Genomic DNA, 70,908 nt, shown 5'->3' with positions numbered 1-70,908 from the left:
TTATCTTAGGTTATTCATTGCATTTGAGAGAATCAAAATACTCACTAACCAAATCAATCTAATGTTTGGTAATGTGGTGAGATATAATTGAAACTGTATTTTATTCTAATTATAGTTTTAAAAATATTTGGTTAATTAATCTATATATCAAGTCTACTAAAATTTTGGTTAATTAATTTTCTTATAAGATCTTGATTTTGAAAAAATTTCAATTTTATTTTATTTTTTTAATTTTATTTTTTTAAAACGGTAACTACAAAATTTGAACACAATAACAAATACACACTCTACTGATTTTCTAAAAGTTTTTATATTTTTATTTTGTGTGCTATTGCCAAACAAGTCTTCAAATAATTCCCAAAAGTTATTGAAAAAAAATTTGTGATCATTTTAAAATTATTTGTGGATCCTCATATATATTTCACTTAATATCAGAGTTGTAGATCTATCTATATAAAATATTGATCTGATATTAAAAATACTAGTTTTTTTTTAATTTTAAAAAATTTCAAAAATCCTAAAAACTTTTCTTTATTTTAAAAATACAAAATATGTTTTATAAATTGCATTTTATCATATTTTAAAAATACAAAAAAAAAAACTTTTAATGAGTATCATAATAAATTTGTGATTATTCATTAGGATTTGACAAAAATTTCAAATAAAAAGCCTTTTATTTTTTTTTTTTGAACTTTACAATAGTTAGGTATGAGATGACAATTTCCTTATTGAGTAGATTTTTTTAAAATCTTAGATTGATTTTTTTTTTTTTTAGAAATGTTAGGTTTTAAGACTATATTTTTTAAAAAAATCTTAAACATAATTTTTTTTTTTTAAGAAAAAGAAATTTTTGAGGAATTAAAATTAGATTATGAGAGTTTGTCAAAAAAAAAAAAAAGATTGAAGTTCTCTTCTGAAGAAGAGAGATACTAGGACAAGCATCATCCCATGTGTTCTGGTGGTTCCTGTTTTGCAGCATGCTTACTGCTTGATATATTTTCTATATAAAGCTGGTTAAAGTCGTCTTCCATCCACACAAACATCCAGAGGGCACATACTAGCTCCCTTGAGGTGATGGAGCAATCAGAACCGTACGTGTTTGCATAATCACCATCCTCTTTTCAAAATTGATATTTTGTTTATAGAACACTGAAAATGGTGTCTATTTATTTTTAAGTTCTTAAAACTCATGGATTTATATTTTTTCTTGAACCTGGTAAAAACAATTCTAAGACCTGATTTTACCTAGCTCATTTTAATTTTTAAAGGAATTTCGAGTAAAAATCCATATTACATGAATTGTTTCATTGGATAAAAATGTAAAGGACTAATTCGAGTAATTATTCGAAATGGCAATCTTTTGCCCAAATTACCTGAATGCTCACTCTAGGCTAACATCTTTCAAAAAAAAAAAAAAAACAATTGGGAAAGTAATACACAAATAGAAAGAGATCTTGGAAAATATCACATTTAAAAAATGCTATAGAGAATTTGTATTGATTTTTGAATTAAAAAAATCTATTTATTCTTTTGTAAAATTTAAACAAAAAACACCAATAAAAAACAGTTTAGCTAGATTGAAATGTAAAATTTTATGTTGTTAAGAGAGCAGTTAGTGACATTATTAGTTACTTTTTAAGCTCACTTTGAAAAAATAAACTGGCATGAAAAAAAATTATTAAAACAATGATCTATTAAAAGTTAAAAGAATATCTCTACGTAATATTTCTCCTTCCTACTAATCTCTATTTTTTTTTCTTTAAAGTGGACAAAATAAATAATTAATAAAATATCACCAGTTACTCTTTTAATACCATAAAACTTCTCTATTAGGATTCTAAATTGCAATAAAAAAATCTGTATTTATTTTTTAAATTAAAAAAATGTATTTATTTTTGTTGTAAAAGTAAAAAAATAATAAAAAGAAACAGTTTAGATAAATTGGGACAATTAAAAATAAATGCAGTTTTTTTTTTAGAATTTGTACATACATTCAATCCAAATTCTAGAATCACAATATAGATTATTATTTTTTTATAGAATTTGTTGGATTGACTTTTTAAATAAAGACTTTGGTTAAATACAAAATCTATTTAAAAACTAGTTTATTCTTTTCTGTGATTAAAAACACATGATTATTAAGTTTTCTATTTTTTGTAGAAACTCTTTTTAAAAATTCCGTTTTTTTTTTTTTTTTTTAATAAAAGAGAAACCACTGCTGAGGAAAAAAAATGAGAAATCGTTGTTCCCAGATGTTTTTTATTTCAGAAAAACTCCACTCTAGGCCCATGCCCCTTCCTTTCCTCCTGCCTCAATCAAAAGTAATGGTCCTTCAGATCAATGAGTTAATTATAACTGAGAATTAAAAAAAAAAAATTATGTAAAGGTTCAAATCATTTGAACAACAAATTATATTTGTAAAACAAGCCTTTTCTTTCAGTGTGCGGTTGTGATATAAATAAATAAAAAAGGTTTCAAAAAAAGCAATTATGAAAATGAGTTGAAAAGGTGCTTAGTTAAAATCTGTAGATGAATAAAATATTAATTAAAAGATGCTATGAAAATGACTCAAAATTACATGTATTGAAAATACTATTTATATATCTTAGTGTTTTCAAACATTTTTTAAAGGTTGATTTTATAACTTTACACAAACCAAAGCAGCAATAATCAATTTATTAATCTCTCTCTTAAGAGTTCTCTCATAAAATGACTCAAAACTACATTTACTTTAGCTTGGAAATCTATTAAAATATTTAAAAAAAAACTTTTTAAATTTTTTTAAAGAGTACGACGTGGCCGCAAAGGCAAATAGACTGATTTTCAATCACCAAACACTTTTATGAGTGAGGAAACAGCTCCAATCACAAAAACAAACAAACAGGCCCTTGCAATCACGATCACAAATGACCAGACAGAAGACAGATGAACGCAAAATCACAAAAGCTGATAACAAAAGGAATTTATTCAAAGCTTTAAATCATCTATATCTCAAATACTAGCACACCTACCGTACTTGTAAAGTACCTTGTGGATTATAATTATATGTAAGGTCGTCCTTGTAAACTGATTTACAAGCATCTACTGGAGTCCGTGTCCGGATGAGAGCGTTTGGTCTAGTTCTTTATTCTGACTCGCACTTCGCTCGACAATTTGCTTCCGTTTCTATAATCAGCTAGCTTGAAGAGGGGCAAAGCATCTCATCCACAGCATTCTATATCTGCAAAGCAGACATTATGTCAGCAAAAGGCATCCCTAATGAAGTCATAATTCTGACCAGAAAATGGGCCAGCTCCTTCGACAAATGACAAAGGGGAAGAAAAGGAAAACAAAAAACAGTATAAGAAATAAAAATTCCAGAGAGCAGGCTACATTCAATTGAACTCACAATTCTCACTAGGAAATGGCACATCACTGTGAAAGAAGAGGAAAAGACAACAGCATCTGTAATAAAAATACTATGCCACAGAAACCAGGCTTTGGCAGGAAATTTAGAATGATATGCAGGTGTAATGTTCATGTATATGCCACTACATCCGAGTCATGGCATTCATACTAATTGCAATTGACTCGATTAACAAAACTTTGCACCATTTTCTTAAATTCCTGCATTTATTAAGAAGAGATACTTCCAAACAAAATACCCAGGGAGCTCATTCACCTCTCAGTGCTATGTTTGCCTACAAGTCCACACATTTACTGAACCAGGATTAAGAGATATATATATCAGCAAAAAGTCTAAAAGCTAGAGAGCTCAGATTTCAACTAGGAAAAGACCTCTATTTGCTTCAACCAAACCACATTAGACCAGCTGCTCAAAAGTGTACTCCTAGTCCTTGACCAGGATTTTTAGAGATTCTTGAAACCACCAGAAAAAAAACTATCTCAAATTAGATAGTAATCAACATTTATCATCCTTTTCAATTGATGGGATACATCGCACAAGTCGAATTATCACTTTTCATGCCTGATTCACCGTTCATACCCTGAAAATGCTCAGTCCAGCCATCAAATCTTTACACAACTATCATAAGTTGAACTAGACAGTCCATTAAAAAGGGCACCGACTATTACACCATGGGTCCACCACCAAAGAGTGCTGGCTGCAGTTACTGTTAGGATTTGGCCCTGTAAACATAACAAGGATCACCTGTCTGTGCTACCAATTTCAGGCACGGATGCTGAATCACCCAGGTGTTATTTGCTCTGTGGAGCTACCCTCCAGGAAGGATCTGTGTCTTGTAAACTACCACTTCTGTTTAAGTTCAGAAAGGTTAAAAGAAAAGAAAAAACTGCAACTTGATTATCTTCACAATGAATCCTCTATTTTTTTTTCTGCAACAGCACAATGAACGATTTGCTCAAGGCAACAACCTGGTCTTCCTTTCCTCCTATCTTTGTAGAAAAAGGTACAAAAGTGCATAATTCAACTACAGCGATAACAATAGTTGTACAATGTGCACTGTGAGGACTATGTTAGCAACATTGTTACTGGTGCTTGAGCTTCTAGCAGATGATAATGAAAATGGGTAGCAATGAACTATATTTGTAACATTCAATACAATGTGCATTGTAATGACTAGGGATCAACTGGTAAAACCAGAAAGAAGAATGTAACAAAATGCTTGGATAATTGAAAAAAAAAATACAGAAGAGGAATGAATCAATGCATAGATATTTGGAGAAAACAAACAAAAAATTGCATTAGTTGTATAAGAGTAAGAGATGCACGCAACCAAACGCTATCAAAAAGGACTCTGTTTGCACTGGTTTGAAAATAATACATCAGTTTATGTGTTCAGTAGTTATAAGATTTTCACAAATGCATCACCATATGCTGTAAAAAGAAAATCCATGCCAAAATATACCTTCCTATTAAATGTCAATGATAAGATTGTGAAATTGTACTTAAACTGAGCCAGAACTTGCAGCATGTGAAGCTTGCACTTTAGTATTGGGATCACTTGTTGCATTGACAACACCAACCTCCGGTTGCTGACTGTTAGATTCTGCAACTGAACCGTCTACACTGTTTGATACAGAAGAGGTGCCAGTTCTACTATCGTCTCTGGTTTCTAGACTCTCCATCATGCGAGATACTGTCGCAATTCCAGCATTGACCTCTCTTCTAACTTCAGAACCTAGATCTGCCATGGTAGTATTGCGAGTGAAAAATCTCTCTTTCCATCCCCTAGTACTCTTTGAAATCGACTCTTTATATCTGGAAAGGAAAAACAAATGAAAATCAATTCATGAGCACAGAGAAGCAGAAATTCATCAAACATGTCAATATTATCAAACTGTCAAATGTTTCCAACAAATTGATACCTCATTGACACTGCATTGAATTTGGATTTGATAGACTCTGAAAATGACTGAAGGTCTGACGGCCCTGCTCTGTCTTGACTATTTGGAGAAGACTGATTAGGAGACCTTCATATAACAAAATTCCAGTTAGACTGACAGAAATTGATGAAGAATGTTCATTTATAACTACGACAGTGACCAACAGTTAAAAAAAATTGAAAATTGAAATGTTCCTGCACCTATTGTCCATGGAATTTGCATGTTGATTGGTAAAACTGGATCCAGAAGCTGAAGCAGAACATGGATCAGCCAGGGCTTCAGAAGACAGTGGTGTGATTAGTTGTAGAGAAGATTCAAGTGGTTGGGAAGATGGTGTTGCTATTGTGATTGCAGAAACAGGTTCACCTTCTCTCTGAGTTGGGGAGGAAGAAATTGAACCAGCAGGGGATCCATTAGGTTGACTTGAGAGTACTAGGAACTGTGGACGACCTTGAGCTGATGACCTGTTCCGCTGCCCTTCCCTTCTAGCAATACGACGCCGCCCCATTGCCGCAGCAGCAGTTAAGTGCTGTATTAAACGCTCTTCAAGTTCAGCATCATTTGCACCCACTGGCAACTGCATTTGACACACCATTGAATTTGATCACAATTAAGCTTATGTCTGGTTTGTCAAAAAGAAATGCTTGCAACTAGCAGAGGTAGGTTACAGACATGCTGTAATTCAAAGTCCCCAAGGGCTGGATGATGAAATATGGTGGCATTTCTTGATGGATTTAACCTAAAACTCCTCTCCTGTTCTACAGCCTCAAGTAATTCCTGACTGCCAAAGTAAGAAAAATAAGAAATTCATTTTTCAAACTATTAGCAAGGAAAAATAACAGGAAAATTTGAGGGCAGCAAAAACAATTGAACCTCATGGGATCCTTCAAACTGATGGGTTGCCAACACATAGGGCACTGGGAACTCCTTTGACACCTGGAACATTAAAGCCAAATTAGCACTCATGTCAACCTAAATTCATCTATTTAGACTGAAAATAGGATTTCTACCTCAGCTTCACCTTTTCTTTTTTCTGGCAAGCTTCATTTGTTATGTGTCCGATTTAAATAAAGGTTTACTTATACACATGTAGATAAGAGGAAAGGAGAGACTGGAGAAGGTAGGGTCGTCCTGTCCTAGTGATATGATACTGTGCCTTTATAGTCAAAAGTGCCTTTGCATTTCTCATTAGGTTCCTATAACAACATAAGTCCCCTCACCCCCTGCCAACGAGCTCCAAAGACTGCATGTTACAAGGGAGAGAAAGGAGGATAATTCCCATTCGTACAAATTGGAGGGATTGCATATTACAAGTTAAGAAGGATACAGGGATCCTTCATTTCCTTCACTAAGTCTTCATATACCATGCCAAATATGGGAATTTTTCCCATTCATCCTCCCACCATATCTCCCAACAAATTGAACCTAGAAGAGCAATTTGTACATAATGAGGCTATCCAAGATTGTCCAATGCACAGCTATGTTCATTGCTGCGCTCCCTGATCAATCAAAGTCAGTCTACTTGGCCAATAACTAGGTAAAGTCCCCTGTCAGCACCATCCATCCAACCCTACAACTACCTTGACACCTATAAATGCAGCAATTTAAGTAAATAAATAAATGAAAATACCATTCAAGAATGCACTGGAGGTGGAACTCATGCTTGCAACTGGTCACCTGCAAAAAAAAAAAAAAACATCGTGTGGATTTTGTGAAAAAAAGGAAATTATTTATGTGGTTTCAATTAAGTTAAATTGATTTTATTTTATTGAGTCAATTATTTACCTATAAATAATCAAATGAATTAATAAATAAATAAAAGCATTGGTTAATTAATTACTACATACAGTTGAGGGATCACTGTCGCAGAAGTTTTCCAGGCAAATACTGCAAGCATCATCACACGCTTCCTGTATCCCTCCTTCGACGAAAGCTGCAGCAGATACTGTTAAATGTGCTTCACTCTTCTTCTTCCTCTCTTCAATTCCCTACAAACCCCAAAAAATATTCTAAAATTGACAAAAATAACACTGCATATTCGTAGAATTGCACAAAATAAATTTATTTGATTCACTATGCATGCAAATTCAAACACGAAAAAAAATTGAGAAAATCATACCTCCATGAAATCTTGACGGCTTTTTCGAAGTAATAATTTACTTCTCTGACGCAGATCGAGCTCCAAGAGCGAATTATTTAGAGGAAATAAATTAATAAATAATCTATATTACATTTTGTTATTGATAATTATTTGATAAGGCGAAGATACAGGACGAGAGTGATGGTGATAGGATTATTATTGTTATTATTACAACAAAAAAAAAAAAGAGCTAATCCGCCTGGAAAAACACCAGATATTAAACGTGTTTTCCTGTGAATTATAAGTAAAATTATATTTTTATCCTTAAAAAAACCATTATAATTAGCATGCAGAGGTAAATTAGTGTTTTTTTTAGGGTTCATTTTATCATCAGAGGGGTATCTTTCTCCTTCCATAAACTCTTTGTACAGTAAATTTACTTTACTATCCTTAAAAGCATTTTTTTAACTTAACTATGACTAGGGGCATTTGTGGTTTTTCAGTTTTTTATAGCATTACGACAACTCTCACCCTTGAAAGGAAAATTCTTGAAGCATCTTTGTAGGGGCCAATTTGTCATTTCATGATAGTTTTTTTAGCAATAGTTGTTTGGTTCTCGGATGATGTAATCTTTTGACACAAAAATAAGCACACGTCAGCCACTACGTTATCATTGGGCGGCGTGTGTGGATGACTGCAATGGTGGAAAAAAATGTTATGATATATCATTGGATGCGTTTATTAGGTTATTCCTTAGAAATATATTCATTTATGTTCATTTTATTATTTTAAAATATATTTATTTTAAATTTTCTATCTTTATTTATCTTAAGTTTATTACCGTTTCAAAATAGTATTATTTATTTTTAATTGATGCTTGCATCTTCAGTCCTATCTTTTCATTGCACTATCATTTTTTATAATTTATTTTTTATTACCTCACTTATTCATTAAAAATATTATTATTTTTCTCATTATTTTATTCATCAAAATACTTTACTAGCTTTTCTGCTGTTATAAATTCTAAACTAAAATTTATTTTATAGAGGTCATCCCTTTCATTATATATCACAATTACTTTTATTATCATCATTTATCTATTATTTTTTATATTAATTTTCATCATTCATTGAGATCTTATCATTTTTAGTTTTATATTTACACTAGAATTTTCATATATTTAAATTATAAATTTTTGGTTTCACAGCTACTGTTTAAAATAAATAAATAAATTTTAATGTGGACTCACCTGGAGGCCACGTTTAATAACACTAAGGAATTCCAATAATTGTTGATTGATCTGAGAATGGTGGAACTGGGCCTTGCCCAATGTTGTATCTCATGTTTTTTAACGGCCCAAATCCTTTTGTTGTCTATAAATTAAAAGATGAGGAGGGGGCAACGGAGGAAATGGAGGGAAGGTGGTCAAGAGCATTGGTTTTCTCTATCAAGCTTGGATGGTTACTGGGCCCGGTATCCATGCTTCGCTATGGCCGCATAAAAAGATAACTATTATATTAAAAAAAATATGAGCGTGGTTTTTTTTTTTTAGCATATAATAAAATACTTAAAAGAAAATAAAAAATTAAATTAATGTATCAGATTAATCAATCTGTTAATAAATATAAAAAAAAATAATGTTGTTCAACTTAGCAAGAGTGAATTGCTTACCCTGTTCAAATAATGATCTAGTTATAAAAAAAACTTGCATTATAGTCATTTTAAACTCAACCTAGTTCCAACTTAAATGTAAAATAACGGGTTGTCAAAAAAATTAAATAGTAAAAAAAAATAGAGAATCAAGTAAAAAGAATGTGACAAATTATATTAACATGGGTTAACACATAAAATCTATGACCTGTGTGATGAACACGATTACCAATGAGTTGACTTGTTTGGTTGGATATTAATTGACCTCGGGTTGGATTGGATTTAGAATCAAATTGAAAAGTTATAAAATAATTAAAAATAAAATTTAAGAAATAAATAAATGTTTGGATGCAACATAAAAAAATATGAGCATAAATAAAGAGGTAAAAAACCAAGCAAACTCTGACCAATCTCTTAAACTTTGGTTAATTTTTCAAACTCGTAACTTGTGAAATCTCATACTCCGGTTCAACTAAAAAACTCAATTCACAACCAATTTAATGTTGAAAGATGAAATAAAAAAATATTTAAATCTAAGAAATTTGCCAAAATAAAATATATAGCAATCAAAATAGTAAGGGTCAAATTTGATATAAAAATAAAATGAATTAAATATCAATGGATAGATTGAAAAAAAAATTTAATTAAAAAAATATTCAAAACAAAACAAATAGCAATAAAAAGAATAAGAACCAAATCTGATATGTGAAAAAAATAAAGGAGGGTAAAATTAAAAAATATTTTAAATAAAACAAACAGTAATCAAAAGAATATGAATTAAATTTGAAGGAAAAATAAATGAAGGATTTCTTTAAAAACTTGGAATTTAGGTGTGAAAATCGAGTATAAAAAAGATAAAATAAAAAAAAAAGAAAAGAAAAAACTATCAATGCAAAACCAGAGATTTGTACGCTATATGCGTTATCCAAGAATGGTGAGGGCACCAAAACTGGTTGAACGTCGCCTTGGAAACCATTGGTTGGCCACAAACCACCCCACACGCGTCGCATAAATAACACAGCTTCAATCTGCACGCTGATGAGTGCTATGCACTTGTTAGCTATCTTATTTTACTAATATTTATAATGAAAGTGTTCCATTTCAACTTAATAATAATAATAATAAAAGACATAATGAAAAAACGAAAATTTCTTAAATGCTACTAAAAGTTTTTTTTAAGGTGAATATAATCATTTTATTATTCTTTTTAAAAAATAAAAAATAAAAAATCTAAACAATCCCTATATGTCAATTCAATATTTTTGTAATTAAAGAAAAGTTAATAATTTTAGTGTGCAGAAAATATGAAAAAATCATGTTATCCACAATAGCTAGGCCAAAAGTTTTCAGTAACTGTAATGCAAATAACCTTAGAGCTACCATATTTTAACTCCTCTCTATTTTAGTTTTTTATTTATGTTATTGAATATTAATGATATTGTTCACTTTATATGTGCATTTTTGTATTACTATTATATTTTAAAGGGATTCATTTTAGGACAGTGTGTTGAAAATTCTATTCTTCTGGATGTGAAATTTTGAATGTTGGCCACTTGGGTTTTTTTTATTTCCTTATTTGCTTGTCTTTTCAATTCTGGCATCAAGTTTTTACGAGATAAAAAAAAAATAGTTTGTATTTGTTTACACAGCCAATCGTGTTTCAAACAATGATTGATAGTAAAAAGCATTTTTTTTTCTTGTAGGGGTGATCATTTTCGGTTCGGTTCAGTTTTTATAAAAAAAATAACCAAACCAAAAAAAAATTAAAAAAACCGAAACCAGTTCAAACCGACCGGTTTCGGTTCGGTTTTTTGGACAAAAACCGGTTTCAAACCGGTTTGCCTTGGTTTTTTTGTTTTGGCTCGGTTTTTTTCGGTTTGGGTTCGGTTTTTTCGGTTTCAGGCTTATAAAACCAAAACCGAACCAAACCAATCGGGTTTTTTTCACGATTTTGTTTTTTCGGTTATTTTTTTCCGGTTTTCTCGGTTTAATCAGTTTTTCGGTTTTTTCACTCTTTTTTTTTTTTTTTGCATAGCCAACCATAATTTGAAACGCTATTGGCCACAGACATATGGAGCTTAGAAATTAAGAAGATGTTACAAATTGTGTAGATGAAGATTTCTTAGAGCTATATTAAATGGTTTTTTAAAAAAATTTCCTAGGAAAGTTACTTTACATCAAGACTCGTGTAATGATAAAATTAATTCATGGCCACCATATTGTGGTTAAGATTATTTTTTTGCCATGGTATAATTATATTTTATCATATTAATAATTTTGTTGTTCATTGTACAGGGAAATTATTAATTTAGTCTTAGAAAATAAAATTATAATGCATATTATTAATGAGTGTTTTGATCTTTTTAATTTATTTATAATAATGTAATTATTTTTATGTTCTTAAAAACAAAATTAACATAACTCTCTTATAGTAAGGAAGGAGATCTTGAATTGAAATTTTGTTTCTTCACCCTCTTCTTTTGTCTTTTCTAAGATCAAATATGTATTTTAACTGAACATGAAGAATGGGAAAACAAAAATATTCAGTATGCAAGCTATCTCGATGTATTTTTTTACATAAAAAAACTCAAAATGTAAATCAAATAACCTATATAGGTATCTAATTAAATAAATTGATAACCATTTATGTAAATAAATGGAAAAAAAATTGTTAATAATAGTCAAAAGAGAAATTAAAAAAAAAATTAAGAGATGAAAAGATCAAGATATCCAATCACACAAAATGAAACATTTAACCAATTGTGTTTTGAACTTGTTTATTTAAATAAATAAAAGATAAAAGCACACCCTCAAAAACTCGCGACATAAAAAATAAAAATAAATGAAACTAATTGAATAAACTCACATCCTAAAAAAATATCACGCAAGGTCGAACATTTCAAAAAAATTATTCAAGAATAAATTTTTTTTATTTTGAAAAATAAAATTCATTTGTATAAAATAAAAAAAAATATAGATGAATTAAAATAATATCTTGAAAAATCAAACACAAACAAAACAATTTAAAAAAGAAACTTACATTAAAAAAAAGCATGCAAAACTTGTAAGTTAAATCATGAAACTAGGATAAATCCATAAAAACAAATTGAAGACAATCACAAAACCAGGATAAACCCATAGAGAAAAAAATTGAAGACGGTCACAAAACCAATATTAAAAAAAAAAACTAAAATGGAACATTGAGATCATACAAAGCTGAATACCCAACAAAATATCAAGGATGGAACCAGAAAAAAAAAATCAATTACACAAAATAATCTAAAAATATTAGGTGAAAAAAAAATAGTGGGCAAACAAAAATTTTCAATTTGAGGGTTAAATTGGTTTGGCCACTAGGTGATGTCTAATGCGCCGCTCACTTATTGACATGTGCTAAAACTTTTTTGATTTAAAAAATAAAAAGACAACGAGAAAATACCAAAACACCCCATGACCATATTAATTACTAAAAAATCCATATGAAAGCACAAACATACCCTAAAATACAAACCTTATTTTTTGTCTTTTCTAAAGTCAATTATGTATTTTAATTGCATATGAATAATGGAAAAACAAAAAAAAAATCCTTGTTTGACATCCTAATATTTTTTTGATCATCGAGGTAAAGGAATATTTTTACTAATTAAAAATTTATGAAAAGTTAAAAAAACTCTCAGTTAATAGTTTTAAATTTTATTGATCTAGGAGTAAAAAAATATTTTTACCATGCAAAAAAAATTAGAAAAGACTTAGATAACCCCAAATAATCTTACAATAACCAATGAGCTGGTGGAAAAGATTAGAGCACTTCACCCTTAAGGTTTTTTTTTTTTTTTTTTAATCTAAGAGAAAAGATATAATTTCATTAAAGCAATCTACAATACGTTATGTCTTATGCTGTGGTAAAATATCTACCTTCTATATATTTTATTGAATATACATGAGATATTAAATTAAGAATTTTTAAACAAATATTAAATCTAGACACTGTCGATTACCATTTGTTATACCAGTTTTATCTTTAAATTTTTTTTATTTCTCCATTAAATTTTTTTGTTGTAATAATTCAACTAAAACCATCAAATTCTTCACAAAATGAAGTCGTGTTTTTTTTACTAAATAAAAATACAATTTATATGAAAATATAGATAAACGTTCTTAAAATGAACGAAATCCTTTAATTGAGATTATTTAAAAAAAATTAACGGTAGAATTAACGTAAAATACCAATATTGAAATTGCCTATCTTTAGAATTTGCCCAAGAATTTTGTTTTTATGAAATGGGGATCTGATCCAATAAAAAAATAATTTAATGAAGAATTTATTTTTGTTTTTTTCCTGACAAAGGACTTTGCCTGGGAAATCTCTCCAGGCAAAGAATATTGGTGGTGCTGTATGGGACCCCCGAACATTGCCTCGGCACCCATTTCAACGGGTCGAACTCCTGGATTCTCCTCCCATTGGTCCAAAATAAGAACTGCAGGTGATAAACTCAATTGCCCCCGAACCATTTTGAGTGACGGGCCACTTAAAATAAAGTCCCAGAATCAGCCCAGAGTTTTACGAGTGATTCGAAATCCTCGGCAGGATGATGACAAGCAAGTGCATGGCACTCGATTCGAACCTAGTCAACCAAGGCACTTGTCCCCTTCCTCTCCAGTTTAAGAGAGAGAGAGAGATGACAATATTATTCCACTGGTCGGTTTCCCCTGCATCGCCAGCCCTTTCAAACCCTAACGTCAGGGGCTGCGCATCATCCTTTCGCATTTAATATATATATATATATCAGGTATGTAAGCTGCTTTAATATGTTGTTTTACATGAAAAATTAAAAGTATTTTTGAAAAGTCTATACAATCATCTAATTAAATAAATTGATAATCATTTATATAAATAAAAAAATCATTAATAATAACAAAGAAAGAAATTGTAAAGATGAGATATTTACCAAATTATATTTATTAAACTTTTTTATTTAAATATATAAAAGATAAATCCACTCTAAAAAACTCATGGCTTAAACGATAAATACAAAAAAAATATGATTGAATAAACCCAAATTATAAAAAACATTACGAAAGGTCAAATACATCAGAAAAATATAAGGAACGAACACCTGCCGATCTGATAGGAACATATAAAAAAAAGATTAAAAAAAATATTGGGTGAACTTGGCAACTAACTTAGATGAATAAATCAAACACGTGACATGGGACATGAAATTGAAGTGACCTAAAAAATAGCAAAGCAAAAAAATACCAAAAAATAAATGAAAATAAATGCTTTAAAAAAATATCAAAGTCAACCCGGACTAATTTTTCATATCTATAACCCAAGTCATGAGACAAAGACCCCATTAAAAACAAACCTGAAAAATTAAAAAAACAAAATTCTTAACCAAACAAATATCGAGTGATGAAATTTAGAGAAAAAAGTCAATTAAAAAAAACAATGCAAAACAAAACAAATAGCAATTAAAAGAATTATGACTAAATTCAACATAAAAACAAACTGAAATTAAAATGTTAAGGGAAAATTTGAATGGAATTAAATATTTAGGGATGGAATTGAAAAAAATAAATCAATTGAGAAAATTGTTAAAAAATAACAATTAAAAGAATTGGCACCAAACTTGAAATAAAAATCCAATAAAAAGAAGTGCTCAATAATGGAATTGAAGAAAAACAAATAAATCAAGAAAATAATTGAAAAAACAACAACAATTAAAAGAATGAGGATCAAAATCAAGAAAAAAACTAACAAAATCAAACAACTAGGGACAAGATAAAAAATACAATTAGAAACTATCAATATATAAAACAATTGCAATTAAGAGAATAAAAAACGAATCAAAAGAAAAAAGAAATTGAATGGCTGACACGCGATCCAAGAAATAACAAGAATGGTTAAAAGGAAGGAAAAAAAAAGAAGAAAAACTAATTGGTGTTAAACCAAATGTCGCTACTATAGACAAGCCATCCAAAGAGAACGATGATTCCGAGACGCATCAAATGATGTGGTGAAAACTTGATTTCAATCACCGCCATCAATCGCACAATCTTTTTTTACGTGTATAAAATTAAAAAATGCCCTCATAACTGAACAACAATAAAAAAAAAAACCATATGAAATTATAACAAAGTCCTTGAAGCTAAGGCTAACAAATTTAAATGATAAGTATAATTGAGTAATTCAACTGTTCTTGAAACCAGAAAAAAACAAAAATGCTCATAGGACTAAATAACAATAAAAAAAACCATTAGAAAATAACAATTAAACCCTTGAAACCAAGACTAATAAATTTTGATAGTAAGGATACCGACATAATTCAACTTCACGATAAATTTAAAGTTAACATGTGCCCCGAACCAAAGTTTATAATCGTTTGTTTTTTAAAGATTATATAATAATTATATTGCTATTAAAAAAATAAAAAGACAATATTACTCTCAAATAGATTAAGAATAACAAATTAACCTCTACGAAGGCTTTCTTAATTCCTAAGTAAAGCTTAAAAAATTTAAAAAACGATGAATAATTTTACTGTAATAATACTAGAAGAATTTCATTGCAGATGGTAGTACTTCAAAAGCTACATGGGGTTTAGTGTTTTACATAATTAAGCGACCGAAAGGCAGTGTGGTCCCCTCCTTTTCTTTTGCATCTTATGCGAGGGAGCTCCTGGCCTCTTCCACTCGAGTCCTCTTTAGCATCCTCCTGTGCCTGGGCACGATGATCTTAAGCAAAGCTGTCGGTCTCGAACAAGAACAAAGATAGAATTCTGAGTACGAAAGTAGAAGTTCGAGAACATATACCTAGAATAAGAACCTTAAAAATAATAATAATAAAATATTATTATAAATTCATATTCTTATCCCTTTATTTTTTTTCTTTTAAATTCATGTTATTATAAATATTATAAAAAAATTATATCTAGAACAAGAACCTTAAAAAAATAAATAATAAAATAAAATTGGATAATTTAATGGTTATTGCTTGAAAATAATAGTTAAAACTTTTAGGACAATTATTGTTTTAAAATAAAATAAATAAATATATTTAGTTGAAGAAATAGTACAAGGGATGTCAAATAAATATATTTTTATGATAATTTTAAAATATAATAAATAAATATTTTTATTTTTAGTGTCTTTTATCTGCTTTGTCAGTCAAAGTGTTATCTTAAGAAACTAGAAAGAAAGGAAAAGTAAAAAAAAAAAGAACATCTCTAAGATATGAACGGAGAAGTGGACTTTAATGAGTATGCAAGGATAGAGATGAAGTTTACTAACTTTGAATTTTATTTGTCACGGTCTTTCACTCTTTCCTTGTCATTTCCATCTCAAAATTGAATGGTCAAAGTCTCCCCTTGTGGGCCTCTTTCCAACGTGGGGTCCCCTCAGTTTTTCTATATTTCTATAATGTAGGGTCCACGAAAAATCGTACTCCTGAAGAAACCTAGGAAACAAGGGGTTTTTTCTATGTTTCTGTGTTAACAAAAAAAAATATCAAATTGTTTTTTAGAAAATAGTTGTCAGGGACATACTGCAGTTATTATGTGCAGTATTTTAAAAAAATATATACTTGAAAATTATAGATTTGTTTTTAAAAATTAAGATCTAAAAACATATTAGAAAAGGTTATTGCATCAATCACACCTATCATTATTAATAGCCTTTAATGAGGTTCATTGAACTATTATTAACTATTTTTAATTATTATAAAAGTATTCTTGTGGGAGATTTTAGCTGGTTTAAGAAAGTGTTGTGGTTGTTTTTCAAAGTATTTTTTATTTTGAATTACATTAAAATAATATTTTTTTATTTTTTAAAATTATTTTTAATATCAGTGCATCAAAATGATCTGAAAATATTAAAAAAAATTATTTTTTTTAAAAAATTAAATTTAAGAAAAAGCTTTTGAAACAAAAAAATAAATAAGGTCTTAGTGTGCCTCCTGTTATTTTTTTTATTTTCTTTTTTCTTTTAAATTTTGTGTCAAATTATATATATTTTTTAATATACTAGTTTTTTTTTTAATTTTGGTATTTTTAAAAATATTTGTTGTTAATTTCTCGTATTTTTTAAATGAGCTAATTTTTTTTTTAAAAATAGAAGGAAATCGGAAACCAAAGATTGAGGTTCATTGGTTACCTCGTTTTTGTCCATACCAGCCGCCTGTTCTTTTAGCGGCACCATCATTTTCTAACGTGATCATATATACTCGCTGTTATATACTGACATGCCCAGAGGATTTTAAGAGACGTGGAAGGACCTGCGGTTTCTGTGTTTTCTCGGGTGAAGCACACTCCGTATACTGGAATGGCGGCACTGGTTCTGCAGTCTTGACCAAAAGAGGCCTGCAACTTCATCCATGTTGGTGATGGGAGATGTCTTCCTTATCAAACTTATTTTGTTTTTTGGTGAGCACTCGGTTGAACTTCCCGACTCCTGACTCAGATTGTTTTTTATATTGTGTTTTAAAATTATAATAATAATTATTTTTATTATTATTTTATTTTAATTAAACAATTATAAAATTATGAGTTTTTATAATGATATTTTAAAAATAAAAAATATTATTTTTAAAACAAGTCCTCTCTATATTTTTTGTTTTTTAAATATAAAAATTCACCCTAAAATTTATATAAGAATTTTTTTATTTATGTTTCTATCTCATCAACCAAATATATTTTTATTTTTATTATCTTAATCTTTTTTATTTCCAAATAATAACCAAGTGCTCCAATATTAATATATTTTCAGCACTCTTTTCTAATTTATTTAACTTCACACACTCTAGACCTAATTTTTTTTTAAATAACAGAGTCAACAAAAATATTTTGCAAACTAATACAACTAAATTATGCTGTTTAAAATAGTGCAATCACGCTATTTTAAATAACATAAATACCTAAATTGTACTATTTTTTCATTTTTTTAAATTGAGCTAGATTGTAAATTATTTTTATCAATGAGAAAAACTACTCGAAGCCCCCAAACTAACCGGTGACCCACCGTTCCAAGCAAACCCCCCTCCCCCGCCATTACGGCACATCTGAAATTTATACCCGTAAACCGAGGGCATAACAGTCATGAAAATAACCGCCAATCACTAACACTTTAATACTTCCGGGGAGCCCCACTCCCCCAATCTCGCACTCTCTCTCACACGTCATCAGCAGACGTCTCTCCGTTTTCCTCGTTCCTTCCTTTTATATAGCCACAGCCACTTCCCTACTCCCTCGTTAGAAAAAAAGCTCTTCTCACTCCCTTTCCTCTCTCTCTCTCTCTCTCTCTCTGCAAAAGCGTGACCGCTAAGTAACAATGTCTCGCCGTGGTGGTGGCCGGAGATCGTCAGAACCTCGCCCTGACCAGGGCTCCTCAACTCCGTCACCGTCTTTTCAGCGCGGTGGTGGTGGAGATCGTGGTAGAGGCCGTGGCCGGAGAGGCGGCTTCACTCCTGCTCCGTCTCCAACACCTGTTCGTGCTCCCCCCCCTGCTGCATCCGGCTACCTTTCTGCAACCGCAGGTCCGTCCACCTCATCAACTCCCCAAGAAATGGCATCATCTTCGAATGCGCCACCGCCCTCGGCTTCGAGTTCGGCTTCGATGGAGGAGCTGAGTCAAGAGATCGCAAAAAAATTGTCATTTGGAAGTACTAGTGCGACGGGAGGGTCGGTGCCTGTGTCATCAAAGGCCATTGTGCCTCCGCCCCGGCCACAACTTGGAAGGATAGGAAGGAAATGTACGATTAGAGCAAATCATTTTGTAGTTGAGGTTTCTGATAGAGATCTCTTTCACTACGATGTACGTAACCCTCCCTCCCTCTCTTTCATTACGTAAATGATCGTCCAATATACGTATTGTTTTGTGTATGTACATACGTACCTTTTGTGTTGGGTTTCAGTACCGTATATGGATTGTTTTGTGTTTGTTTAATAGTATTAGCTCCTTTATTTTTTTTTCTACTAATAAAGAACCTGTTTTTAAAAGCAGTTATTTTTTTAGCAGTGACCCTATAGCTGACTTCGATTTTTTTCTTTTCTAGATTTTTTATTATATTTATTGTTTTCTCTTTGGAATTTCTCGTTTTTTTTTCCACGATGAAATGGTTTGTATACATATTGTTAATTATAATTTTCAGTAGGGGTGTTTTTGCCCTTTATTTTTGTTTTATTTTATTTTTTTGTGGATAACATGTTTCAGCAATAACAAACCTTTTAGTTTATTTTATGGAAGTCATTTTCTTTGTGGTTAAAAAAGTTATTTGACGTTGAGAATTTTGATTGATGGCCTGGTTTTTGGATTAGGTGGCAATAACTCCTGAAATTACATCGAAGAAAGTAAATAGAGATGTAATATCTCAGCTTGTTCGTTCTTATCGTGAGTCCCACCTGGGCAATAGGATGCCAGCTTATGATGGCAGGAAAAGTCTATACACTGCTGGGGCATTGCCTTTTGAAGCAAAGGAATTTGTCGTGAAGTTGGTTGAGAAGAATGATCCTGCTAGTTCATCCAGTTCTGTCAAGTAATTCCTATTCTACCATGCCTGTGTGATTTTGGGTTGTTGTTTGTTCGAAAAGATTATGATTACTGTATTCGTTTTAAAACAAACTTGCTCATGCCATTGGTTCATACGCAGAAAGGAACGTCAATTTAACGTGGCAATCAAATATGCATCCAAAGTTGATATGCATCATTTAAAGGAATTCCTAAGTGGCAGACAAAAGGATGTTCCACAGGAAACCATACAAATCCTTGACATTGTTCTCAGAGCATCACCATCAGAAAAGTAATTCAACTCAGTTGTTTAGAAAATGTAAATTCCCTTTTCTTTTCTCTTCACCTTTGTGTGTGTTTTTGACTAGGTACGTTACTGTTGGGAGGTCATTCTTCTCACTTGATTTGGGCAAAAAAGGCGAGCTTGGTAATGGAATAGAATACTGGAGAGGTTACTATCAAAGTCTTCGGCCAACCCAAATGGGACTCTCTTTAAATATTGGTATAGCTTCATTTACTTGCATTCATTTTGATTATCTAAAATTGATGCATTGATACTTGTTCTAACTATAGTTCTGTTGAGAACTTCACCCCTCTAATATCTTACTTTTGTATTGTAGATGTGTCAGCCAGATCCTTTTATGAGCCAATTTTGGTGACTGAGTTTGTGGCCAAGTACTTCAATCTCAGAGACTTGTCAAGGCCTCTTTCTGATCAGGATCGTGTTAAGGTAACTTCATTGCTTACTGTAATGCACAAAGTCATTCTTGCGAATTACCCACATTTTTTCTCCTTTACCACATTGAAGTTTAAGTATCTTGTATATATCTTCGGGTGCAACTTTCAGGTGAAAAGGGCCTTAAGAGGAATCAAAGTGGAAATTTCATACAGGGACTATGCCAGAAGCTTCAAGGTTACTGGCATATCTAATCTACCAGTAGACAAGACAATGTAAGTCTCCTGGCTTCACATTACAAGGATGCGGATGTTCTTGTGATTTTGAAGCTTGTAAATACTATTGTGGACACTGTTGATAAGGTTTCTGTATTTTTGAGATTCCTAAGAATCCTTAGAAAGTAAGGAAAATAACTCGGGATGTTGTTTTAATATGTTATTGAATTTTATTGACAATGTGTAAAACTGAGTCTACATAAATTCTTTTGAAAGCTGAAGCAATTATTTGTCTTTGAAAGGATTTAGTAACTTTTATGGTGGTGGCTGATTTATTGTGTCTGTCTAACATAGCTTTTTAGTCTTTATTGTTTGGGGCCAAACCTACTAAAAATGATCCTGAAGCTAGCTTAATCTTAAGAAACAAAATTGTGTTACAAGATATTAATAATGTTATTAGACTATGTTTGTGATTCTCAATCTCCTATCATCTTGAACTTTCTACCAATTTTGTGTCATGTAGGTTTACTCTGGATGATAAGAAAACAAAGGTGTCTGTCCATCAGTATTTCTGGGACAGATACAATATTGGGCTGAAATATACATCTTTGCCTCCCCTTCAAGCCGGAACTGATGCGAAACCCATTTATTTGCCCATGGAGGTTTGTTGTTTTAGATGAGGTCCCTAAGATTATTGTACCTCTGCATATGGCTCTGAATTAGGTTGCTTATTTTGGTTTTCTTCGTATTGCAGCTCTGTAAGATTGCTGGAGGACAGCGATACACAAAGAAACTAAATGAAAGACAAGTCACTGCACTTTTAAGAGCTACCTGTCAACGCCCTTCTGCTAGGGAAAATAGCATTAAGGAGGCAAATAATCTCTCTTCGACATCTTTGTTTCTATCATTGCTAATCTTTATTTTTGTGGTTTATATATGTTACCCCCCTTATATTTGGCTTTATAAGTTATAACTAGTCACCCTCCATCCTCATGTAGATGGTTGCGCATAACGATTATAGTAGGAATGTGCTTGTAAGGAATGAATTTGGTATTCAAGTGAAAGAAGAACTAACATCGGTTGATGCCCGAGTTTTACCCCCACCCATGGTAATTATGCATTCTGCTTTGGATTCATGTCGTATGTCATGAATTAATTATTAACAGCATTAACATCACTTTTTACTATGGTCTTGCAGCTTAAATATCATGATACAGGGCGAGAAGCTAGAGTGGATCCACACTTGGGACAATGGAATATGATTAACAAGGTGAAGTGATGGTTAACAAAATCATTTGTGATACAGGCTTGCCTAATGAGGAAGCTTGGGTTTGAGTGTTAATGTTTCACTGGTTATTCCACATTTACCAGACTGCTTGGAATTGATTTTACTGCTTGAAAAGTAGTTGTAGTTCTAGCATAGAAAAAAATGGTGAATGTGCTTCAAAAGCAAAAACCAACTTGCATCATAATGTTTGTGTATTTAAGGGATTTCTTAACTTGTTGGAGTCTGTGAAATTGTGTTTCTCATGTACTGTTGATGTGTGTGTTTGTAGTGTGAAAAATGTAGTGAACTCAATGATGAGATGACTTTCTATAATAATGGTTTTGCAGAAAATGGTGAATGGTGGCAAAATTGATTTCTGGACGTGTGTGAACTTTTCTACGAGAGTGCAGAGAGACTTGCCATTTGAATTTTGTTGGCAATTAATGGATATGTGCAACAGCAAAGGAATGGTTGGACTTCATCCCTCACTCTTTTTCTGCCATTTTTATTCCCATGGGTTTTGTTGCTATTTTGGTAGATTGACTCTGGGTTGATTTGTACAAAATGCTAGGAATTCCACCCAGATCCCATTATTCAGATACATTCAGCTGATTCCAGGCATATTGAGAAGGCTCTTCATGATGTTCATAAGAAATGTACTGCAAAACTTGCAAATCAGAAGGGGAAACAGCTTCAACTGCTGATCATTATTCTACCTGATTTCAGTGGATCCTATGGTTGGTTACAGAATATGATTTGAAATTCATAGTCTGAGTTGTTTGTCCTGTAAACAAGCTCTTTTTTGCTTGTAGGGAAAATCAAACGTATTTGTGAAACTGAGTTGGGAATAGTTTCACAATGCTGCCAGCCCCAGCAGGCAAAGAAGCTCAGCAAACAATACCTGGAAAATGTTGCTCTCAAAATTAATGTGAAGGTTTGCTCATTTTCCTTTGTTATTTTTTTCCTCCTTCACACTCTTTTAGTCATATGAAGTATTAAATTGAGGATTGAATCTTTCTAGGCTGGTGGACGGAACACTGTGTTAAATGATGCTATTCAAAGAAGAATTCCTAATGTTACTGATCTTCCTACTATTATTTTTGGTGCTGATGTGACCCATCCACAGCCAGGGGAAGACTCTAGCCCGTCGATTGCAGCAGTATGTTGAGCCGGATTTTATCATTTAATTATCATTTTCATGTTAGGTTGTCTATTATGCATCCTTTGCATTTTATTCATTGTATTAAATAGTTTGTTGGGGTGATACAGGTAGTGGCTTCTATGGACTGGCCAGAGGTAACCAAATATAGAGGACTTGTCTCTGCACAGGCTCATCGCGAGGAAATTATTCAGGATCTTTACAAAAAATATCAGGATCCACAAAAGGGTTTAGTTCACAGCGGAATGATCAGGTAAGGAATTGACATGCATCCTTCCCCCAATGTGAAATTTTTGGAAGATTCATAACTGCCATCATTTTGACTCTATTTGCAGGGAGCTGTTTATTGCATTCAGAAGATCAACGGGCCAAAAACCTCATAGAATTATATTCTATAGGTAATTTTGACATTGGATAACAGAAAAGTCATAACCCTTTGTGTTAGATTGCTGAGACCATATGAATTCATTTGACAGAGATGGTGTAAGTGAAGGCCAATTCAGCCAAGTTCTGCTACATGAGATGCAGGCGATACGAGAGGTATTGTGTTACTGGTTAAGGATAACATTGCTGTGGTCTATTGATACTTTGTCGGCCATACATGTTTTAAGGTGCTAGATGGGTCAAGTTAGATTTGATGGTGTTTGCTATTATGTGGTGTGTCCAAAGAGAAGGCTAACTGTGTTGTACAGATCACACTATCCATAACTTTTTCTCATTTATGTGGATTGTGGTGTTTGTTCCTGGTTGTTGTTCACTGCCAGTAAGCTATGCCAGCTAGTGCTACTTGCATGATTATTGCATTCGATTTTACCATTTGTATGAGCTAGTCAATATTTTTTTTCCTGTAATGTAGTCAATAGTAAAACTTTTATGCCTTTTAATATGCATGATTTTAAATCTTTCTAGGCATGTGGCACCCTGGAAGAAGGATATTGTCCTCCGGTTACCTTTGTTGTAGTGCAGAAACGGCATCATACACGCTTCTTTCCTGCTGACCATAGCAAGCGAGATCTGACTGACAGGAGTGGCAATATCCTACCAGGTTTTGAATTTTGCTTCCCCTAACAGTTTTGGTGTCTTTTTGTTGAGAACTGAGTTTTTTTTTTTTTTTTAATTGTTTTAGGCACGGTCGTGGACACTAAAATTTGCCACCCTACAGAGTTTGATTTCTACCTTAACAGTCACGCTGGAATTCAGGTAAAAGATTCTGCCAACAGTCAACACGTTGAAATAAATGATGAATAAGTGATCCTGTTTAGGATATGACATCCAACTCGATTAAAAAATAAAATATTAAGACTTGTTTTTCGGCATCTATACTTGCAGGGAACTAGCAGACCTACACACTACCATGTATTGTTTGATGAAAACAACTTCACTGCTGATGGCTTACAAACCCTCACTAACAATTTGTGCTACACGTAATGTTTTGGCATCCTTTTTTGAAGAATTAGTTTGTTTGTTCTGCATTGTACAATTTGGTAGTCTTGATTTTTTTTTAAATTTTCTTTCCAGGTATGCAAGATGCACTCGGTCTGTTTCCATAGGTCAGACCATCATCTCCCCCTCTTTTTTTTTCAGTGTTTTTTTTTAATTTTTATTTTTACATGTAATTTAATTATTTCCATCAGAATGGTAATATTTAACATGTGAAATCATGCAGTGCCCCCTGCATATTACGCCCATTTGGCAGCTTTTAGGGCTCGGTATTACATTGAGGGTGAAACATCAGACAGTGGTTCTACTGGTGCGACTGGGAGGAGTGTGGAGGCCCGATCTCTTCCAGTCGTCAAAGAAAATGTCAAGGATGTTATGTTTTACTGTTGATATAGTTGGCCCTTCTTTTGTGTGGCCATCTGAGATTTTTTTGCAGAATCCAACCAACCAACTTGTGTACATCAATCGGCACGCATCGCAGTTGTGGATGCGGAAAGATCAGAAAGAAGAAGGCATATACAACACTTTTCTCCTTTTGTAGCACATGGTGATATACAAGACATGTCTTTTTCTGTAAATAATGCTTTTGAACCAGTAGGTTTAAAACGAACTTCCCTGTTTAATGTCATGCTGTTTAACTTGCGTCTGTTGAAATTTTCTGAAATTTTTTAAATTTCGTTCCACCTGTATCGTGCCTGCTTGCTTGTGCAATGTCAAATCCTAGCTGTGGTGGTTGGGTGTTTCCTCTTGGCACCCAGTAGTGCAACAGGAATGACCTGCAAGTATTGCATTCGCCTGTGAAATAGCAATTTGGATCGGGTAAATTTATGGTAAAACATCAACCGATCAACAGCTAGGTTCAGAATAACAGTGTCGACACCTCATGATTCTGGGTGTCAACAGCTATTTGGAATTTGGTGGTGTGTACAGCCACCCACACCCAAAAGTAAGAACTCAGGCTAGTTGAGAAGGTTCCTGCTGTTTACGCTACTCGTCGTTATGCTTCCGTGGTGGCGTTTTTTATTTGAAATTATATTAAAATAATTTATTACTTCTTTAATATTAATATATTAAATTCTTAAACATATAAAAAATAAATTTTAAATGAAAATGAAAATTTAAATTACAATAAAACACTGCTTTAAAGACAATTCCAAACGGCGCCGAATATTTGCCATTTTCGTGTTTTAGAAGCGAGCTCCTCTGCTCTCTTGTCCTTGAATGACCAGAGTAAGGTGTCGTGCATTAATAAAATGCCAACCCATGACAGAAAATGATACAATGAGGTTCTGTAATGAGGCCTTGCCAGCCACTGTCTCCCCTAACGTGATTCCTATTCCTAGGGAGCTAATTAGCCTTATTTGCAAACCATAATGATCTCCTAACGTATATTATCCAAGGCACCCCCATTTTTTCAAGACTGAATTTCTTGTCTTGTGCGCTTAATTAATTACTACTAGAAAAAAAAAAAAAAACTTATAGGCATCGAAAAGCCTTCCAGGCATATATATATTTATATATATTCTCGAGAAGGAAAGAAAAAGTAAATTCCCTCTTCATAGCACCTATTGTCTCCATAGGTGTTGTTAATACATATAATTAAAATCAAGGGAAATTAGCTTTTTGAGAATTAATAGAAATTGCATTATACATATATTTAAAATTATATGATTTCTTGATCTTGCAAGTACAGGAAACTTGAGATTTTTCTATTTTCTCGTGCATTTTTCTATTAATATTATCGAGGTTTTATACAATTAATTACTAAGGGAAGGTCTTGGATCAATTAAGAAGGACGTAATTGCTTAAAGTGAGGAGAATTTCTTTTCTTCTTACTTCAATTTCACTTCTATTTTGAACAAGATTTGTTTTTATATACTTGCTCGTTTTATAGCATTTGGCTCCCATTGGATTTACTAAACGGTGCAAACTTGAAATCTAGTCTAAATTAAGTTCTCATTTATTTATTAGAAAATAGTTTTCTTTTAGAAAGTGAATTCCGGAAAAATAAATTATTTTCTGATGTTTGATAGTGTAATGAAAAATAAGTTGGAAAATACTTTCCAGTATTTGGTTATATCATGAAAAATAAGCTGTAAAATAACTTATTAATGTTTTATTTTTCTCAAGTTTATTAAAATAATGAGGAACAAATCTTACAAATTTAAAAGTTGAATGAGAATGAAATTGAAAAAAAAATATAATTTCATAAATTATCTCAAATAAAATAAATAATAATCAAAATAATAGAAATAAAATCTAAAAAATAAAAAAAGATGAAAGATGAAGAAATTAAAATAATAATAATTAACATTTCATAAATTATTTCAAATAAAATAAGTAACAATCAAAAGAATGAGGATCAAATTTGATAGATAAAAAATTTCAATAAAAAATTGATAAGGGAAAAACAAATAACAATTATAAAAATGAGGACCAAAGTTAATATAAAAATTAAATTTTAAGAGATGAAATTGAAAAATAAATATTCAAAACAAAATATATGTAGCAATCAAAAGTTTGAGGACTAAATTTGATATAATCAGCAAATAATATGACATTTCTAAATTTTTCACAACTTTCGGAAAGTGCTTTCCGCCCAAATTTTCTAGGAAAACACTTTCCTGGAAACCGAGCCAAATTTTTCTTTGACTGGAAAGTGTTTTCCGTTGACCAACTTTTCTAATGGCAAACAAACACAGGAAAGTTTGGAAAATGGTTTCCTGAAAATCATTTTCCGGGAAACAAACATAACCTAAGTTGAAGTTGATTCAATTAAATTTAATTTTTAATTTCTTTTTTAAATAAATACAATTTTTAACTTTTTTTAAAAATTTTGAAACCATATCAATTTAAATCGATTCAAGTTAGCTTACTTAACTCATGATCCTAACTTTGAACCGGATGATAAATTAGGTTGATTTTAGTAACTTTGTCAACAACACAATCCGGTGAAATTAAGATCCAGTAGAGTACATCCCAATCTATCAAAGAAATTGTTGCAAATCATAAGCCATAGTAAGAGAGACCAAAAAAAGTTGGAGGAGCTAGTGGATTATCCAAATTATATAGCTCAAGATCAACTAGACAATCCCTTTAACCTGAAGAAAAAAGCTATTTTTATTCAATAAAATGTGTGATAATGTAAAGAAATATTTTATTCCAAATTCAATAGAATTTAAGCTCAATTAAAATCAAACAACAGGAGCCTCTCATGGTGAAATAACTCTGCAACAGCAACTGTCAATACCGATGCATGCACCATTGGTAAAACCACCATATTTGTCAACGCACTCCTGAACACAAGCCAGCTTTGAGCAATTCAGAATTTTAATAGGACTGTAACCACAGGTCACTGCCTCTCCTCCAATTGCTCCTAACAATAATCATCCATTGAAAAACAAAATCAAGAATCAGTAGAACAAAAGGGATAGAATACTATAAATATATAAGAAAAAGATTGCTAAATAGCGCCAGGATTGGTAACCCAGAAACCACGTATTTACAAGGAATACAGAATCAAAAGCCATGCAGTAACGTGGATTCTGTCTATGTCAAAAACTCCAAATTGTTAATATCCGGAAGGCAGCTATACTAGCTTCCATCGATTGAAAGGGGATATAGAAAATTAATGGAGGGGTGAGAGGAAAATTACCAAGTGAGAAGAACAAGACAAGCATGGAGAAGACTGGGAAGAGAGATAGGTTCTTCATTTCTAATAAGCAAGAAATGTCTGCTATTATGATTCCTAGTCTCGGTGTTGAGTAGGGTCGATATTTATATGTAAAGATTTTGCATGTTGCTGTAGGGCATCCTTATTACTTAACCATATTAGTGTGGATTAATTACCAATCAAGAATCACCAGACAGAATCTTAAATTGCAGAATTTGAGCAAAGGTTTCCAGAACTGAGGAAAACATTACTTGTGGGGCACTGTGATTGCCTCAAATGATAATATCATGTATTAGCAAGATTTATTTCCACAACTGCAAATTTATTATTAGAAATTCTGCTTCATTCCAAATTTCGAATCACATGGCAAGATAGATAGATAAAAAAAAAAAAAACCCTTCTATCTTTGAGTTCAAGTTTCAACCCTCTTTATTCTGCTGAATTGCCAAAATTGCCCTACATTGATTAAGAACATGACTGTCTAATCCTTATTTTACTCCTCTGAAATTGCCCTAACCTGAAACAAGGAGGGGGTAGTGGGGTAAACTCATCCAGATGACTTTATATGTTCTTCAAGTGACTATCCAGCTCTTTTCTCCTCTTTTGCAAATTGAAAAAGGAATTTATTTTTTATTTTTAAAATTTTTTATAGGTGATAAACCTAAATTTAAAGGCTAAAAATACCCTTTATAAAACTCAATCTTTCTTAGACACAACCAAAGAAAAGACCCACCTCCCTTTAATATAACTATATTTTGAATCTTATTCTCCTTGTACCCATGTTGGTAGCCAAAAAATTTGACATAACCATAGCAAAGAGAATTTTCTGTGATGCTATCAAGACAAAGCACAATGGAGATATATCCTTGCTCTTCGGATAAATCAAGTCTTGTTTAGAATGCTTTTACCTAGGATTATTTAACTTGTATTTAGATTTTTTTAGGGACTTTGATTTCATAATAATATTTTGTGTGCTTTTGTGAGGATTGCTTATGGTTCTTCATTGAATTTATCAAGGATTAATTGTCTTTGTAGCGTTCTTCCTTACACTATCAATTTGTAATTCCTTATAGTCGTTGGGTTGAGGCTTTCATTCTAATAACTTTATTACCTTGGTTCAGGTAATCATTGAGTCAAGTTTCTATTATCATTAAATATGATTTTAACTTTCTTGAGTTGTTTGTTTTCTTGTGTGTGGGTTCATGAGTTTTTACCCTCGAGGTTCGTATCATGTTCTTTTGTAACTTTGTTCTTGTTTTGAAAGTAAAAATTAATTCTAAAATTGTTTATAGAGATATTTATTTTTACATCTCCAAATATGTTTATATTTTTTTGTTATGTAACACTAACCAAATACAATCCAATGATCATCTAAATGCTTAGATGTGCTAACCAATCATCTCCATCTCTCATCTCTTTGCGTCCAGTCTCTTTTATTGCAAGTGTGAATAAGAGTGGTTATGTCAAGATAAAAATGTTTAAATAATTTTGTAAAAGAAAAAATAAATAAAAATACACAAATTCTCTAAAGTAGCATTTGGTATGTTGGAAAATAATGATCAGAATGGACACGATTGGACTAGATAAATAATTATCATGTCTTGTGTTTGGTGTACATTAGATTGAACTGAATAATTTATCTTATTTTGTGTTTAGAAAACATTGAATAAAATAAAACACCACATTATAATGACATTAATATTCTTATCTTGTCCAATGTTTGAAGTATAGATTATAACATATATTGTTTACTAAATCAAGATGTAAAAAGGTATTCAAATATAAGGTCACGGTAAAATATATACAAGTCTATTCTACCTTTAATATATATTACTATCAAAGTTACATATTTTTAAAAAACTAATTAGATGTTATTTTTTTTCATTTTAGTTTATATTAAATGTTGAAATTAATAATATTATAATAACCTAAATTATAATAAAATCCATTGACTTTTTTTGATTTTTTTTGGTCCACAGGAGGTTGTTTTGATTTTTTTTAAAAAAATTAGATCAACTCAGGTTGACCCTCCCAACATGTGACTCGAGCTTTTTCTCAGGTTGATCCCGAGTTGGGTTTTTTTTATTTTGATCCGGATCAACCCGAGTTGACCATCTTAAACTATGACTTACCTCGGGTCAACCCCCTAATCGAGTTTTAAAACTATGATAATAATCACTTTTATCCTTACATTGACCCTCCTAACTTATGACCTGAGCCTTGCTTTAGATCGATCTCTAAGTCGAGTTTTAAAACTATAATAATAACTATTTTTATTCTTATATTGACTCAAGTTAATAGTCAACTAGACTCGTGACTCAGGCCTTGTCCCGAGTGAAACCCCAAATCGAGTTCTAAAATTATGATAATAATCACTTTTATCCTATTATTAACTCGAAAAAAAATCCAAGTTAACCCTCCAAATTTGTAATTCGAACCTTACTCCTAGTCAACCTCCGAGTCAGGTTACGACGGTCAATCAAACCGATAAGTCAATAACAGAGATTTGGGTTTAAGAAAAAATTGACCCAACTTGACCTAGAAAAAACTTGAGTTGACCCATGACCCAGGTAAAACATGTCAAAAAACCATTAATTTTTATTTTGATTTATTTTCTTGTTTTGATCATTTTTTAAAAAAAATTCATCTTTATTTAGCATTCCAAACACAATCTAACAGAAGCAGATGACACATTACTCTATTAAAAATGCTTGGACCAAAAGAATCCAAGTAAATTATGTCACAAACCACTACGGTGTTACTTTTAACTCACAAGTTGTTTATGGATACAAACTACAGAAAACATTGAAAAAGTAACCAAACTGAAACATTTTGTATATATTAATTCTGCTGTTAGATCAAAAATCCTATATGAAGGTAAATTTACAGCGCTTGCAATAGAGCCAGAGCGATAATGGATGAATCATGAAAGTATGAGTGTACACGGCCGACGACGAAGTATGTTCAGAAGAAAAGACACTCGGAAATCAGTTGCACACCAGACAGCAACTGGATGCAACCAAAGCAGTAATACTGCATGGCCCTGCCGGTTGCTTGAAATATAGACCAGAAAGAGCGCCTTACAGTGAAGCAAAGTTCCAGATGCGTTGCATGGTGTGCTACAAAAACAAGTAACAGCTGAGCAATAGTACGTGCAGAAGGAATGGTATCATAGTCACTGGTATCAGTTTGTGAGGCATGTTCTCTGGTGAACCGTTATTGATCAGGGTCCCCGGATTGACGTATTCGCTTTTGCCAGTATTCATGGCAGTAGACACATTTACTGACATTGAGCCTAACATGATAATTCACAGACAATGAATGGAGATAAGGAGCAGGTCTAATCTTAAATAAATTTGCAAACTAAAGAGAATCATATCCTATTTCGTCGTTGTAGCATATTGAATGAGTTCTGACAACTTTTCTTAAGGGAGAAAATCTATTTATTTTGCCAACACTTGCTTCATAAATTACCCTTTTGCAAGAATCTCTTCTGTGTTTATATTCTTGATTTAAATAACTAAATGATTTTAATAACACGCAATGCTAATGCCGATTACAGAAAATCAAAACTTACAGTCATAATTAGCCCATCCAATCCGTTGACCAGCAATATCATAAACAAAGATTTTGTCTTTTAGAACAAGATCTGCAAAAACAAGACAACAGCAAATGTCGTTCGTAGGCAAAAGATTACTGATTATTCAAATAAAAGGAAGAGAGAGAGACGAAAAAAGGGTCAAACAAGGTAGCATAAAAAAAGAAATAGGGTAGGTGGCTGCTAGCTAGACTATTGCAACTTGTACATGGACTTGGTAGCGGAAATTATCTAGGACATGAAGATAAATGTAAGCTGAAGAGTGCTAATCAGAGCAGAGTATTAAGTGTTTCATTGAGAACCATGCATGGAGTTTTGAAGCAATTATGTTTAGAAAAAAACATCAGCAGAGGAGCACAAACACAATTTTTGGTTGGATATGAATAAGAAAGAGCTGACCAGGAGCACATACTCGCTGCTTTAGTAAAAATAAAAATAAAACTGGATGATAAGCTAAAATTCATGATAAATGGCATGATTATAAAACAACGGCTAATCATAAAGAATTTTCTCCTTTTTGAGGTGAAATTTTAATCAATTTCCTCATATTTTTAATTGGCAATACAATTGAACTAAAAAGCACCAAATAGGAATGAGCAGATATGAAGCTGGTAATATTAACACCTCAAGGTGAAATTAAAAGAAAAGATCATAGAAAAATGTTGAAATGATGTTGTAACATTGAAAATATGTACGGAGATTCTAATGTTCGGTTCTGCAAAAGCAAGAGGAACGCTAAATGTTTTATAGATAATGTATTTTCTGTTGTAGTACAGCCACAGTATCGTGGAAATGATTACGGTTAAACATCAGCAGATAATAGAAACTACGGCCTCTTGCACATTTGCACAAGGCTGTGTTGCTTAGACCAAAGCAGAAGTACAGTTGCTCTATAAAAGTTAAACCACAAAGTAAAATGAAAATTTGGGCTTTCTTTCCCTGATAAATGAAATTTTGAATTTGTTAAGATTTCTATATCTTTGGATAATTGATATATAACCTCATATGATCTTTACAAGCAAATAATTCCAGGGAATTAAAAGAAAAAAAGAAGATCGTTCGGTGTCAATACCTCCCAAGATTGTTATCTCTTGACCCTGAATTTTCTGGAAGCCAACGCACCACAATGCAGCACCATTCTGCAACACCAATTCAATCATACTGGTTAGAGTATAGGGATGCCAGACCAAAATTCCAAATTACTGGGACCAATATGAAAAGGAACCACATTCAATCGTCGAGAATCCTTATAGAATCTCTTGATGTGTTTTCAGTTCTCAGCAGAAACCAAGGCTAATAGTTGGAAGTTGGGTTTTGTGAATAGTGCAGCATAGCCATGGAAGAACAAGTGATCAAAGATGGCATTGAAGTTGTATTCAAATTGATCGAAAATAGATAAAAGAAAATGCGAGCACAATAACAACTAAACCTTGTTCATTATTGTGCATCAGAATCAGAAGGAAAGCAAACAAAGAAGCCAGGAACAGAAAATGATCAAGACTAGGTATCCATTTATAAATTAAGGGAAAATTCAATTAAAGGAAAACCATTATCAATAAACTCACAAGCAACTGCGATGCAAATCAAGAAGATCTAGACATATTTTTAACAGGATAAAATAGAAAGTTACTAATATCAAGCTTAAGGAACTCACAATAGAGCTTTGCTGAATAAGATAGTCCTGGGGAATTAAAATCATGGAAGTACCACCAGCAAAGTTCAAACTAACTTGAGGAAATACGTCATTGATACTGAGCACAAAGCAAACATATGGTTCTGGGTTAAGACACCACATACAAAATGGAAATTGAACTAAGATAATGGAGTTAGAAAATGAACCTGGAAGAGGTTAAATAACATTGATTTCCCTTGGAAAGATATGGGCTTACAGATGGTGAAACAGTAGATGTTATCTGCACAAGAGAGCAACTAAATAATTCAAACATTGCTAAAGTTAAACAAAATTCCCAATAAATTTGCAAGAAAAACATGATAAGGACATCATTCTAAAGAATTGGCTAATGAAGATCCTTAACAATGTTCAATCTATTAGCTGGTATAAATTTCCTTTGAGCACTTACAGCACTGATAAAAGGATCATAGGCTGCTTCTGTTAGATATGCCAAGGTCGTTCCAGAATCAATGATAGTTCCTTGATTGCTTGATGTCGCAAAAACTGATGGATCAATGGCTAAAGTTTGTCCATTGACATAAATGCTCTGCAGGTTCAAATTATAATGAGGCCTGAAAATTCACATATAAAGGTGGTCAGGGAAACTTTTGATGCAGTAAGGAATTGTATGCTCCAAAGGTTCGAGAGTTTATTAACAACCAAGGAGGGGCAAGGTTATCTTACCAATCAATAAAGCTAAACCATCAAAGTTATTAAACAATTATGGTATCATGCTCGAAATGATTTTTTGACATGCAAGATAACATTCTTGTGGTAGCAAGACTACTGGTTTAAGCTTCACTACGTTCCACTTAAAGTTAACTACTAAAGTGTTGAACTGAAATGATTTTGCTTGTCTAGGATGGTGAGTAAAAGGCATGTCAATGAAGAAGCTGATCTATGTAATTTCATGACAAGAATATTTTTTTCACCCCGATCGTGTTTCCATATGAACCAATAGATTAAAATACCAACCACGTTATTGAATTTTATTATTTAAAAATTGAACCATATATTAGTTAAAGGCAGAATAATTATCCTTCGAAACTAAAAATGAGGTCCAAAGTTATACGTTATCACCACGAGCCAAACTGGAAAAATTCATCACTTTCAGTTCCATGGTAGTAGAAAAGGCTAAAAGCATCACCATACAGGAAAAGATTGCCCAGATTGTCAAACTCAATAGGATGGGACAAGCTTAAACATAATTCTGCAACAGATTATTAGAGACATGCGAAGTTTGAGCTTATCTGCTCCAAGCCTTCAAGATAATACCAAGTGCATAGAGTTTTATCAACCAAAACCACTTGAATCCAGAAACAGCAATGGCTTCCAAATCTTTAAATAATTGACATTAAAATATGAGCAAACATAAATATTTTATGAGATTGCACCATTAGAAACAGTGAGTCAAATACAAAATAGAAGGGAATCACAACCAAAAGAACAACTGAAATAAACATGCCAAACTAATGAGAGACAAGCACTAATGATTCTGAACTACATAAGCTCAGAAGGTCAGACCAGATTTCATAGCTATGTAGTAGAGAGTGCTAGAATAAGCACATAGATACTACAGTCAATTGAGAAGGGCTTCAGAAGAATAAAACAATTGAGGGAAATCTAAAGATATTAAACAGGGAGGAAAACATACTGTGATGGGACAAGTGGAGTATAAACTATGTTCGGCTCCACGATTTCTCCAAGAACCAATATACCACCTCCAGAATCATCCCCTTTCAAGCAGTGAGAGAACACTCTTGGTGTTATTCCCTGTGAAGCTAGTTGGGAGATAACAGACATGTCCTGTTGTCCGAACCCAAATATCCCATCAACTGCTCTGTCTGGCTTTGTCAGGTCCCCAGTTTGTAATGTGCTACACCTGTTTCATAATCCACCATCAGAATCCATGAATTCCAGAGTTCAAACAAATGAATATCATACAACTACCATCGTAATTTTGACAGATCCATAATAGCTCACCCGAATACGATAGGAGCTGAAGAATTTTTCATCACAGACCCGCCAAGAATTGTATCGAAATGCAACAGATCCGACACATAATATCCTGATGTGCCACTGCCATCACCGTACTGGAAGGTGTATCCACATTGATTGTTTTGTGCAGCACAGACAGAATCTGAGGATTGAAGCCCAAGACTACATCTTTGGTCTGAACAAGATATCAATGAGGCTGTTGGTGAGCTTCCAGGATCAAAGAAATTGAGTGGAATCTGTAATAAGAGAACCGAAGGAACAATATTGAAAACATTGTACCACCAAATTACTCTCCTTTCTCCTTTTCATTAAATAAAATTCATGAAACTGGAAATGGAAATATGAAACAACATGGTTATAAAAGCGAAAAAAAAGTGAGCTTTACGTGAAGTCCACTGCTAACAGGACAGCCATTGCAGGAGCTACAACTAACCCACAAAACATCACTTCCAGTGTCTATTTGTACATAGAAATCTCTTGGAGGAGAACCCAATTGTAATCTTGTATAATAAAGCCTACAAAAAGAACCAAAATAAAAACTGAGACTAAAAACACATTTAACATCTCATTTAAGAGTCTAAGAATCCAAAATTTAAAACCCCATAATCCAAAACATCCAGTCTTCATCAACAGCAATTTGCAAAACAAGAAATGAAATCCGAAAACTAAGAAAACCCCATGATTCAAATATGGTTTAAAAGATATAATTACCCAACGAGGAAAGGGTCAAAGGTTCCTTGGACAGGGAAATCAACAACACCACCTCCTGAAGACTGCAACATTCTGCTATGCCTCACTCTGTCTCGCTCTTTGAGTTGACTCAGTTTCAATTTATGGCTCGCCGGAACCCCTCTCTCCAGATGCAAAGTGGCCGGAAAAGAAGACAAAACCACCGTAGCATGAAACACTACAACGGCGATTAGAATCCCCGCGGGGAAAAGCGGTCCCATATCTCTCTTTCTTTTCCTTCTTTTCCTGGTGTTCTCTGTCTCAGTTTGTTTTTCTGGAAAAGGTTGAAAAGAAAAAGAAGTTGTCTGTCTCAGTTTGTTTTTCTTGAAAAGCTTGAAAGCATGAAAAGAACAGAATGTAGTTATCGTTTAGATTTCAGAGATTTGGAAGAGAGAAATAGTTTAGTATTAGTGACGATAGATAGGATTATGGTATATATAGGAATAGGAAGGTAGGTAATGCAGGTTGAGAGCGAGAAGACAACACACTTTAGTCTGGTAACGCAAGTTTGAAAATGAAGCTAACGTTGTCCTAACACATATTTTCTCGGATTTTATTTTTATTTTTAATGTTAGTGTCTTGAAATGATTGAAAAACATTGAAAAATTTTAAAACAATTTAAACACATCTATGTTTGTTTTACAATTCAACTTGTTCTTAAACTGTTTTTTTTTAATCTAAAACTAATGTTTTTAATTGTTTTTTTTATAATTTTAATGTATTAGAATAAAAAAAATATCAATTTAATATATTTTTAATTAAAAAAATACCAAACACACATTAAATTTCTTTCCTCATTTGTGAACAAATCTAAAAAGCACTTTGTCAATTAAATTCCCAACCTAAGTTTCATCTTGGTTAATTTTTTTTTATTAATGTGAGTATCCGGATCGACTTGCACGTATCTTGACTAATCCCACAAATCCTGAAATTAACAACCATATAAATTTTAAATGACCATCATATTAACAACCATATAATTTGAACATAAGATTATAAAAAAAGCAATAACCTCTGCAAATCAGTAGATTGTCATTCAGATTCTTTTATTGGTTTAACACAAATGGTAAAACTAGGTAATTTTTCATTTCTTTATATAAAAATATATGAATTTACTATAAAATATTCCCTTGCAGCATAATTTAACTGCATAAAAATGGCTAGAATCTTATGTTTTCTACCCATCATGTGAGCTTCGGGTAATTTAAAGGGATGATATTACAAAATTTGATGATTTATATATATATATATATATATATATATATATATATATATATATATATAAAGAGATATATCGTGAACCTCATGTTATTATTTAATAATTTTGTTGATTAAAATCGAAAGAAAAACGTGATTAGGATTTTATTGATACACTGAGAAGCTAATTAAGGTTGACTTTAAAGATTGGAATTCGCCTTTTTCTTCTGGATTTATGACATATTTGATAGTATAATTATTTTAAAATATTTTTTTTATTTAGAAAATAATATTTCTGAACACTATTTTAAAATCTGTTTATTTTTATATTTTTAAAATATTTTTTAAAAAATTAAATTTTATTTATTTTTTTCTTTGTTTCAAATTAATATTTTTTTATATATTTGGATTATTTTGATATGCTGATATCATAAATAACTTTCAAAAATTAAAATAAATATTAATTTAATATATTTATAAATATAAAATATTTTAAAAGTTAATTATTAATATATTTTTTTAATAATATAAATATTCAAATTAATTTATACATATATTAACTAATTTATAAATTCTAAAATTAATACCAATATAAATTTCTACAACCCCTGAAATTTACAGACTTCAATTAATGGCCTATAAATAGCTTGCCCCCACTACTGTATTTTTAAATAGCCTATTAAGTTTAGAGTGGGACCGGTCAAAGTACAGAAATATTTTATTTTTTGTAAAAGAAGTAGAGAAAGAAAGGGTTTAATTGAGTATTTCTTGTTCGGTAAACTAACTGCTCCAAACTACATCATCACCCGCGTATTTCGTACGCCTTTTTCTGCTGTTTGTGCCTCTATTTTTTTAGTGGGTTTTTTTAATATTAATATATTAAAATTATTAAAAATATAAATTAATAATAATAATTTAAAATAAAATAATAAAATTTTAAATTTTATCTAATAAAAAAAGCGACGGTTTAGGCTGACCACTCATGATCATGTTCAAACGTTACTGCACAATTATCTTAGTGGAATCTTGCTGAGTGGCTTTGAGATTTGATTTAATAATATTAAAGCAGATTTTGAGATTATTAGGTTTGAAAACTTCCTTTTAATAAGGAGGTTTCTTTATAATAAGTTGGTGCAAAAGGAGGAAGAAGATGCATTCAAAATTTAATCCCCACATTTAAAAATTATTTCTTTTAGGTTGCGTTTGTTTCTACAAAAATAGTTTTTGGAAAACCACTTTTCAAATTTTCATATGTTTGTTTGCCATTAAAAAAGTTTGTCAACGAAAAACACTTTACAGTCAAAAAAAAATTTGGCTTGGTTTTCAGGAAAGTGTTTTCCTTTTATTTTGGGCGGAAAACACTTTCTAGAAGTTGTGAAAAATTTAGAAATGTCATATTATTTGTTGATTATATCAAATTTGATCTTTAAACTTTTGATTGCAATATATATTTTGTTTTGAATATTTATTTTTCAATTTCATCTCTTAGAATTTAATTTTTATATTAATTTTAGTCCTCATTTTTATAATTGTTATTTGCTTTTCCCTTATCATTTTTTAATTGAAATTTTTTATCTATCAAATTTGATCCTCATTCTTTTGATTGTTACTTATTTCATTTGAAATAATTTATAAAATGTTAATTATTATTATTATTTTAATTTCTTCATCTTTCAATTTTTTTATTTTTTAGATTTGATCTCTATTATTTTGATTATTATTTATTTTATTTGAGATAATTTATGAAATTATATATATATTTTTAATTTCATTCTCACTCAACTTTTTAATTTGTAAGATTTGTTCCTTATTATTTTAATAAACTTGAAAAAAAACATTAATAAGTTATTTTCCAGTTCATTTTTCATAACATAACCAAACACTGGAAAGTGTTTTCCAACTTATTTTTCATTACACTACCAAATATCAAAAAATAATTCATTTTCCAAAAAAAAATTACTTTCCAGCAAATAAATGGGACCTTAGTCTTTAATGACATCGAATTATTCTTTATGATTACGTGGTAAATATCCAATTATTGTTGCCATAGTTTTTAAATTTTATTCTTTACATTTTTTTATTTATAATTTGAGAAACTAAAGTTTTTTGTTTCACCTGTTTTTAAAATAAAGTGTTTTTCAAATTATTTTTTTAAAAGATAATAAATTAATTTTTTTTATATATATTTGATGGTCTTATATCAAAAATAAAAAAATATATTTTTGACTAAAAAATAGCATTATAAAAATACCTTGGTTTCTTAAACAGAACCAAATTGTTTTCTGGCAAAAGTAGCAATTGCCTCGTCCCCTGCTAGTGATCATCAATTCACCTCCACCACTTCACTCATAATTTCACATAAAAACATCTTCTAGAAATAGTCAAATGTGCATAATTCTCATAAATTGACATCATCATCTTGACAATTGCACTTGTCCTTAACATAGCCTTAAAAATAATAGGTAGTATTATATATATATATATATATACACACACACACACACACTATCCTTGGTATGACCTAGCTTTCTTTGGATCGACAACATGAACTTGGTCTAATAATTCTTCATCATGTCGAGCTCTTTTTTTTTTTTTTTTATTTTATTTTATTAATTATAGCAATTAGGATAGCGTTAGAAGGTGGATTTCATTGTCCTAGATGTAATTAATTAATGGAATCAAGCAAGCAAATAGTCACCACACCATTTATGCCCTCTTGTAGAAATTAAATAACCGAGTACACAAAAATTTCCCTAACCATAAAATAGAAAAACCCTTTATTCTACTACGGGTTATTTGGATTCAACTCTTATCTTTAATTAAATTTAATTATAGTATTCGATTTAAATTTAATTGATAAAAAATTAAATCCAAGAAATATAATTTAATTTATTTTATTTTTTAAATTACCCTCGTCACTTTCATCTTATTTCTTCAAAAATATTTAACAAATGCTAAGCCTCAAACATGAGAACAATATCATAAAAACAAGGTAAAACGTAAAACGAATAACTAACAACTAAGTCATTAATAATTTTTTTAATGAGTCAATGTTTTATTTGATATAATTAGAAACCTAACCTAAATCACGTTTTGAATCTATAATCAACTTGTCAAGCTAAGGCGTACTTAATAACTATGGATTAGAATATCGAACCTTCAAGTAAAAACCTAAAGTGGCCCTTGAGGTCTTACCTAATTGTGGTTATGTGCAAAAGTATAATATATAAATTAAACACGCATAACACGATAGCATGATAAAGGAGTATTTTGAAGTTGACAAGATATTGCTTTTTAAAGTGCTTTTCACTCAGAAATATATTAAAATAATATTTTTTTTTATTTTTAAAAAATTATTTTTGATATCAACGTATCAAAATGATCTAAAAACACATAAACATATTAATTTTTTTTAAAAAAATTATAACAAATTTTCAAATTTTTTTATAAATATTTTTAAAACATAAACACAAAGGGAAGTAATTATATAAACCAGCCAGTCAGTGAATTGAAGGAGAAAGTGTATGGCCATGCTAAAATCGACCCTACCAAATTCATTTTCTGTCAAAGAAGAATCCAAATTCATTCCACCATTCGAAATAAAGTGGTAAAGCTACGTACACTGTCCAAGTTCAACTTGTAACACATCTTTTGCACAGCCCAATGCACAATTATTTGAAAATTTTACTTTTTTTCTTGTCTGTTACTTGAAAAATGAAGGCCTCGTCTTTTCCTGCTTTATTACCAGTAGCATATGTGATTAATAAAAGGTTTTCTTAATGACAAAGCTTACACTGCCTTTTGCTTGAAATGACTAATTTCTCCCTGCACTACCTGTGCTTTCCTTCTCTGTTTTTTTTCAAGAAATTGGGGGTGTGAATGGATCGTTTTGATAGAATATTGTGTTTTTATCTATAAATTGACCGTGTGGCCCAAGACCCGGTCACTTGACCGGGTCAACCCGTTAATAACTACGCTCTCACCTACTCAGGGGAGAGAGAGAGAAAAGGGTTAGCATTTTGGCTCAAGTCTTCCAGAAGGGGGTAGATTTGTCACTGCAAAAACACGGTTCATTTCTCGAGAGAGTGACTGACCATCCTTGCATCGGACGCCGCATACACTATACGGCCCACCAGCCAAAAGTCAAATACCTTCCTACTAATTGTTCTAATTAGCTGTGGCATTGCAATTTACTTTGCTTTTGGGGAACAATTACTCATTAATTCTCAAGACATTTATGAAGTTACTGGATCGTTACACAAGTTTTCGTGACCATTTCATAATTGATTTTTTACTTTTTTTTTAATTAATATAGGTATCCGGACTAGTTTGTACAAACCTCAACTAATCTCACGGGCCCTGAAATTAACAATCATGTAAGTCTCCAGTGATTCTGAAATCTGTGAGACTCAAACTGATGATCTCTAGAGAGCAAACGCAAGATCTTATTAATTGAGTTATACCTCTCATAGTTGATATTTTACTATAAATTGCTATGATCCATAATTAAGTTTTTTCAAATTATTTTGTGCGTGTGGGTGTGTGGATATGCTGAGATGAAAAGGAGAGAATATTTGTTTGCACAAAAACCAGAGTTTATGAGGTGGTTGCCGGACACATCAATGTAACTATAGCTATATCATATCGTCTTGATTATTAAATAACTGTTGACAAAATATATATATTCCCTGCAAATTGTCCTAAATTATATGTTTAATTAGGTCATGCAATATTTGGAGCCAACGAGCACTTGTGCTGTGTATATTGCTCGTTGTTAATCCAGAAGCACCTGCTGCGATCTCTCGAACACATAATCAACATTAATTATGTTTTTGCAATTAGTTAATTATCACGTACTTAACTTTATATTTAATTTGTTGCTCATTGTTTATAGATCGTCAACCGGCTTTGTCTGCCAAGTAGCAGCGGCATGGTGACACACTATATGCCAATATCTCATATATAACATATTATATGTTTATAATATCCATTGAATTATTCGGCATATTATTATTATTATTATTATTTCATAATTATTTTTCCATTTTCCCCATCACTTTTCTTCAACCACCCCCGCTCTTCATGTGGTGATGATATTATATATATTTTTAAATATATTGTTTTTATAAGTATAATATTATCACTACCCCTTATTTATTTCTCCTCCTCTCCCACCACTACTATAATCACTTTTATTATATTCTGATTTATCAATGAAAATCTTCAGAACTTAACATGCATGTTTGTAGTTTTGAATATTATTATTTAATTTGATAAAGTCGGCAATAGAAAAATAATCAAATATAATTGAAGGATATTTGTGAGTTTTGTTTGTGGTTTTAAACTGAAAGGTATGAGTTGTGGTTAGTGCAAGGGAGAAGAGGGTTATTTTGGTCAGTTAAATTATAAAAGTCTTATTTGGTTTCTTTTTTTAATCTCCCTTTCCCTAGTGCACTTATTTTATTTTCTTTTTTTATGGGAGTATTTGAAAATGTGGACCAACTTGTGTTTTAAAAAATTCAATTTTTTTTATTAAAAATTAATTTTTTTTGTATGTTTTGGATTGTTTTGATGCGTTGATCTCAAAAATAATTTTTAAAAAATAAAAAAAATATCATTTTAATGCATTTCGACATGAAAAATATTTTGAAAAGTAACCACCATTACACTTTCAAACATGTTTTATATGTGACATGAAAGTAAATAAAAATGTTCTTTTCAGAAGGGTCAAATCATCAGATAGAGTTTGATTTTTACATAATGTTTATGAGTGCGACTTTTAATTATTAGAGATTTGTGTTAGATTTAAATAATCCCAGATTAGATTGGATATTTACAAAAAGTTAAAAAAAAATAAATGAAATTAAATATTCAAGAAGAACATGATAGTATATAATCTAGCTCATTTCTATAACCTTCAAAGATAATCACAGGTTAAAAGATTTTAGGCAAAGAAAAACATTAATTAACAATTTTAATATATATTATGTTAAGAACAACGACAATATGGACCCTAAATTTTTGTAATATTTGAAGACATAAATTGATTTTATATATATATATATATATATATATATATATATATATATATATATATCTGTTTTGTTGCCCATATAATTCTTGGAGCCCACAATGAAACATACAAAGAAGCTTCCTGTCCATTTACACAGAAAAGATAAATAATGTAAAGACAACGAAGACAATTTTCATATAACGACCAGCATTGTTGAGAGACCTATGAATTTACAGCTGCATATTTCTTTTTAAAACATCCGACATTTTATTTTCACGTGTGTGCATGGTTCCAAGATACTGCTCAAGCCCGAGTTGTCTGTTTCCCTGTGTTGATCTTCGATATTTGTTTCTCGAAAATATATGAAATGATGTTGAGCCAGCCATGGCTAAGTTCCGAACTGTAAGGTGAAGCTGGCACTCTCTCTTGTGAGTGCGCGCGCGCACAAGGCACAAACAGCCACAATCTGTCAATCTTGATGCCAGAATTTCGAACGTGGGTTCTTCTGTCGAGTGGGGAACAGCTTGAGCTAGCAGTCGTAACCTAGATCTTATCGCAGGGATATTTTGGATGGAGATAACTTTGAAAAAGACGAAGCTCGAGTTAATTCGAATAGATCATGCCATCCATGTTTGAATCGGAATAATTTTATGCCAGCTAACTATGATGCTTCAAATATTGTCTTCACTGTCAGCCTGCTGATCAATATCAGTTCATAGAATCTTGATATTCATATAATCTGCAAGGTTCCTCACAAATATATATCGTAAAAAACAAATCTAAATAAAAACACCTAATATTATATTAAAATAATAGGTTGTGTCCAAAAGTTCACATTTATTTATTTGTTTTGTGAGATTTATTTGACTTATTGTTATTTATTTGTTCTCTGCCACCCTCTATATTTGTAGGATGCTCATGGCTAGAGCATAGTTTTCAGACCAGATCCGGTGGCCGGCCCGGTTCAAGAATCGGGTTCCGGGTTTTGACCGGGTGAATTTTTTTTTAAAATCAAAACGACGTCGTTTTAGTAAAAAAAAAAAGTCAACGGGTTGCAACCGAGTTTTTCACCGGGTCAATCGGGTCACGCCAGATTTTTTCTTATCCTATTTTTTCTTCAACCCGACCCGGTTCCAGCCCCGGGTCGGCCAGGTCCCTCGAGAAGATGACATGACGAGACGCCCGGTTCAAACCGATGTTTTCCTTTTCATTTGGCATGCCTTCTTACTCTTATAATCATTTAAACTAGTTTATAATTACTCTAATTTTAATTTATTTAAAATCATGTGACCTTTCCCATTTTCTTTAAAATCATTTAAATATATCTTATGTTTCGAGTCATGACATGACGAGAACTTGACTTCGGGTTAAACATCGGTTTAATCGGGTTGACTTTTGCCCAAAACAAGTAGCCAAACTGAATCAAATGAATTCTTGAAATTTTAAACCGAATCAATCAACTCAACTGCTTTTGATTCGGTATGATTTGTTTGGCTGTAATAACCAAATTTTTATTTTTAGTGGGCCTACATTAGATACATGAGATGTAACAGGCCTTTACAAAAGCTCCAAATTTGGTAAAAGCCCAACCAACTCAATCTAACAGACTTTACAACCAAAGAACTGTCAAGTTTAATCTTGAATAAATGTAACGATATTTAACTTATCTTCCAACTTAAAAGTGAGATCTTAATCATAGATTTAAAACTTTCATTTAGGTCAATCTAAAAAAAAAATATTCTTAAAAAATTAAAATAATATCGTTTTGATAAAATATCAATGAGTTGAATATCAAATTTTAATCGAATGAAGCCATAACTTTATCAAGTCAACAAGCTAACTTAATATTTAATTAAACTCCAGTCAAGTTTTTTTTAATTCAAAGCCATGAATCGGCAAGGTCTCCATATCAACACTACATGTCAGTCCGAGCTTTACAAATATGCTTAAACTTGCACCAAATTCGGCTAGAAAAAAAAGAGTCCAGAAATACTAAACTACATCCAAAAATCCCAAAGGTTACACCAAATTTGGCTGCAACCCAAACTTACAAAAAAAAAAAGTTATAAATAATAGATCCATTTGTTTCTGAGCAATAAAGGGAAGTGGAGGAAGGGAGAGGGTTGCACCGCCGCGGTGAGTGTTTAGTGTGGTCGTGATATGGTGTTAAGAGGCACAATAAAAAGATATATATGCACATGGAGAGTGATAGGCTGAGAGGGGAGAGTGGAGTGAGAGATAGGTAAGAGTTGAGGGACAGTGAAGACTGATGAAAATAGGGTAAAAATAATGATAATTTTTTCTAGTCAAATAGTGTAGCGTAGAAAACAACATGGATGCTATGGTAATTGCAATTTGTTCAGCATGTACATATATCTAAACATGCGAAAAAAATATCATGAAGTGATTTATAAATAAGTTAATTAGAGAGAATATAAAAATAACTCAATTGATATTGAATAATTAAGGTCGCTTCCATTAATATATGAACAAGTTTAGGTTCAACTCTAGTGTTTTGTTAAGAGGTATTTGGCCATGATCCTTTGAGTGATAGTGTCATTGCTCTTAATACTAGAAAATAATGAGGAATTTTCGTATTAGGTAGCATTTTTGTATTAAAATACCTTAATACATTTAAAAAATTGAGTGAATGCTATATTTGAATATTATTTATAAACATATATGGGGAATTTTCGTATTAGGTAGCAATTCTAATATATGTTTTAAAAAATATATCCACATAAATCTAAAAAATATCATCAACAAAATATCAATATTTTTTTCTAGTAGAAATTAAGGCTGATCCTCAAATACTAAAATGAACTAAATCAAAATAATCCAATTAAAAGGATTCATAATTAATAAATGGAAAAACTTTTATTTTCAAGAAGATGAGAAATTATCAAGTTTACGATTTAAGATTACATACCAGTCCATTATACTAGGACAATATGTAACCTTTCTTTACCATATTATCAATTCAAGATAAACAAAAATAACCATGGTTACAAGTAAATATGGATCACAATTTGAGATTGTGGATTCATTAATTATGCAATGAAATTTACTTTTATATTTAAAACAATGGAGCTTCATTGTTTATAATTTTTTTTTCCAATTTAACCTTTATTTTTTATTAATTTCATCCTTAAAATTTCTTTGTAACTGTCTTATGGGTTTTCTTTAAACTAACCGAGTCAACTGGATCAAGTCGGACCAACTTCCACACGGTTTAATTTTAAACTTGACTAAGTAAGAAGCTAGGTTAAAATGTTTTTTTTCCTTATCAATCTCATCATTTTTTTTTCTTTTTAATTTCATCCTCAGATTTTTTTCCACAATCATTCAGTTTATCTTCGGACATACCAGGTTGAATAGGTCATGTTGGGACAACTCCCACATAGTTTAATTTTAAACTTGAGCTAGATAAAAAATTAGGTCAAGATTTTTTTAATCATTTTCATTTTTCCCCTCAATTTCATCGTCAATGTTTTTCTTACACGTAAGTTGGGATGCTTTTGGACTAGCCAAGTTGACTAGGTCATATCATGACAACTCCCACACATTTTAATTTTAAATCCAAGTTAGACAATGAGTCGTATCATGAGGTTTCAAAATTGACCCTCCAAGCCATGTTTAATAAAAACACCAAATAGTTCTTTACAATCTGAATATTTTTTCTTATCTTCAAAAAAGTTTTGATCCAACCTACAGCGTAACGTAGATCCATAAACTATTATAATTCTATTTAACCACAACATCAACATTAAAACAAACAAACAATAACCATAATTGTAAAAAAAAAAAACAAGAATTATGTTTTCTAGTATGGGTAAATAGGATGATACTAGATTTGTGGCTGTGGGCTAGACAATTTTTTTTTTGACGTTAAAAAAAATGCCAAGTAAAAAGAATCCAAGACTTGAGTAATTGGTTCAATTGATAATTCAAATAATATGATTAAAAAAATACAACAACAATAAATAACCTAATTAAAAAAATTAACAATGAAAAAGGTAAAAAGAACCTAACCCGAGCCTACTTGGATTATCAAACAACTCAATATTGAAGAGAGAAACTCAAAAAAATTAAAAAAACAAAAAACCCCCTAGTTAAACTAGATTTACTCGTAAACTTTGCGACTATGAACATAAGATTAAGATAATCTCATAGAAACAAATACAGGAAAAAAACGTTCAAAGACCAATTCTTAATAAATCAAATGAGATCATTATAACTCCACAGAAAGAAAAAAAAAATTGAAACTCAATCTCTAGCAAATAAAATATTGAATGATAAAAATTAAGAAAGAAATATAATTAAAAAAGGTTGAAAAACCTTAATCCGATCCCACTCGAGTCAAGATGCAAAATATATAACCTAGTCGTTACACCAAGGTGATTGTGTTAAAATTTTTTGAATAAAATCATTAAGCTCAATTATCGAACAACTTATTGTTAAAGGATAAAAAAATTTAATTTTAAAAAGTAATAAAAAAAATACGAGTCAACTCAGGTTAACTTGTAAACCTCGCGACTATAGACGCATGATCAAGATAACCCAATAGAATGAAAATGAAAAAAAGTACAAAGATCAATTTCAATTAATCAAATATTAAAAGATGAAATTGAAATAAATAATTTTTTTTTTTGTAAAAAATCAACCCGCGTTAACCTTTGAAATCGGTGACTCTAGTCATGAATCCAAGATTAACTTCATAAAAAAAAATCTGAGTCAATTTAGGTTAACCTTTAAATAATATTTAATATATATCAATTACAAAATGCCATTGATTAACTTTTAAATCTACAATGAAACCAATGTAAAATGGCAAAAAACTCTCGTGAGAGAGTTATGTTGATTTTATCTTTAAGGGTATCAAAGTAATTACACTATTTAAAAAAAAATAAAAAGACCAAAAAGCCTCCAAGTAATATGCATTATATTTTTTTTATTCTATGGTTAAATTAGTAATTTTAATGTGAAAAAGATAAAATTAATAACCAATCTAACCCCTAAAAATTGTAAAAGATAATTATGTCATGATAAAAAGATGACCTTGCCCCTAATGCCCACTTCATAGTTTTTTTTTTTTTTTTTGGTCAAGGAAATATTCCAATGAACATTAAAATGTCTCTTCGGCTACAATAACTTCACCTTCACTTTTTTTTTAATTTAATTTTTTTATGCAATTAATTGATTCATAGCCTGAGTGTTTAACAAGACTCGGGACCTAGAAATTTTGTTACAAGTCATTTGGTTAAACTGAAAAAAAAGGGACCAATTTTTGCTTTTGTAACTCGTGTTTCTTGAAATGATGATGATCCTTGACGAGAGCCTTGTGAAAATCATGGATCCATTTAGTCAAAAGAACCAAGAAGGTTCCAAAAAGATTAAAAAAGAATGATGGCCACGCTTGCACATTGAGAACAAAATACAATAATATATATATATATATATATATATATATATATATATATATATATATATATATATATATATATATATATATATTTCTTAGTTGATTGAAGCTTTAGTGGAGATGCTGGGGGTATATATTGGATATATAGGTGTTTTTTAATGGCCTCCCAAATTGAAAGTGGTCTGCTAATGGGGTGGCATGGCACTCAACAAATTAATTGGATTCCATGTTCTTCATCTTCAACTTCCACCCACTATAATACGAATTCGAGTCATGTTAGATTTTAGTGTTAGTTCATGCAGATGGCAATATGAAACTTTTCCAAAGGAAATCAAGTAAAATGTTTTTCTAAAAAATAAGCACCAATGGTCAAGAATCTTGATTTATGTTAGGCAGTGTTCGGAAACGCGGTTGAACTGTGTTTTTAAAAAAATTCAATTTGTTTTTTGTTTTAAATTTATTTTTTATATATGTTTTTATATATTGTTTTGATGGTACTGATGTCAAAAATAATTTTTAAAAAGTAAAAAATATTATTTTGATGTATTTCCACAATCACTATCACACTCTCAAGTACCCTTTACGGTGTATTAGACTTACCATGGCTACCCATCTTATGTAATTCAAAACTCATAAATCTTTATTATCAAAAAAATAAAATAAAAACTAGAATTGAAGAGGAATTGGCCATCTTATTATTACATGAAACGTAGTGGATTTGTAGAAGGAGTACACATAACCATACATATCAAGTTCTTTATTTAAAGGTGGCAAAGTGGCCCAGCAATTATATATCCTTGCAATAATTTCTTATTCAACTGCAGTTAATTTTATAATTGACCTGAAACAGCAGCATCTACCCCCCCTCTTGATTAGAAAGGGGTTTGATCTTTGACCTCAAGAAGATCTGTGTAATATTTGGAAATCCACCCTTCAATTATCTTCACCTCTTTTTCACGTTGCATCACCAGCCAATCGGGATCAGTACTTGGATTCGCTCGTTGTATGTCCAAGCAATGAGATCCTGTCGATAGGGACATCCAAGAAAATAATTAAGGATATTTTATCAAATCAGATATTCCAACCAAATTTAGCTAGAATGAAGTTATTAAATCCGTTTCGTTTATGATGTGGTCTAAAATTCAGATCAGGGATTGGATAGATTATATCCAGGCAAACCAAAACGACTTCGTTTTTTATTAGTTTTTTCAAAAGATGAAAATAATAAGTTAATTTTGGTTAATTCGGTCTGCCTGGATTGTGATGACTCTAAACAAAGACTAGGTCAGTCGAGCATGCAGGTAATTAAACTTATGAAAAATACCGTTCACTGTAGAAACCGCAACAATACTATCTGATATGTTATTCAATACCCTGCGATGAAAGAAGGAAGATGATTGTAAAATTAGATGAACATCCTCCTGATTACTAAAAGAACAAAACAAAAGATTTTCTCTTTCTTTACCCGCCACTACTGTAAGGATCTCTCAGCCCATTTGAGAAGATAATGTTGCTACCAAACCTTTGAAGAATCAATTTTATATCCTGCCACAATTCTTAACATCATCAACTGCTTGAAATTAAAATCGGCATAGCACTTAGCAAAACAGAAAACAAACCAAGAAGACAAAAAACATAATGTTGAACAGCCTAAGTTTAACAGTTATGTATATAGTAGTAGGTTTCTTTAATAAAACAAACCCCAATTCTAATCATTTAAATTTATTTAATAATCATGTAATAAAAGAGCACGGCCCTTTATTATATAGTTCAAGATACAAAGAATCCAGTGATAAAAAAAGGGACAAAATATCAAATAGAAACACATACATGTCCTCCATAATAAGTAGTGATCCAATGAGGCTGAGGTAAGACACCAAACAAGCTCTTGCAATCTTTGATGTAGTTATTTAGATTGAAAGGTGCTGGTGGGAACATAGAATTGCTCTCATGGCCTATGGGCATCACAATCTCACTACAGGTCTGCACATGTATATATATATATATATATAGTAGTCAAAATCAAGTCATGTATGAATAAAGATAAGATTGTGGTGCATGATTTTTTTCTATGTAGAGCTTCATGTCAAATTTCTGTGCAAGTCTCAAATATCTGTGATCTTACAACAAAACTGTGCAAGTCTCAAATAAAAAAAAAACTTAGTTGAAAAATATGTTAACCAATTAATATAAAATAATTATTAAGGCTTCATTTAACGTCTTAAATTTATGGATTAACTAGGTTAATGATTTATTAAGAAAAATGGTGGCGAAGTTATTCACCTGCCACCTCCACTCGTATATTGTATCTGGATAGTTGAATTCATTCATGTCGTAGCATGATCTATTTCCCATGTAAGCAACAACACCGGCAAATATTCGGTCGAGAATATCGGTTCTCGCAGCTGATGCTTTGTTTATGCCACCGCAAACAATACTAACTGGAAATTCAGGTGGATGATTATATTGTGCTGCTTCACAATAAATCGAGTCCAAGAAGTCCTCTAGCTCAAATGTTCTGTTCAAAGGACTAATACCAGAAAGAAAAGGGAAAAAAGAAAAAACAAAAGAGAAAGAAAGAAAAACGTTAGGAGATTAGCAACAAAATATAGTAAAACTTCAAATTGTAACGATCATAAATTTTGTAGATAGCAAGTCCAACTTACTAGCAAGTCTTAAATTTCTTGCTAAGGATTGAAAGACCATTAGGCTTAGAAGCAATTTTTTCGATTTCACCCCACGATTTACGTATAGTGTTGTAGCAACTCTCACTGGTTTCCTGCATTAATTTATACCATCATAATATATAATGATTACTCAGGGTTACTAGAGAGCAAGTAATTAATTAAGTTGATTTAACAAATATAATTAAGGATTTGGTTTTCATACTTTAAAATCCTTGGTTACAATAGAATAGTAACCTTCTTGTGGTGAAATATCATCGAAGTAAAGAATTGGAGCCGATGAAGCAAGGGCACCAAGAGCAATATGGGGATACTTCAGCCGGAACCATGAGGTTAGCACTACAGAGTTATCAAGAACATTAAGATCATAAATATTCGAAGAAAAATCTAGAAATTAAATGATATTGTTAGAATGAATGAAGGTTTGAATATTTTGTATTCACTTACTGCCACCATACGATCCTCCGATAACAATTACAGGAGAGTTTTTGGCAGAATACTTTTTCTTCAGATGCATAATCACCGCAGCATAATCTGCCATTGCCTGTGCTGAGTTGAGATAACCAAGAGTTTCCGCATTTTTCAAAGCTTCCTTCCTTGACCCAAACGGTATTGATTTCCCATAGTAACGATGCTGCCAAATATACAGGTCAACTATTAACTCACTTGGTACTAACCCGACATCTTTCCTCTGAGTTAATTTTTAAATTAAATTGAATGAAAATTGATTTGATAAAACCTTGTTAATGACAAGACAACCTCTGATCTTGTTTTTTTTTTTTTTAAAAAAAAACACTCACTTAAATGGATTGAGTTTAATAACTTTGATTTATATGACTCACTGTGAATCTCCACACATGGAATGCTCAGTGCACGATCATGAGTCTTATATACTATGAGAAATAATGAAAAGGTTCCTTGAAAATATTAATCCTCAAACAGTATTCGGATCAATCTGAGTGAATCTTATAGAAAAAGTGGCACTTGGCTGCTCAAAAAAATTAAGAATTTAATTACGAATATTCCGAGGATGAGAGTATATAGTACCACATATCTTACCTCTATGTATATCAACAGAGCTTTGAAATGAGGGGCGTTGTCAGAAAGGGATCCAATAGCGTCTAAATCATCATCTAAATCCTCTTCCGCACCAAAGAAGACGAATATTGGTGCACTAGTATTTGCACCACCCCAATATCTAAAGTCGATTACATATCTTTGTCGGAAAGTGGTATAGCTTTCTGGCTTATAGTTGAAGTGATCAAGTGTTTGGGTGTAATAAAACGTAACCAAATCTTTCGAGGAAGATTTAGATGAGGTTTGGGGTTCAGTCCTATGGATATTTTTTTGAAAAGCACCGAGCTTCGGGATCTTATTCTGTGTTGTAGGAAGGCACGAAGAAAATATAATTAGGAAGAACACAGAAAGCAATATTTGGATGGAGCTCATCGCCTTGAATTATGTATGCAAAATCTTTGGATCCTATCCGGTTTCTCAGTTGAACTTTGGAGTGCCGAGGCTTGCTCTTGGGACCGCTATATATATATATAGTACAAAGCAATATAAAAAATATATTCTTATCTGAAACATTAATTTATTACTGTGAAAAAAAGAGCGACGAATCTTTAATGATATTTGTTTTATCTAAAACTTTGTATGACGAGAGGGAGATGACTCGATCCCGATGACTCGATCCCATGACATATATATATACTACACTTGCTAAATGGGCACTTAAGTATCTTTATGAGGTTTAATTAGTCCTCCGATTTCATAACATTTACAATTAATTAATAAAGATTGGAATTAGATCGTTCATTTATCTAAGGCTTTGTGACTCTATCAATGTTTGTCGCTAAAATGTGAACGAATCAACTTAAATGAGGTCTTTTTCTGCGTTTCCTTTAATTTTATCATGAGTGATTTAGTATCATATATTAAAATACATAGTCAAAAGATCACAATTTGACCAACAAGTGAAACAATGTAAACAGCCAATAAACTATCATTCAAAAATTCCTATATATATTTTTAGCAAAACAGTTAGTTAATATTATTAATTTAAAAAATCCAACATTAAATTCTTGTATTTCTTATTATTTTTTTAAAATCCTTTAATTTTCCATGACAATATATATATATATATATATATATATATATATATATATATATATATTATTATTATTATCCTTGATTTCTAATCAAACTCTCAAATAAGACCTACTACATATATAATTAAAAATGCATTTAAAAATCGCAATTGAACATGTGAAAAAAAATCAAGCCAACCACTTAAGGGACCAATTTATAATTTTTAAACTAAAAGGACTAGGATATAAAACTAGAAGAAAAACAAGGACTAAATTTAATATATTCTTAAAGAGACTTCGTGTTACTTTTCTCTCTATGCTCATTAGTGGGCCTGTACTTGTTGCGTGATTACAAAGAATCACTTTCCCATTCAAGTGGATGAATTTCCCATTCAAGTGGATGAATATGGGGCGAAAAGTTCACTAAACCTTCCAACAATTAGCTTAGTGTTCCACTCTCTTTATTAATTAACTATCTAAAATGGTTATCTAATTATGTGATGACGAGGGAACATCCATGAAATCCATATAAGATAATGAGAAACACCAAATTAAAAGGTGTAAGCTCTTCTAAGAAACCAAAATGGATACTTAAATAATAAAGATATTTCAAAATCTAATATGTTCAAAGAACAAGCTATTTGGTGTTTGGATAGTGGTTAATCAAGATATTCATTTACTTGATTCTCTTTTCCTTAGCTCAGGAAGTACTGAATTATTGGTAAAAACCTTAATACCTGCAATAACAGTTCTTATCGGTGAGATTTAAAGACTCTTCAATGATAAAGTTAGTAACTTTTAATGAAAAATGCAACAAATAAAAGAAAAAGCCTTAAATTCCAAGAACAAGAGTGTTTGTTTTTGTTTTTAGGTATGATTAATGCTATGAAATATATAAGCTTTTAGAGTAAAAAAAGTTCTAACCTTTTTCTTTGGTGGTTTAAGGGGTATTTATACTCCCTGAACCTTGTCATTTTGATAAAGTCAAGAGAGCTTGAAGAGTCATCTCTATTTGGTGACATTAATAGAGGGTAAAGATCATTAATGAGAAACAAACATCCCTTATATATCATTAATGAGATTGAAAATTAATGTGATAGGCTCTTTAAAAGATCTTTTATACATCTATAGATGTAGGGAGATGATTATCTCTAACACAAGTTGGTCATGTCATTAATCTAAAAATAAAGCTCTATAGTCTTGGATTTCTAAGACCAATTAGACTTGGCATGTAACCAAACTCAAATGAAAAGGGCATGGTTTCTAATCAAAATCATAGCACCTTGGGTTTAGCTGATGTCTGAACCTAAGTGTATTGGATCTGGAATTTTGCCAGACCCACATTGCCTTTGGTTCACCTGACAACTGAACCCAAGTGCATTGGATCTGGAATCTTGCCAGACCCACATTGCCTTTGGTTCACCTGACAACTGAACCCAAGTGTATTGGGTCGGACAACTTACCATACCTATGTTGCATTGGGCTCAACCAATGGTTAAACCCATATGGATTGGGTTTGGAAACTCATCAGGCCTACATTACTTTGGGTTCGACTAATAGTGGAACCCAAGTGTATTAGATCTGGCAACTTGTAAGACTTATATAACCTTGAGTTCAACTGATGGCTGAACCTAAGTGTATTATTGGATTTGGTAACTTTCCAGGCCTATATTATTTTAGGTTCTACTAACAGCTGAACCCAAATGTACTAGGTTTGACAACTTGTTAGGCTTATGTTACCTTGAATTCAACTGACAACTGAACTTAAGTGTATTAGGTATGACATCTTGTTAGGCTCATATTGCCTTGGGTTCAGCTAATGGTTGAACCCAAGTGTATTGAGTCTGATAATTTGTATGTTGGACTTTAGTTTTAGCTGGGTTTGTTTTTGGTCTTTGGTCTATGATCCATTAGGGTTATTAGGGTTGACTTTGTGGCGTTTTTGCTATACTTAGTTGTGTTTAGGTTTCATTTCCCCATCAATTTACTTGTTTCTATTCACCTTTGTTTTAGTTTAGTTGTTCTATTTAGTTTTTGTTTTTCTTTGTCTTTATTGTCCAATTAGCATTTGTTTCGATATTGGATAAAAAAAGAACGATATTTGTTATGTCTAGATTTGTCTATTTAAAGTAAATAAAAAAAATAAGAAAGAGAAGAAAGAGAAAAATTACAAATTCAAAGCAACTGTTATAATTAGGTTAGTGTTAAGAAATTGTAAGTTTCAGGTTTTTAGCCTTTAAAATCAGTCTTCATACACTTTAATGTTTCAGTTTCATGGGAGTATTTTTAAATTTTTGGCTTCGGGTCAGATCAATTATAGTTTTATATTTTAAATTCTCAACTTATAAAGGATTTCGAAGAGGTAACATTTATTATCCTAGCCTTTCTAGGATATAATTTTAGTTATAAGACTATTTAAGATAGGAAATTATACTATCTTAGGTTATTTTATTCCTATATATGCGGCAACTTTGGTATAATAGTCAAACTTGTTTATTTTTATTGTTTTAATAGTTTTTTAGGTTTATTTAATTTATTTTGGGTTTAATTATAAGTGAGTCCATATCAGCTCGCAAATTTTAGATCCATTAATCATTGTTTAAGGTTTATTACGTATGATGGGCTTTAGTTTTAGTTGGGTTTTGTTATAGGTCTTTGGTCTATGATCCATTAGTGTTATTAGGGCTGTTTGTTTAATCTATTTATCTTATTTATTGTTGTTAAATTTCAACAACCATAGATTATTAAATAAAATTGGTGCCTTGCTTGAAGCAACATGTTTCTCTTTGTTTAAACAAATAACAACATAACTTATCAAAGTATTACCGATTTTTTTTATTATGTTTTTCCTACATTTTGAGTTCCTAATTCTTTATAATCAACAAGTCTAAGTCAAATCCAATACCTTTGATTCTTTTATATATGGTTGTTTTTGAGTCAAGGTTCCATCTCAAATCTGAATTTTATCATTTTGAGTTTGTCATTTACCTCGTTGTGGGTTTTTGAATCAACATATTCACGAGATTCGCATCAAAAGTAGATTAAGGCTCAATAATTTTTTATTTGATTTGATTTTGAGATTTTAGTTCATCTAAATATGTTTGGTGATTAAAATAGGATTTTAAAGGTACATATGATATTTTGTTTTTCATATTTTAAGGTTAAAAATATATTAAAACTTTGATTTTTGAATTCAAAAACTTATAATCTGATTTTTCGATCAAGCTTCAAGCTTCGATGGTTGTAAAATAGTGTTGGAAGATAACACATTGTTCTTTCCATTTAATAAAAAATAATAGGGACATATTGATCCATTCATTAAAAAAAACCTGGTAAGCATGCCTAACCATCTAGGCTCAAGAACACTCAGCCTTTTAATTTTATGCCAGTCAACCAAGCTCATTCTTCTAGCTTAGGCACATCCAATATTTTCTTTTAAATGGTCATTAATTTTTTTATTTTATAATAAGATTCTCTTTAAAAAAACTTTTTATTAGAATGACATTTAAAAAAATATATTATGCCATAGTTTTCAAATAATATTAAAGCTTTTTATGGTAATATTAACAATTATTTTATGAATAATAATATATAATGTGCAAAACTTTTTAAAAACTTTACTCATGAATATTCAACATGAATAAAGTATTTTTTTATTTTTTAAAAATTTATTACTCTTATAGTTTTTGATACATTCGTATAAAAATTATCAATTCATGATTTTTTTTATTTTTATTTAAACTTGTTTTAAGATTATGATAAGTTTTTAGTTAAAGAACATATATTTTCATAAAAAAAAGACATGTTTTGTTTTAAAAAAGAAAAAAAAATAAACATATGAATAAGAAAAGAGTATTTTGATGAAAAGGATGCATTTTTTGTCCTTATTTCAAAAAATTAGGGCTTTTTGGATATTTATTTCAATTATCTTTTTTATTTAATAAATCTTATTGCTAATAAAAAACTATGTTTTCATATAAAAAATACAAAAATAAAAAAAGAGAATTAAATTTATTTTATTTAATAAATCTTATTGCTAATAAAAAAAACTATGTTTTATATAAAAAAAATACAAAAATAAAAAAAGAGAATTTTGTCTAAAAATAATTTCTCTCTAAAATTTAAATTATTTCCTTTCTTACAAATATATATTTGAATTATCATATAATTAAATAAAATAAATTTAAAAGTGCCTCGTGGCACAAGGTCAAATATTTGCATGTGCAATTTATGTTTTACTTTTTACAAGGAAGATAAACTTCTCGTTGTAGCTTTTCATTAATATTAGCGTTAACAACTGTTTTGATGATTTATCAGTTTATATATATTTTTTAATTTATTTTATTAAATACAAACATCATTTTTCAAGTTTCAAATTAAAAAGTTTTATGATACCATAAATACATCCACAACGTCGAAACTTTTTTATTTAATGTTAAAAATTAACTTAAAATTTTATTTGTAACATAGCATTGATGTACTGGTTAGTGGAATGCAAAAAACTCTACACCCCCAGGATAATGGATATATTTAATTAGTGTATCTCGATGCTTTTTTTGGTTACTATCTTGAGATAGAAAAGACAAAAACAGTGAGAACAAAGAAGGCAAGACAGAAAAAAAAAACATAATTATGTTTGGTTATAGCATACAAGAAAAAAGTGATTGTCTTTTATATATATATATATATATATATATATATATATATATATATATATATATTATCTCTAATATGTATTACTGTCAAACTTACATATTTTAAAAATTAACACACACACACACACACACACTTCGGTTTATATTAAGTTTTGAAATTAATAATATTATAATGATCATAGTTATAAAATCGAGATTGACCAGAACTCGAGACCTAGCCGACCCAAGGCTTTGCCTCGGACCGACCCACAAATCTAGTTTTAAAACTATAATAGTAAACACTTTTATCCTTACATTGACTCGAGTAAACTCGGGTTGACTCTCCTGTTCCTTACCCTGAGTCGACCCCTGAGTCAGGTTTTAAAACTATGATAATAACCACTTTTATTTTTATGTTAACCCTCCCAACTCATGACCTAGGTTTTACCCCGACTCAACCCTCGAATTGGATTTTAAAACTATAATGATAACAATTTTTATTCTTATATTAACTCAGGTCAACGATCAACCCAACGCGTGACCTAGACCTTGCCCCGGGTCGACTCTCAAGTCGAGTTTTAAAACTATAATAATAATTATTCTTATTTATATGTTGACTCGGGTCAACTCGGGTTGACCTTCCCGACCCGTGACCAGAGCCTTGCCCTTGGTCAACCCTTGACTCGAGTTTTTCAACTAGGATAATAACTATTTTTATCTTTACATACATTGGTTAAATAATTTTTGAATTGAGGGTTTTTTTACAACGATATTTTAGAAATAAAAAATGTTGTCTATAAAAACATGTTCTATCTGTATTCATTCTAAAATTATTTTAATGATAAATTTATTTTTATATTTTTATATTTGACTTTTAACCAGACACATTTCTACCTTTATAATTTTTTTCTCCTTTTATCTTGTAACCGTAACTAAGCACTGCTAACACAATCCTTTTTATCTCAAAGGTAAACAATAATATCTGGTTTCTCTAGTACTTAATTTATACATTAATGTTGGTTATTGGGTTAGGCTTGGTCCGCCCATGATGGATGGGTCTGGTCCAAGTTATTAGAGAAGTTACTAAAGGAAGTAACCGCCTCCTCTAATCATATATAAAGGGACATAACCCATATGGAAAGGTCAAGTTTTCATTATTGAAAGAACATAGTTCTCTCTTTCACTTCTCCCATCTTGACTCTCTACATTAACTTGACAAGATTCACAAAGACGTTCGTACTGTGAAATATCACTTTGGTTCTAGTAATTGAAGTGGCACTGAAGTAATTGATTTAGGAATAAAAAAGCGAATTCTCACAAGTAAGTTTTCCTTTTCGTTCTACATTGGTATCAGAGCCATGGTTTTTAATATTGCTTTTATGCAGTATATCTATTATTACATGAACGATAGATGTAAATTTTGTATTAAAAGAATACTTCTATTGAGAATTTTGAATTTACAAAATTTTATGAAGTAATTTAGTTATGAATTTGTCTTTTCTATAATTAATTAGAAAAGATTTTCTGCATGGTAGTTATGTAATTCTATTATCAAAATTGATGATAGAAATGGAGATTAAAAACTGTCATTTTCATTTTCAATTGAAAGTAGTCAATTGAACTTTGACAGTTAATTAACTGTCATTTTTTTAAAAAAAAACCACTTGAAAGAACACATCTTTTCAAAGATGTGTAACTGCCATTCGACAGTTAATATTGTCATTGGCATTCGGTAGTCAATTGGGACTGCCATTTAGCAGTTATTAAAAAAAAAAAGGAAAACCGAATGAACACATCTTTTAAAAGATGTGTACATATATTAACTGCCATTCGACAATTAATATATATTAACAATGTTAATATATATTAAAATATAAAATAATATTAAGACAATTAATATTTTTTTTGTTAATATAAATTGTCAAATTGTGGAGTAATTTATTTATTGTTAAAATAAATTGCTTAATTTTCATATTTGTTTTTTAACATATATGATGATACATGCTTTAATTAAATATTAAGTATAATATTTATGTGCTTTTGGAATATTTTGTTGTAGTGGATAGGCAACAACAAATCGATCAACATTGGTACCATTTGTTGGGTTATGCCTTTAATCCTGTTCATAAAATTCAAGAGCACATTGATTATATGTATCATTGGATGAGTAGATTGGCTATGAGTGGTGTTTACGAATTCTACATGGAACATCAAATGTTAATCGTTCTCAATTCTCTGCCTGAGGAATGGATGTCGGTGCGACTATCGTTGGAATATAGGCTGGAATCCTTAGATTTCAACAATCTCGCAGATGAAATGCTGCTTGAGAGGGAACATCAGTATGCCGAAAAGGGTATACGGCGCACTGGAAGAAGCGCAAGTCGTTTGGATGCTGCTGCTAAATTCATTCCATGGTTTGAGTAGAATGAACTTGGAGGAGATGACTTTGATGAAGTGGATGACGTAATTGGAGACCCTACTTATGTGCCTACAATATAAAACAATTCTGAAATTTATTATCTTAATATTGTATTTTTTTAAAGATGAATGGTTGTTTAATTGTGAACTGAATATTTTATGTAATTTAAGTTTAATTACATTATATGCATATATATGATAATATATGCAACCTGATTAGTGGGAGTTAGTTGAAACTAATAACTATAATTTTGCACTCATTTAAATTTCCGATAATAATTAGACCATACAAATAGAAATTGATTAAGTGTTTAACATTCTTTTCATTTCTATTGTATGTGTTAGATTATTATTTGTTTAATTTAGAATGGAGTGGCAAAATATATCAATTAAATTGTACTAGATACTAATATTTGTAATTGCTGTCAATAACACTTAATATGGCTGCATCTAAGAGTATTATTGCTGATTTGAACCATGGAGACAAACTAAGTGAAAAGAATTACGATGTTTGGCATCGTAAGATTGAGTATCTCCTGGAAGAGCAAGAAATGCTGGAAACAATCACACAACCGATGGCTGAACCTGAGCAAGGAAACACTGCTCAGCACAGACTTGATATGGAAGCATATCAAACCTATAAACGCAAGGATCGTGTAGCTTGCATTTTGATGTTGAGCAGCATGAGAAATGATATAATGCTGCGTTTTGAGAGGCATTGTTCATCTCAATCTGTTTGGGACGCAGTAAAGATTCAGTATGGAGGAATCTCCACTAATAGACTTCGTCAGTTAACCCTCAAATTCGATGGTTATAAGAAGCGCCAAAATCAAACGATGAGGCAGCATCTTACAGTCATGTCTAACATGATCAGTGAATTAAGGGGTGCTGGGCATGAGATGACTAATGAACAACAAGTTCAAGCAGTTATCCGCTCTTTGCCAAGTAATTGGGAACACATGCGTGTTAACCTTACCCACAATGACAACATCAAGACATTTGACGATGTTGCTCGTCATGTCAAGCTTGAAGAAGATCGACTTCACGCTGGAAAGCCTATAAACGAGGCTTTTATATCTGAGACAAAGATGTGTGGAGCATATGGCTCTAAATATAAAAAGGGTAAGGCTAAAGGTCTCAAATATGGCAAGAGAGGAATAGAAGCAAGTAGTAGTGGACATAAACGCAAGCGTGGGAAACGCGGCGGTAAGAAAGACAAGAATATGAATTGTTTCAATTGTGGTAAACCTGGTCACTTTGCTCGTAATTGCATTGAGCCAAAGGTAATGTTTAACCACAATCATCCCTCTAACTTATACGTTAGCAGTTGTTTAATGCTTGCTGAATCTGTTCCCTTTTGGACTATAGACCCAGGAGCAACTGACCATATAGCAAGGGATCGAACAACCTTTGTGGAATTCCGTCGAATTCCAAAGGGAAGTAGATATATATACATGGGGAATAATGCTTCCGCTGCTGTGCTTGGGATCGGTACCTGCAAACTGGATTTGCGGGGCGGTCACACACTTTATCTTCATGATGTGCTCTACGCTCCAGAAGTTCGATGGAATCTTGTGTCTGTTCTTGCTTTACTCCAATTGGGCTTTAATATTGCGTTTGTTGGTTGTTGTGTAAAAATACATTTGAATAATATTTTTTATGGTTCTTGTTTTGTATTAAATGGTTTTATGGTGTTAGACACCATTAATGTATCTATTAATTATGATGCTTCAATTTATGTTGTTCAAAATTCTAGCACTATTAATGGTAGTAATATCATAACTTGGCATGCTAGATTAGGACACATTGGGCAAGATCGATTACATAGATTAGCAATAGCTGGTCTTTTAGGATCACTTACCAAAGAGGAATTGCCCGTTTGTGAGCATTGCCTTGCTGGAAAAGCAACTAGATTACCATTTGGTAAAGCTAAAAGGGCTAGTAGTCCATTACAGCTTATTCATTCAGACATTTGTGGCCAATGAATGTGAGAGCAAGACATGAAGGAAATTATTTCATCACATTTATAGATGATTTTACATGGTTTGGTCATGTTTATTTGATCTCACATAAGTCTGAAGCATTGGATTGCTTAATTCGATACACCAATTTGGTGGAGAATAAACGAAGTACCAAGATCAAAACTTTAAGAACTGATCGAGGACGTGAATATCTATCTGAACAATTTAAAAATTTTTGTGATGAAAAAGGGTATAGCTAGACAACTAACTATTCCTTATACTCCACAACAAAATGGTGTAGCGGAAAGAATGAATAGAACCCTATTTGACATGGTTAGGTCAATGATGGCGCAAGCTAACTTACCAATTTTCTTTTGGGAAGATGCATTGTTAACTGCTGCTTACATACTTAATCGTGTGCCCTCTAAATCTATCTCATCCACCCCATATGAACTATGGAATGGTGTCAAACCTAATCTACGTTATTTCCATTCATGGGGTGTGCAACTTATATTCACAATACTTCTCATGAATATGAGAAACTTGGTCTTAGGGGGAAGAAGTGTATCTTTATACGATATTCTGAACATTCCAAAGAATTTGTATTTATTGGTGAAAAAGCTGATGGAAGAGTAACAAAGATTGAATCGCGTGATGTTGTATTCTTAGAAAAGGTTTTTCCAAAGACAGGTGAGGTTGAAAAAGATTTTCAAATATATGAAATGGAAAATCTAGATTATGGTGAAACAAGCCATTCAGTAGAGGACTTAGATGAAACTTTTAACCTCTTAGAAACAGTGGGAGTGATATTTTATCTATTCCTACTCTCATGGAGCAAGATCATGAGCAATCTCAACCTCGAAGAAGCATTCGTGAACCAATTCCTCGTCGTCGATTTGAGATTGAGGGGAAAGCGTTCATGATTGCTCCACAAGATGATGAAGAACCTAAAACATTCAGTCATGCTCTATCTGGTCCTAAAGCAAGTGAATGGATTAAAGCTATGGAAGAAGAAATGGAGTCAATGAAAATTAATCAAGTCTGGGACTTGGTTGATTTACCGTCAGGACGAAGATCCATTGGAAATAAATAGGTTCTTAAAATTAAACGTAAGGCGGACGAGTCAATAGAACGTTATAAGGCTCGACTAGTAGCGAAAGGCTACACTCAAGAAGAGGGAATTGATTATGAAGATACATTTTCACCAGTTGTGAGGATTACTTCAGTTCGCCTTATTTTAGCTATAGTCGCACATATGGACCTAGAATTATATCAAATGGATGTTAGAACTGCGTTTCTCAATGGAGAACTAAATGAGGAGATCTATATGGATCAACCTTTAGGATTCGAGACTAAAGGACAAGAGCACAAAGTTTGCAAGCTTAAAAGATCCATATATGGTCTTAAGCAAGCCTCTAGACAATGGAACGTTAAGTTTCATCAAGCTATCCTTAAAGATGGTTTTACAATGATGGAAGAAGATCATTGCGTGTATTTAAAATGTTCTAACAATAGTTTTATAATATTGTCCTTATATGTTGACGACATCTTAATAGCTAGAAATAACAAAGAGATGATTGATACTACTAAAAAGTGGTTATCATCAAACTTTGAAATGAAAGACATGGGCGAGGCCAGCTATGTACTTGGTGTGAAAATCATAAGAGATCACGTTAAAAGGCTTTTGGGTTTAACTCAAGAGACTTACATCAAAAAGATGTTAGAGCGCTATCACATACAAGATAGCAAATCAATGGACACCCCTGTTGATAAAAGTTTGAGCCTAAGCTGTGATATGTGTCCCAAGACTCTAGAAGAAAAGGAGAAAATGTCCAGAGTACCTTATGCCAGTGCTGTCGGTAGTTTGATGTATGCAATGATGTGCACACGTCCCAATATATTTTATGCCGTTGGATTGGTTAGCCGATATCAATCAAACCCTGGTCAGAAACACTGGATGGCAGTCAAAAGGATTCTACGATATCTGAAAGGAACTTCAAATTACATGTTATGTTACTAAGGAAAGAAAGATTTACGATTGATTGGTTTCTCTGATGCTGATTGGGGAGGAGATGTCGACCAATCCAAATCAACTTCAGGATGTGCTTTCTTGCTTAATGATAGTGCAATACTATGGAGGAGCAAGAAACAATCCTGCATAGCCTTATCTACCATGGAGGCTGAGTATGTAGCTTGTTTTGCAGCAACACAAGATGCTGTTTGGTTAAAAAATTTCCTGTATCATTTGAAAATTGTCAAATCAGCATCAGACCCAGTGACAATTTACTGTGATAACACTGTTGCAATAGCTGTGGCCAAATATCCAAAATACCATGGAAAGACCAAACACATCAAGATGAGATATCACTACATTAGAGAAGCAATTACTGAACAAGATGTGATCCTAAAACACATTTCTACAAATTCTATGGTTGCAGATCCATTCACAAAACCAATAGCAAGGGATGCATTTGTTAGACATGTGAGATCCATTGGCTTATGTAGAATGTAATTAGTTTTAAGGATCATACGAAAGCTTACAGTGATTGAGTAATGAATAAATGCCATTAGAATATCATTTTATTCATTATTTGTTTCATGGATTATATTGAGTATCGTATAGTACAATTTGTTGAAGTATGTCGATAGATTTTGATTGGCTCACTCACATGAGCAATCACCTCTAGCACTTGTAAGGTGAGTAGAGATGAGACTATTTGAGTTTTAATGCTCAATAAGCGACTTGGGCGCAGTGAAAGCAATTTTAACTCAAAGTGATTATTAAAAAGTCACCTTGGCTGGGACCAAGATGAGATTCTTAAATAAAAGAATCGGCATGAATGAATTCCCGCCATTCATGTGTCTATTATGATTGAAGCCGAGTATGAAATTATTCATCTGCCACTAATGAAAAATGAGCAAATAAGAATTTCTTATTTGAAGTCTATGTTTTTAGCAACAAGATTAAGACTCGTATAGTGTATTTCCTCTAATAAGAAGAGCAATGACATACACTCTTTGTCTTAAGAAAAGAAAAGAGTAAGCTCCACTATAACATGTATTTCATACTACATGTGCTAGCGACCATTACAGGAATAAAGAATGGATCCCTGCTTCTTTATTATGTGAGTCCTGAAGATCATATCTAAGATCTCAAAATCTTACCCTTTGTGACTTTTGACTATATCATGAGGTGATGTATTAATGATCGCTACTTTAGGAGTATATCCTATGGTCATGAAATGATTCGACTTAAAGGAATACTCTTAGGAAAGCGAGTTAATTCAAATTTGATTGATATGAGAGCGAAAGAAAAAGTAATTTTAGTTCTACACCTGTTACTTGTATTCACCGGCCGGGATCATATCACTTGAATAGATTTGATATGATTTAGAATACTTGTAATTGTAAGGATGGATTGAGTATGAAATTCTTGAGGGATTGAATTATATTCAGTCATGTGTAACTAAAAATACTTGGGGTATATTAGTACACTTTAAGGAATAATTAATTATGACATTGATGTCTCCTATATGGCCTGTATTAGGTTTATATATTGGAGCTCCTTTCACTGTGTGCTTCAGGTCGCACGGTTCGTTCGTCAAGTATGAAATTCTTGTGCAAGTTTGAAGTATAATGTATTAGAGAGATTCAGTCCTTCATGGGCGAGTGAGAGATGTTGGTTATTGGGTTAGGCCTAGTCCGCCCATGATGGATGAGCCTGGTCCAAGTTATTAGAGAAGTTACTAAAGGAAGTAACTTTCTCCTTTAATCATATATAAAGGGACATAACCCATATGGAAATGTCAAGTTTTTATTATTGAAAGAACATAGTTCTCTCTTTCTCTTCTCCCATCTTGACTCTCTGCATTAACTTGACAAGATTTACAAAGACGTTTATACTGTGAAATATCACTTTGGTTCTAGTAATTGAAGTGACACTGAAGTAATTGATCCAGGAATAAGAAAGTGAATTCTCACAAGTAAGTTTTCCTTTCCGTTCTACAATTAATCCTTGAAGATATGAAGGGTTGTCTATATATATTTATTTGAAGCTCCAAGTTTCATAGCAAAATAATTGAATCACAAGGATATGAGCAACTAATAACTTCCATGTAGTTTCCCTTTAAATAAAGACCAACTTCCTATAGAAATGAAATGCAGGGGAATTTGATCACACAGATTTCCTACAACTCTTATTGCAGATGGTTAAGAATTATGACCAAATAAATCTAAGCTGGGAAAATTAAGAAATGATATATTTTCAATTTCCACTACCTTTTTTTCCTCTATTGGTAACAACTTTTTGTGTGCATGAATCTAAAACATGGTTAGATCAACATAATACTTATTAATCCATTCTTTAATAATCTTGATCTCTATCTTTCGTTGTGTGACCAACCATTCTGGATCAGTTTCCTTCGCAAAAAGTATATCCAAGCAATGAGACCCTGAAATTAATGTAGTGAATATTGTACCGTTAATTAGCATGAACTTCCACAAAATTCCCTTGTACAAATTTCTCTATTTTCACTTTGGTTATGGCATTGATGGAGCTTCCCAGCCAAATTTTGATCCTATTTTCTTGTTTCAAGTGAGGATACGATTTAATGGAAGGGCGTGCTTACCATTGACGGTTTTGACAGCTACAACAGTGTCTGAAATGTTCTCCAAAACCCTAGAAATACAGATGATCGGACATGTTAAATTTGGTTAGGTCTATATTTTATACATGTGAATGTGACAATTAGAAGTCACAAAATCATTGTCTTTTTCAATGTTGTTAGTTACTTACCCTCCACTACTATAAGGATCTCTTAGCCCGTTGGAGAAGATGATATTGCTAGCAAACCTTTGAAGAATCAGTTTTATACTCTACATAGTAAAAAGTAATAAAGATTAAATTTTTGTGGTGATATATATGACCTCCCAATCGAAGTCAAGATCAAGAAAATAAATAAATATACAATGAAAGAAAAAATTAAAAAAAGAGAGAGGTGAAAACATGCATTAATAGAAGATTAAAGAGTTAATTAAAAGGAGAAATTAATTAAAGAGAACATACATGACCTCCGTAATAGGTCGTGATCCAATGAGGACGAGTTGGGACACCATACAAACTCTTGCAATTCTCTATATAGTCTTCCAAATCAAAAGGATCTGGTGGGAACATGGAATTATTCCCAACACCAATAGGTATCGCCATCTCACTGCATGTCTAAACACACAACATTCAATTTTTAAGATTAAACTTGTAAGAGTATATAAATTAATTAAGAGGGTCTCATCGATTCATTATATATATATATCTCGTGAATGTAAAATCATGGACTAATATAACTTTTGTATTCTAATTTTCTTTCTTCTTGTTTTTTTTTTTTTTTTTTTTTTTGTAGATCTCTCTCGTGAATGTAAAATCATGGACTAATAGAATATTAACAAAATCTACACTGCCACTACTATTAATTGTCACTCAACTCTTTTAAATGTTGTTGCTATTCAAAGCGTGACACGTGGCATCAATTTTCTTAAGTGCATGTTATAAAACTAGTGGAAGCACTAATTACCATGAAATGATATTCATATCTGATTGAAATATCAGTCACTTGTTTAAATTATATATATATATATATATGCGCGTGAAGATAGTTTTTTTAAGAGAAAATTATCGATAAAATAAGAAGAATAAATTGAAGACACGATGATTAAAAATGATAAATAAAATAACAAAAAAAAATATTAATGTCCTAACACTAATTGATATTAATTAAAAATGAACCATATTAATTGAAATTATATTTTTTACTATCTAGAGCTGTGTTTGTTTTATAAAAAAAATATTTTTCTAGAAACTATTTTGTAAGACATTTTCTTAATAAAAAAGTTATTTTTACACCTTTTGAAAATAATAAAAAAATATTTTTTTAGAAAAACAAAATATTTATTTTCATTTATAGTTGTTGGAATTATAATAATAAGGTGAGAGAAGTGATGTTACTCATGATAATAACAATAGCTGAAAAGTAATAATAATTATGATTGTGATTGGTATATATGAATATATAAATGATAATATTTATAGTGATAATAATGCTGTGTTGGGTGATGAAGATTGTTACGATAATGATAATGATAGGTGATAATAGTGGCAAGATAGTAATTGCAATGGTGTTCAAAGGTGTGGTGGTGGTGGTGGCAGAAGAGTGGTTATAATGATTAATTATTAGCAATAAGGATGGACGGCGCAAATAGATGGTGGTGCTGATGCAAAAATAGTGGTTGCTATACTACCAGCGTGAAGAATAGTGGTTCATAATTTTAATGAAGAATTTAGCAAACTACATATAATAGAAATCAAATATTACGTTATCTTAAATTATATAAAAAACCTCAAGCAATTATGGAGGGAAGAATGGAAATAAAGTGAAGAAATAATTGTTATGCGGATTAATTTACTAAAAGAGTAATTATTTTACCTGCCATCGCCACCCCACAGTTGTTTCAGATGGGTCGGTGTGTGCATTGACATAGCACGAGAGGTTTCCTTTATAAGCGACAAGACCACCAAATATTCTGCTTAGAATATCATCCCCAAAACCACCGCCATCTATGCCCTTACAGACCTCGTTAACCGGATATGTTGGTGGCCTGTTGTACTGAGCAGCACTAGCATACATTGTGTCTAAGTGATCCTTGAGCTCACTGGCATCAGCCAAGGGACTGCAGCAAGGAAAATTACGTAGTATAGTTAATAGATCAAAATACATACCAAGGCTATATATTATTGAATATATATTCAGTTGAACAAGCAACGTTAAAAAATTATATGTATATTACGTGCAAGTCTTGAATTTCTTGCTAAGCATTGAGAGACCATCGGGTTTGGAAGCAAGTTCATCAATTTCTGACCATGACGTTTTTATAGTCTGGTAGCAAGTCTCACTAGCTTCCTGCACTCGCAAGATTCCCACGTATAAAACAATATTATTTATCTTATATATATACTTTGGATCGATTATATAAGAAAACTAATTTAAAATGAGAAAATTAAAGGTGAAAACTCAAAATATATTACTCTAAAGTCCTTGGTGACTATAGAATAGTATCCATCCTGTGGTGTGATATCATCAAAATAAAGAATTGGTGCTGATGAGGCCAAGGCTCCGAGGGCAATGTGAGGGTACTTGAGCCGAAACCACGAAGCCAGCACTAACAAACATGGAGAGAAAAAGAATTAAGGAATCAAAGTCTTCTTCAATAATATCCATGGAGAACATATAGTACGTATCCACCTACTTCCACCATATGATCCTCCAATGACGATAACTGGAGAATATTGAGCCCTTAGTGTCTCCTTTATGTGAATGATAATGGCTGCATAGTCTGCTATAGCCTGGGCTGAGTTGAAATACCCTAGTTTGCTTGCATCCTTCAAGGCTTCCTCCCTTGATCCAAATGGGATTGATTTTCCATAATATCTGTGCTGATCGATGACATAAAAATAAATATAAAAAGACTATTATCACCAATCATTAGGTTCAACGTACGAAAGACAACATATATACAAATACAAGCATAGGCAAGCCTAATTAAATTAAGTGAGCTAATTGTATCCGTACCTCAATAAACACCAAGAGAGAATTAAACTGAACAGCGTTATCAACTAGAAATCCAACAGCGGCAAGATCTTCATCAATCGGTTCTTCTGCACCAAGATAAACTAAGATTGGTGCACTAACATTCGCACCACCCCAATACTTAGAATTGATCAAATATCGTTGCGGAAATTTGTCATAGCTTTCAGGCCTATAGTTGAAGTGATCAAGTGTTTGGTTGTGAAAAAAGGTTTCAAAATCTTCTCCATCAAATTCACCCAAAGTAGTTTTATCAGGCTGGTCTCGCCAAACTCTTGGCCCTATTGGACTAAGCCTTGGAATAGTATTAAGACGTTTTGCTGTTGCAGTGGTTAAGGAAAGCAGTAAGAAAGACTGGAGAAGAAATTGCCTTTGAAACATCATGGCAAGATGTGTCCAGCGGCTAGCTAGGTTTGTTGTTTTGAGGTTTCTCTGGTGATCCAAAGCTTGTATCAGAGCCCTCCTTAAATAATAAGATCCCCCTTTGCTTTGGGAGGACTTTGAATTTTACACCCTCACACTTTATTGCACTTGAGGATCACAATAATTGCAAGAATCTGGCTTCAGGGGAGTGGCGCAATATCTTTATGAAAATCCAGGTCATGGCTAAGAATTATTAATCAAGCATCAAGTTGATAAATAATGAAGGTATTTATGATCAATATTTCGAAAAAACTGTGTTTTTGTTCAAAGATAGTATGGATACCGTTTTGGAAAAATCGATGTATCACATCAATGAATGTATTTTGTGATCAATATTCAATACCTTTGATAACATCAGAACATGGTAGACCCGGCGGCTGATTTTACAGGTTTCACTAGTTTACTGGTCGTGCTAATCAAACTTTT

The 70,908-nt window shown here is 31.5% G+C and overlaps 5 protein-coding genes across 12 annotated transcripts; 1 reads left to right on the top strand and 4 right to left on the bottom strand.

The window, feature by feature from the left end:
* Positions 1-2,947: 2,947 nt before the first annotated feature.
* On the bottom strand, positions 2,948-7,732 carry LOC7486664 (E3 ubiquitin-protein ligase RHF2A). Of its 5 annotated transcripts, none has more exons than XM_024591513.2 (9): positions 7,466-7,723; positions 7,194-7,334; positions 6,977-7,023; positions 6,220-6,282; positions 6,019-6,127; positions 5,547-5,923; positions 5,329-5,433; positions 4,987-5,221; positions 2,948-3,220 (listed from the first exon to the last, which is right to left on the bottom strand). In XM_024591513.2, exons 1-9 carry the CDS (start codon positions 7,469-7,471, stop codon positions 3,215-3,217), a joined length of 1,089 nt encoding a protein of 362 aa, XP_024447281.1. In that variant the 5' UTR covers positions 7,472-7,723; the 3' UTR covers positions 2,948-3,214. The 5 variants fall into 5 exon arrangements, with proteins under 5 accessions (XP_024447281.1, XP_002299657.3, XP_024447290.2 ...); XM_002299621.4 differs by having other exon boundaries at positions 4,909-5,221; positions 7,466-7,719; XM_024591522.2 differs by lacking the exon at positions 2,948-3,220 and having other exon boundaries at positions 4,869-5,221; positions 5,547-5,622; positions 5,713-5,923; positions 7,466-7,732.
* A 10,582-nt stretch (positions 7,733-18,314) lies between these two features.
* Positions 18,315-25,009, top strand: LOC7472995 (protein argonaute 5). Of its 2 annotated transcripts, XM_024594526.2 has the most exons (22): positions 18,317-18,886; positions 19,390-19,607; positions 19,722-19,871; positions 19,948-20,081; positions 20,200-20,309; positions 20,427-20,530; positions 20,994-21,132; positions 21,225-21,341; positions 21,469-21,579; positions 21,669-21,740; positions 22,085-22,207; positions 22,309-22,474; positions 22,550-22,671; positions 22,759-22,896; positions 23,007-23,149; positions 23,232-23,294; positions 23,373-23,436; positions 23,806-23,941; positions 24,023-24,096; positions 24,226-24,320; positions 24,415-24,446; positions 24,563-25,009. In XM_024594526.2, exons 1-22 carry the CDS (start codon positions 18,404-18,406, stop codon positions 24,724-24,726), a joined length of 2,958 nt encoding a protein of 985 aa, XP_024450294.1. In that variant the 5' UTR covers positions 18,317-18,403; the 3' UTR covers positions 24,727-25,009. The 2 variants fall into 2 exon arrangements, with proteins under 2 accessions (XP_024450336.2, XP_024450294.1); XM_024594568.2 differs by lacking the exon at positions 23,806-23,941 and having other exon boundaries at positions 18,315-18,886; positions 24,563-24,712.
* Positions 25,010-30,682: 5,673 nt separating this feature from the next.
* Positions 30,683-36,495, bottom strand: LOC7486665 (aspartic proteinase 36). The gene is made up of 10 exons (XM_024594906.2): positions 35,989-36,495; positions 35,663-35,792; positions 35,263-35,513; positions 34,934-35,161; positions 33,689-33,851; positions 33,447-33,520; positions 33,262-33,358; positions 32,680-32,746; positions 31,587-31,658; positions 30,683-31,304 (listed from the first exon to the last, which is right to left on the bottom strand). Exons 1-10 carry the CDS (start codon positions 36,225-36,227, stop codon positions 31,129-31,131), a joined length of 1,497 nt encoding a protein of 498 aa, XP_024450674.1. The 5' UTR covers positions 36,228-36,495; the 3' UTR covers positions 30,683-31,128.
* Positions 36,496-49,310: 12,815 nt separating this feature from the next.
* LOC18094914 (uncharacterized) lies at positions 49,311-52,861 on the bottom strand. 2 transcript variants are annotated; one of them, XM_024609260.2, is made up of 9 exons: positions 52,382-52,861; positions 51,770-51,956; positions 51,528-51,661; positions 51,305-51,417; positions 50,922-51,168; positions 50,469-50,621; positions 50,104-50,183; positions 49,963-50,012; positions 49,311-49,662 (listed from the first exon to the last, which is right to left on the bottom strand). In XM_024609260.2, the coding sequence occupies exons 1-9, from the start codon at positions 52,769-52,771 to the stop codon at positions 49,511-49,513; spliced, it is 1,506 nt and encodes a 501-aa protein (XP_024465028.2). In that variant the 5' UTR covers positions 52,772-52,861; the 3' UTR covers positions 49,311-49,510. The 2 variants fall into 2 exon arrangements, with proteins under 2 accessions (XP_024465028.2, XP_006369373.3); XM_006369311.3 differs by lacking the exon at positions 50,469-50,621 and having other exon boundaries at positions 52,382-52,849.
* Positions 52,862-64,068: 11,207 nt separating this feature from the next.
* LOC18110314 (uncharacterized) lies at positions 64,069-70,676 on the bottom strand. Of its 2 annotated transcripts, none has more exons than XM_024602602.2 (9): positions 70,045-70,676; positions 69,722-69,908; positions 69,501-69,634; positions 69,263-69,375; positions 68,902-69,145; positions 67,491-67,643; positions 67,221-67,300; positions 67,054-67,103; positions 64,069-64,661 (listed from the first exon to the last, which is right to left on the bottom strand). In XM_024602602.2, the coding sequence occupies exons 1-9, from the start codon at positions 70,441-70,443 to the stop codon at positions 64,594-64,596; spliced, it is 1,428 nt and encodes a 475-aa protein (XP_024458370.1). In that variant the 5' UTR covers positions 70,444-70,676; the 3' UTR covers positions 64,069-64,593. The 2 variants fall into 2 exon arrangements, with proteins under 2 accessions (XP_024458370.1, XP_024458368.1); XM_024602600.2 differs by lacking the exon at positions 64,069-64,661 and adding an exon at positions 66,520-66,876 and having other exon boundaries at positions 70,045-70,674.
* Positions 70,677-70,908: the final 232 nt, after the last annotated feature.

The sequence above is a fragment of the Populus trichocarpa genome, chromosome 1 (assembly GCF_000002775.5).
Source record: "Populus trichocarpa isolate Nisqually-1 chromosome 1, P.trichocarpa_v4.1, whole genome shotgun sequence".
Classification (NCBI taxonomy): domain Eukaryota; kingdom Viridiplantae; phylum Streptophyta; class Magnoliopsida; order Malpighiales; family Salicaceae; genus Populus; species Populus trichocarpa.
This window is presented reverse-complemented; position numbering and strand designations above follow the sequence as displayed.

Bases quoted from the DNA above. Each gene is read 5' to 3' on its own strand.
- LOC7486664 (XM_002299621.4), bottom strand. The intron at 5,924-6,018 runs GTCTGTAACCTA...TGTCAAATGCAG, and splicing joins GGGACTTTGAATTACAGCAT to TTGCCAGTGGGTGCAAATGA. The intron at 5,434-5,546 runs GTGCAGGAACAT...TGTTATATGAAG, and splicing joins GCAAATTCCATGGACAATAG to GTCTCCTAATCAGTCTTCTC.
- LOC18094914 (XM_024609260.2), bottom strand. From the start codon at position 52,771: ATGAGCTCCATCCAAATATTGCTTTCTGTGTTCTTCCTAATTATATTT. The intron at 51,957-52,381 runs GTAAGATATGTG...TATATTTGGCAG, and splicing joins CTCTGTTGATATACATAGAG to CATCGTTACTATGGGAAATC. The intron at 50,013-50,103 runs GTAAAGAAAGAG...CTTTCATCGCAG, and splicing joins GATCCTTACAGTAGTGGCGG to GGTATTGAATAACATATCAG.
- LOC7472995 (XM_024594526.2), top strand. From the start codon at position 18,404: ATGTCTCGCCGTGGTGGTGGCCGGAGATCGTCAGAACCTCGCCCTGAC. The intron at 19,608-19,721 runs GTAATTCCTATT...GTTCATACGCAG, and splicing joins AGTTCATCCAGTTCTGTCAA to AAAGGAACGTCAATTTAACG. The intron at 20,082-20,199 runs GTATAGCTTCAT...TTTGTATTGTAG, and splicing joins GGGACTCTCTTTAAATATTG to ATGTGTCAGCCAGATCCTTT.
- LOC18110314 (XM_024602600.2), bottom strand. From the start codon at position 70,443: ATGATGTTTCAAAGGCAATTTCTTCTCCAGTCTTTCTTACTGCTTTCC. The intron at 69,909-70,044 runs GTACGGATACAA...GTCATCGATCAG, and splicing joins CTCTCTTGGTGTTTATTGAG to CACAGATATTATGGAAAATC. The intron at 66,877-67,053 runs GTAAGCACGCCC...CATTAATTTCAG, and splicing joins AGCTGTCAAAACCGTCAATG to GGTCTCATTGCTTGGATATA.
- LOC7486665 (XM_024594906.2), bottom strand. From the start codon at position 36,227: ATGGGACCGCTTTTCCCCGCGGGGATTCTAATCGCCGTTGTAGTGTTT. The intron at 35,793-35,988 runs GTAATTATATCT...TTCTTTTTGTAG, and splicing joins TTTGACCCTTTCCTCGTTGG to GCTTTATTATACAAGATTAC. The intron at 33,521-33,688 runs GTAAGTGCTCAA...TCTCTTGTGCAG, and splicing joins ATGATCCTTTTATCAGTGCT to ATAACATCTACTGTTTCACC.